At 34.1% G+C, this 72,089-nt stretch overlaps 3 protein-coding genes across 3 annotated transcripts; 1 reads left to right on the top strand and 2 right to left on the bottom strand.

Annotated features, from left to right (window-relative positions):
- Positions 1-3,688: 3,688 nt before the first annotated feature.
- LOC100266094 (cytochrome c-type biogenesis protein CcmE-like) lies at positions 3,689-4,776 on the bottom strand. The gene has a single exon (XM_019218590.2). It carries the CDS (start codon positions 4,647-4,649, stop codon positions 3,873-3,875), a length of 777 nt encoding a protein of 258 aa, XP_019074135.1. The 5' UTR covers positions 4,650-4,776; the 3' UTR covers positions 3,689-3,872.
- Positions 4,777-22,936: 18,160 nt separating this feature from the next.
- Positions 22,937-32,660, bottom strand: LOC100250441 (probable xyloglucan glycosyltransferase 6). The gene is made up of 5 exons (XM_003635370.4): positions 31,683-32,660; positions 27,674-27,982; positions 25,285-25,575; positions 25,090-25,203; positions 22,937-24,116 (listed from the first exon to the last, which is right to left on the bottom strand). The coding sequence occupies exons 1-5, from the start codon at positions 32,589-32,591 to the stop codon at positions 23,478-23,480; spliced, it is 2,262 nt and encodes a 753-aa protein (XP_003635418.2). The 5' UTR covers positions 32,592-32,660; the 3' UTR covers positions 22,937-23,477.
- An 8,575-nt stretch (positions 32,661-41,235) lies between these two features.
- Positions 41,236-44,382, top strand: LOC100264137 (U-box domain-containing protein 9). The gene is made up of 2 exons (XM_002263571.5): positions 41,236-41,883; positions 42,909-44,382. The coding sequence occupies exons 1-2, from the start codon at positions 41,614-41,616 to the stop codon at positions 43,986-43,988; spliced, it is 1,350 nt and encodes a 449-aa protein (XP_002263607.1). The 5' UTR covers positions 41,236-41,613; the 3' UTR covers positions 43,989-44,382.
- Positions 44,383-72,089: the final 27,707 nt, after the last annotated feature.

Genomic DNA, 72,089 nt, shown 5'->3' with positions numbered 1-72,089 from the left:
GTGTGACCAAAGATGTAGAGCAATGCATTAGAAAAATGGTTAGCAAAATCAGCCTCTCTGTTACGCCTCTTGCACATGTTACACCAATTCACAAAAGTTGATTACCTCCTAATCGCATAGTAATCACTTAGTTGTTTACATAAAGAGATGCAAATACTAAATAGTTATCATGATGCCATATGGCATAAGACCCAATCTTACAATATCAACTCATAAATAGAGAAAAAAATTAGAAATGAAAAAGAAAAAAAAAAGAAGAGAAAATAGAGAAATCTAGGCTCAGTTTTGTAAAGTATTTAATTTATGGTGTTTTAAAAAATAAAATAGTGTTTAGAAATTGAATTTTAAAAAATATTTTTTTATTCTCAACAAAAAAAAAAACATGTTTATTTGAATTAATAAAAATAGTAAAAGAAAAAAATTGGATGTTTTTTTTTTTTAAATATAGTGTTTTTCAAGTAAATTAATGTTATAAATATAAATAATTTTTAAATTTACACTTCATTAATTTTTTTTAAAAAAATATATTCATTTTAAAAATGACTTGTATACTTTTTAAATTTATTAAACAAATCTCTAACTTGTAACATCTTAATCATTCACTTTTTTAATTTGGGTTTTCATTATTCTTACTCATAGTAAGGTAAGCTCTTTAATATTTTTGAAATCCTTTTATACATCATAAACGCAACCTGCTAAAATATGTTTTCACTAAAAAAAAAAAAAACATTATTTAAATAATACACATTTACTAATGCAATCAACACAAATTTACAAATTCACTAACACAATTAAAAAAAAACACCCCTCAAAAGTTACTCTTATCAGAACTTCACAATCGCTCCCATTCTCTCTCTAAATTCATTACTATGAAGAAACAAGTCTTTCTCCCTCTTTAACATTTAACATAAGCAAGAGAACAACTTTCTCTTACTAAAACTTCTCAACTTTCTCGAAAAACAAAAAAACCTCTCTTCGTGACGACCAACTTTGAGAAACATGCTTATTTGCTGGCGCACCATACACGGCAATTAAGCATCCAGAAGCTCATTCCTCAATCATTTCAAGATCTCCAGATTCTACATCTTGAATTAATCTCGATCTCACGACTCCACTCTCCCAATTCCCAAATATAACGAAAACATAAACCTACTCATAAAGAATACAGAATAATGCCCAAAATAAACCACAACAAAAAAAAGTAGAATTCATCCCTTGTATAAACCTGAATTAAGATTGCTCAAGACTACTGTAAACCTGTTTTCATCCCTTGTGTTCTTTAGTAGTCAATTAAGATTGCTCAAGCATGGTAAGGAGTAAAAAAGTAATTGAAGCAAGCTGTACAATGGAATCAATTCCACAAACAAATGTGACTGAATTTTCTTTTGTAACTGTAACAAATAAAAAGAACAGAGAAACAGGGAAAAAAAATCTTCACCTAAAAATGAACCAAATTTATGAGAAACAAAATTAAATGAATGTTACATGAAGATTCACCTTTGCCCATCAGTCCATCACCAGCATTGATGCACAAGAGCTCTACTTTTTCTAATTAAGAGAAGAAAATAGGTCAAGCATTGGCCATAAGTCTTTTGAAACTTGGAACTCCTCTGAACAGGGTACCATCTTTGCCATCTTTGTACTGACATTCACGGAAAATCTCATCAATTAAAACAAATTGCTCCTGTCAGTATCAACCTTGGAATCAAATAGAGAATTCAGTGCCTTCCACATCCATCTTCATCACAACAAAATCTCTTTCTGAAACTGTGGTTTTCAACCAATTAGTAAAATCAATTCCTTGAATCTCATCTGCAACAGCAATGTTCTTCATGTTGTTCTTCAATGTTCTTCAATGCAATGCAAGGCTTCTATGGCTCTTCTTCAATCAATGGCTCTGAATTCCTGATTATTTCCTGTTTATGCTCAGGAACAGAGCATTTTCTAAAGTAAATCCCTCACACCAAGAACAAAAATTTGGAATCTCTCTCTCTCTCTCTCTCTCTCTCTCTCTCTATCTATCTATCTATCTATCTATCTATCTATCTATATATATATATATATAAGATAAAAAAATTTAAAAACAAATCATGCTTAAGAGCCAAAACCTATCTCAAGACCAGACAAACAAGGATTATCTTACAATAGTCAATCATTATAAGAAATTGAAGTCAAACAATCAAATCAAACCATATCTCAAGAGGCAAAACAACAAGAAGTTAGGGCAAGAATCATTTTAATGAAGAAAGGGCGAATGGGAGAGGTTAGATGCACATCACAGTGGCACCAAAGACACAGCAGCAACAATTCAGAGGCTTTGGAAGGCGGTCAGACCGATGGTGGTGGCCATTGAAAGGGTCGACAGCGGTGGGAAGCCATAGATGGAAGTGAGTGCCGGTAAACAAGAATCTCAGTGAAGAAAAGGGTTGAGCCCAATAAATTTTCCCTCAAGCTTTTCCCCTTTTCTTTCATATTTTCCTCTCTAATTTTTAAGAAAATTGGTATGGAAAATATTTTAATATTTTCTTTAGCATTTTTCTTCCCAGTTTTTTCCCATCATATTTTCCATATCACCCAAACTAAAGAAACCGATTTTCCTCAGCAACTTTTTTCCTTTCCCTAGCATTTTCCAGGAACCAAACATAGCCTAAAGATTCTTCCTCTCACATCTTTCTCCCACTAGGACTCTTCACAAACCAACAAAGCCTCTCTCCAAAAACATTAAAAATAAAAATAAAACTTTCCCTCTCAAAATCTTCATAGGCCCAAGAAATCTCTCTAAAAATAACAAAAAGGTTAGAAAAATTCACCCTCCAAAACAACCCAAAACTCGACTGTCTCCGACTAAAACTTCGAAGACACTCAAGAAAGTTCTCTCTCTCTCAAACTTCATAAAAATACTCATGCAGTGGCAACTTTTTGAGTTGGGAAGCCATGAAGTTTAATTAGAAAAAAAAAATTCTCCTTTCCAGATTGTCCATCATATGTAAAACAGTGAGAAATTTCATGGAAAATATTGCTCTTTCTCTCTAATCAGTTGTACGGAGCTCCCAATATTAGAAAGGGAGGTATGAACAAAGAACACTCTTTTTAAAACACAGAGAACAAACTTTTTTTCCGTCCAAATAGTGCGAAAAACAGGTGAAAACACTTCTAAAATGTTCTCACACAGAGGTTCTGGGAATAAGAAAAACACGGGGAGAACAGGAACAACACTCCTTGCCACACATGTTTTTTGTGTTTCCTGTTCTAAAGAACAAAAAACAGTTCTAAGAAACACTTCCCAAACAGGTAGTATCTACATGCAAAATAGTCCTCCAAAATAGGAAAGGATGCCTAATCTAGGTTAGTTAAGTTGATTGACGTTAAGGAGTTTATTTTCAGAAATACCATTCTAGCTAATCCTCAATGCTTCAATCCAAAATCATTAAAACCAACGTATCCATGTTCCCAATGGTTACCACAAGCACCGTGTTTGGTTGCTAAGAAAAGCAAAGAAAAGAAAGAAGATGAAAATTTTAAAAAACTTATGCTTGAATGCGGAATTGGGCTAAGCCAGAGAGGTTCCTGTTCATCTTAACAAAGAAGATGAACAGACACAGAAAATGCCTCTCATCTAAAACCATCACAGAATCTGAAGAAGGAAAAAAATAGTACTTTTCCCTGAACATTCAAGCATAGAACGACATCATCAATATCTGATCATTGATCAGATTTATTCATTATCCATACCACAGAATTCACCAATAAAGAATTATTAATGTTGCATTACAACAACAAAATCTTTACTTGAAACCTCAAGTAAAGTATGTATTCGAGTATCAGAATTGGGTACGGCTCAGAAACAAGAAAATCAAATCATACCCATTAATCTATGAGCTTGTAGCTGTCTCCCCCTCTTCAGCCATCTCCGCAAGTTTCTTTTTATTCCTCTCTATAGCCGCTGCCACTTCTTGAGGCATATACTTCTCATCATGCTTTGCAAGCACCTCAATCGCTGAAAAATAACAATCTATGCTTCTCGCCTTCCCGGCGACACTCCTTGCTGACTCGTCCTTCCGGATTTCATCCGTGAATGGCTTCACAAACCCTTCCACCACCACCGAATGTCCCTCACGGAACAAGTCCGGCAAGGCCCCATCGTACCGTACCAAAATGTCAGTGATCAGATCTGTGACCACGAACTCCATATCCGGCGACGACACCAGCTGCTTCACGCTGCCTTCGAGCACCAAACCGCCCAATCTGAACTTGTTTTTGGAAGGATTCTTAGCGTATTCCTCCAGAGCATCAGTAGGAGTCACGTAGAACACCATTTGATCTTGAAATTGATACAAGACTAGGACAATGAGCGCCGAGGCGCTGCCGATGGATAGGGAATAGGTCCAGAGCCGCCGGTTCTGGATCTGCCGAGCTCGCGCTCCGATGTCAATATTTTTAGACCGGACCGGTCGGCGCCGACCGCCAGTAGAGAAGAACCGGAGGCCAGAGGCGGTGAACGGATAGTCAATGACACGAGCATGGGACAAAGTCGACGCCGGGGATTCGATCACGGCGAGGACCGGAGGTTGGCGGCGAAGGGAGGACTGGAATAATACGGCGCTGCGCAAAAGATGAGATCTGAGACGGAGGCCGAGCCGAGCCGCCATGTAAGGAGATTTCTCTGGAAATTTTGCAAGGAACCCAGAAAAATCTGCACTCCTGAAAGTCAGGGTTTTTATAAGGGTTTAGTGGGTTTAAGCGAATAGATACTAAATATATATTTTCTACCAGGGGCGGAGCCTCCATAGGCGGGGGCGGCACACGCCCCACTCAATTTTTATTTTTATTAAAAGTAAAAAATACGAGCTTGCCCCTCTAACAAACTGCTAAAATTGACTACCAAAATTTTAATAATGATATTATATTTCTACCATAGACAACTTTTAAATAAAAATTTTATCACTATTAAGTAATTTATATTTAATTATTTTTATAAAAAAAGTCCAAAAAAAGAATTATTAATGAGATTATTAAATTTTTCTAAAAATTCCCTAGTAAAATATTTCTTAAAAATATTTTAGTAAATTTTTTTACTATCTTTTAATTTTTTTTTAGAAATATTATTTGAATATTTTTTATAAACTTTTAATAAAATCTAAAACTCTCTTATCAATATTTTAAATATTTTTGTTATTTAATTTATCATATTATAATTGCTCTTTTTTCTATAATTAATATAAATAATTACTTATTTTATTAAATCATACCAATGCTATCACTTCTAAAATATGAAAATTTATCTATATTTATTACAATACACTTTTTTTTTTGCCCCCTACCAAAATTTATGGCTTTGCCATTGTTTTCGATAAAATAATTCCCTATTTTGAAAGAAAAAATGTCTCTTAATTTTATTCTTTTTTAAGAAGTATTTTTTTATTTATGCTAGGGACTTGTTAAATAAATGGTAAATAATATAAATACTCAAAATCCTACATAAAATGAATTAACCAAAGGATTTATATAATATATTAAATAATCAATTATTTGGATAATCAATAAATAATGTTTATCAAAATTTCAAATTAAAATTATGACAATGATTTGGAGCAAGATAATTTGATAACTATGAAATTTTGTTGAATATGAAAGGACGATCATATAAATTAAGAGCGGGAATTTCACTTACTTTTATTAGGGATAACAATGAGACAAGTTATTTTCGAGTATCTCCACCCCACCCCTAAGGAGACGGATTTGAAATTTAAATAAACATGTTTGAGATGTTTTTTTAAAATCCGGGATGTTCTTGTCCCACTCCAATTAGATATAAAATTAATTTAATTTAATTTTTATTTTTCTATTTTTAATACATAGATAATAATAATAATAATAATAATAATAATAATAATAATAATAATAAATACTTTTCAACAAAATAAGTTATAAAAAATATAATAATTTAATTATTTATAAAATGTATTTATTTTCAATGTAATTTGAAAAATTTAAAATAATTTGAAAAAAATAAAAAATAAATAAAAAAAAACGTTAAATGGGATGAGGTGAGGGGGGACAAATATGAGAATTTCTCATACTTGTCCCGCTCCGCACCGTTTAATTTTTTTATAGAACAGAGGATAAAAATTATTTTGAATAACGAGACGGGGTTGGAACGGGGCTACCGGTCCCCAACCCGCATATTGTCATTCCTAACTTTTATATTCCTATTTTCATATATGTAAAGGATGTAATTTAAAAGCCTCATAAAAAAAAATGTTCAATTGTATTTTTCTATTGTTAATCTATATAATTGGTGCAAAAGATGGCAACGACCCAAATCTATGTAGTTATCTTGTTTTATGATTTTTAGTGAACGTGGAGAATTGTTGAAATTAAGACCCTAAAAGAATAATTTATGTGGAATTTTTTTTTTTTTGAATTTTTGTGACATTTTTAGCTATTATGAAAATGGGTATTTTATCATGCTTGGATTGTTAATTTAAAATTTAAGGGAAAAGTATGTTTTCATACACTCATATGAAAAAATAAAATCATAAAATAAGAACATAAGTTTATAAAATACAAATTTTAAGAAGTTATCTAAAAATAATTAACATTTCATACATTTTTTAATAAAAGATACTGCATTTTAATAATATAGGTATTACATTTGAATCTAGTTCCAATTTGATCAGTATACTAAATTAATAACCTTGCTAAATATATAAAATAATAATATTTTTAGAAATCCTTAAAGGTCAAAGGAAAATTAAATAAATAATTGATGAAGTGCATATTAAGTAACTTCATAATCTAGTATTAAATAATTTTTTTTATAACTTTTATTTTCATAATTCACTCATTCTTGTAATTAACAAATACTTGAAACCTTTGTTATCTTTTAGGGTGTTAAATTTTAACACCCCATCTCCTTATTATCTTTTATCATTAATAACCATCTCTTATTTTTATAATCTTTTAGGCTTCTATGTATTAACTTTTTACCATATCAATTGTTTTTAAATTTATAACTCATGCTTGTATTTCTTTATAAACTAATAAAATATTCATTTATTGATAAATTAATAAATTATTTATTAATTAATTAATAAATAAATCATTATTTATAAATCAATAACCCCACTAAGATAATAATATCCCCTTATTATTTTATATGAGTTTTACTATAATTAGAAAGTTTCATCTTCTTCTCCATACCCTCAACCGGATGCCCAAACAGCCCTTACGTCAAGTGACTGATTTGTCTCAAAATAGGTCAGATGGATAAATCTTACATGGATACAACATGACTAAGGCTTGATCGTCCATCTTGCATTTACACACCTATTAATGCGCAGATTATGCGCCTGACATGCTCCATATTAACTACGGTCGTTATAGAAAACATTCTATTCTCAGTAGCTCATTCACGACAACTGTTATGCATCGATAATCAATGCCATAAGATCACACAATCAAACGCAATTAAGGTGTTATTAAGACACCTGAAAAGATGTTACACTACAAAATGTATAAATAACCATGCAGACTCTATAAATTATAGGACCCTCTATGCAAGGTTGTTCTAAAGTCCACCATTCTTTCATGGTCGTTTGGCTAAAGGAGTCGTCTGGGAAACCGCCCTTTGTCGGATGGCCTAACGACCCTTAGGTTGAGTGATTAATCCGTCTCAAAGTAGGTCAGATGGATAAATTTTACATAGATGTAGCGTGACTAAGGCTTGACCATCCATCATGCATTTACACATCCATTAATGCGTAGATTGTGCGTCTGACATGTTCCATATTAACTATGGTTGTTATGGAAAACATTTCAGTCTCAGTGGCTCATCAAGATAAGACAACCATTATGCATCGGCAATCAATGCCATAAGATTGCACAATCAAGCATAATTAAGGTGTTATTAAGACATTTGGAAAGACGTTACATCGCAAAATGTATAAATAACCATACAGATTCTAAAAATTGTGGGACCCTCTGTTCAAAGTTACCCTAAAGTCCACCACTTTTTCATGGTCGTTTGGCTAGAGGAGTCATCTGGGAAACCACCCTCAACAAGATGACCTAACGACCCTTAGGCCGAGTGACTAATCCATCTCAAAGTAGGTTAGATGGATAAATCTTACATGGATACAACATGACTAAGGCTTGATCGTCCATCATGCATTTACACACCCATTACTGCGCAGATTGTGCGCCGGACACGTTTCATATTAACTACAACTGTTATGGAAAACATTCAATTTTCAGCGGCTCATCATGGTGAGACAATCGTTATGCATCGACAATCAATGACATAAGATCGCACAATCTAACACAATTAAGGTGTTATTAAAACACCTGGAAAAACTTTCCACCGCAAAATGTATAAATAACCATGCAAACTCTACAAATTGTAGGATCCTCTATGCAAGATTGTCTTAAAGTCCACTACTCTTTCATGGTCGTTTGGCTAGAGGAGTTGTTTGGGAAATCGCCCTCAACCGGATGGCCTAATGACCCTTAGGCTAAGTAGCTGATCCATTTCAAAGTAGGTTAGATGGATAAATCTTACATGGATACAACATATGACTAAGGCTTGACTTTCTATTATGCATTTATACACCCATTAATGCGTAGATTGTGTGCCAAACATGCTCTATATTACCTACGGCCGTTATGGAAAATATTTCATTCTCAGCGGCTCATCATGGCGAGACAATTGTTATGCATCGACAATCAATGCCATAAGATGACACAATCAATCGCAATTAAGGTGTTATTAAGACACCTGGAAAGACGTTACACCACAAAATGTATAAATAATCATGCGGACTCTACAAAATTATGGGACCCTCTATGCAAGGTTGTTCTAAAGTCCACCACTCTTTCATGGTCGTTGGGCTAGAGGAGCCGTCTAGGAAATTACCCTCAGCCGGATGGCCCAACGACCCTTAAGCTAAGTGACTGATCCGTCTCAAATCAAGTCAGATGGATTAAATCTTACATAGATACAATATGGCTAAGGCTTGACCATCCATCATGCATTTATACACCCATTAATGCTCAGATTGTGTGCCTAACACACTCCATATTAACTACGACCGTTATGGAAAACATTCCATTCTCAACGGCTCATCATGACAAAACAACCATTATGCATCGACAATCAATGTCGTAAGATCGGCCAATCAAGTGCAATTAAGGTGTTATAAAGACACCTGAAAAGACGTTACACAACAAAATGTATAAATAACCATGCAGACTCTACAAATGGTAAGATAACTTTCTTTCTACAAATTCTCATTACTTGCTTAAGCCACTTATTGACTTTAGCATCAGAGGGGCATGCTCAAACAAACCATTCAGACAACCTTTAGTCTGGGGGTTATAGTCGTCTACATTTTAAGAGACTTAAATGGAATTATTGACCGTCTTCTTCATCCAGCTCGTGGCAGCTATGCAAGACTATCCGCTCGGATTGTGTAACAAAAAGTTGCTCACAACACATATGCATACACAAACACTATCACTGAAATATGATTACTTTATTGATAACTACACATTTGACATTATCATCCCTCATACAACTGGATGGTATAACAAAGCAACTTTTACCAGTAGGTATGTCATATGTAATATACATTTCCATCAATGACATTAAATTAGTGGTGACTTAAATTGTCATGCATATACATCAAGGTGAAATACTCAACGCAAGCTAAACACCTACTTAAGGCCAAAGTGCCCACATAAGGCTAAAGTACCCTCTTAACGCCACATTGCCTACACAAGGCCATAGAGCCCATTGAAGATCATAGAGCCCATTGAAGGCCATAAAGCCCACTCAAAGCCATGGAGCCACTCAAAGGTAAAAAATTGCTAGTCTAGATAGACATACTTCACTTGAATAGAGAAAACATCAAAACAAAAGGCCATAAAGCCCATTTAAGGCCATTGAACTTGCCTAAAGCCATAGACCTCACTCAAATTAATGACACAAAATATTTCTTCTCTTACCTGACTCTCTTAGCTTTATCAAGCTCGACCAGGAAAAATGTGTCAATTGTGGAGAAACAGAGCATTTTCAGGCATGGGTACAATGAAACCACACAAAATATTCTTTTCTTGCCTAACTTTCTTCGTTCCATCAAGCTCGACTAGGAAAAGGGATTGTGGAGGAACAGAGCATTTCCGAGCATGGATACAATGAAACCACAGAAAATATTTCTTTTCTTGCCCGACTCTCTTTGTTCCATCAAGCTCGACTACAAAAATAGGGGCAATTATGGGACCAAAGCATTTTCAGGCACGAATTGTTTAGTCAGATCATGTTCAGCCAAGAAAATATATAAAACTATCCAAGATCGGTCTATACAAACAATGGTTGAACAAATTGTGTCTGAAAAGACTATGTTTGAATAGACAATAGACTGTGTTCGGATATAATGTGTTCGAATTCAAGATAAAATATGTCCAGACAAATTATGTTTGAATAGACTATGTTCAGACAAACTATGTCCGAGCAAACTGCGAACTGATCAACATAAAACATTCATTTAAGTAAAGTGTGCATTAACATCACGTAACACTTAACCGTTACAAGTGCATAAATTAATAAGCCACCATTATGCATTCAATGGCGGAATAAAGACTCCACAAAAAGATGCTAAGAGTTACAATCCCAAGCTTATATAAATTATCAAAGGAGTCGAATATTCCTTAGAAAAACCACTTACGGACTAGCAAACCAAGTTAAATTGTTCTAGTAAGATCTATCCAAGTACACATGCTACCTGAGTAGACAAAAGATGTCCAGGTAGGTAGTATGAAGTAAGGAAAGTGTAACAGTAAAAAACATTCAAAACCAATAATTGCTATAATTAATAGGGTAACATTATGCTTTTAAAAACCCATGAATGATGTTGGAGTTACGAAAAATCCTTCCATATAAAGACGGTAACTCAAAGTGAAAGTGACAAACTTTTTCTTTCATTTAAAATATCACAAAAACTAAAAATAAAAATAAAAAATACTAATTGTGGGGACCTTATCCCACATGTCCACCCATGCGTACTTCCATTCGTCTGTCCACGTGGCATCGTCCCAACGAGGCCATGTGTCACTTTTTTCACCACTACTCGGACAACCTTCAAGGCATTCGAAGACATCCTGTCCGGACCATTAGTGCCACTGAGCGGTCCGCATCTCCCTGATAGCCTCAAATCTTCTCTGATATGCAAGGCCCTGGCTAACTGACACCATATTGACTGATGGGATTCTTCTCATCCTCACGTCTACTTCAGTAGACAGGCACGTCAAGTCTCAGGCCATCAATAAGATTGAAAGGACGACAATTTGTTTCATGATGTGTCGTCTAACACAACCCCCAACCGCCTTGCAGATGTGATGATTACCCTGTCACTACTGCGTAATCATCACTACAAAGGCCAACTCAGCACTATTGAGCCCTTCTTTACCTTTAAACATTATAAAAAACCCTACTGAAATAGAACAAGAAGAAGACATTGTGAGCTCTCTCTCTCTCTCTTTCTCTCTCTCTCTCTTGGGGTTTCCATTCATTCCCAAAATGTGACTTGGGCTTTAGAGGGTGTGTCCGAACAACTTATCCAAGCATCTTTGTGTAGGGAAGCAGAAAACCTAGATTTTGGCATCGGAACGGGAACTTTCACTGCCACATCTAATGGAGGAATCCATCCTCAGTTGATCAGCTATCAACATTGGCGCCATTTGTGGGAGCACAACAAAGATGTCAACACCTTCTAGAAGTTGATCGTTGGTCATGGGTAGCGAAGAGTACTTCAATTGGCGTGAAAGTATGGGAAAACGCCAATGAGAGAGTAAACAACAAATGCAAGCCCTACTCCACGAGATAAAGAGACTTAGAGAGGAGAACGAAGTGTTGCATATTCAAGCGTCCTCATCGGGCCCTCCTCGTAGCTGATAGCCTAGAAGTTAGCGTATGAACTCCAGGCAAAATGAGAAGGCTACGTATCCTAGGAATGTAGAGTTCCTCAATCAAGAACTACAATCCCCTAAAAGGATTCGTGGTACCAAAATTCTCTACATATGATGGAATCAGCAAACCATTTGACCATATCATGCACTATAGGCAACTCATGACCCCTGACATTGGGAATGACTCGCTACTGTGCAAGGTCTTCCCAGCTAGCCTCCAAGGCCAAGCTCTTTTGTGGTTCCACCGTCTCCCGATGAACTTCATGAATAACTTTCAGGATCTTTCGGAGGCCTTTGTGGGACAATATCTGTGCTCAACACGGCATAAACAAAACATTAGTACCCTGCAGAACATAAAAATGTAGGAAAATGAATCACTAAGGGAATTCATGAAGTAGTTTAGGCAGGTCGTACTCTAAGTGGAATCTTACAGCATGGACGTCATCCTACAAATTTTTAAAAGGAGTATCTATTCGGGTGCACCCTTATTTAAATCCATCGCCAAGAAGCCTTCGACAACAATAAATTATTTGTTCAAACGACCAAACAAATATTCCATTCTTGAGGATGAGGTCCGCGCAACTACTCAACAGGTCTTGGTCACCAGTCGACTTGCCATAAATGACTCAGCTAGGAGCTCCAAGGCCATGAGCCAACAGAGGCAATGGGTAGAGGGCAAAGCGGACAAACAACAGTCAAACCAAGCCAATCTCATCCTCCTTAAGATCTTATATGAGAAGTTCCTCCCCATGATCCGTGAACTATCTGATTTCAGATGGCCAGAGCCAATAAAGATGGATCCGACAAAGAAGGACCAGAGTAAAAAGTGTGCTTATCGCAAGGACCATGACCACACCACGGAGCAATGTGGAAGCCTCCACTACTTGGTGGAAAAGTTAATAAGAGTCAGACATCTAAAATAGTACGTACGCTCAGAAGAAAAACAAGGGGAAGTAACTCGAAATCCGGCCACTACAACGCCACAACTTCAACGACTCCTAGCTCCAGAATCAACTACATTCATGGAGGGCCCATTGATGAAAAATACAACTCTAAATAGAAGAAGCAAAAGTTGCTTCGAGCCGTCTCCGTATGAGAACGGGTTAGCTCCATCCAACCCAAACTAGCTGATGGGGGCACACGCCCAATAGATAGGGTAATCACCTTTCCCTCGATAGACCCCAATTGGGTGTTACAGCCACATCAAGACGCCATCATCCTGATATTGGGAATTAGCGATTTTGATGTAAAACGGATTTTAGTTGATCCGGGCAGTTCAATTGACCTGTTACAGATGTCTGCGTTCAAACATATAGGGTTCCCATCATCCGCTCTAGAAAATATCGGGTGGATACTGTCAAGATTCAATGGAGCTTCAACCACCTCTCTAGGAGATGTCGTGTTGCCCGTCTAAGCCGGACCAATTATCCTAAATGTGCAATTTTCAGTGGTAAAGGACTTGTCACCTTTCAACGCCATCATAGGGTGCACATGGTTTCATGGCATGAAGGTCATCCCCTCTACATATGACCAAATGGTAAGTTACCTAACTAAGGACGGACATGTCAACCTCTATGGAAGCCAGTTGGCGGCACGCCAATGTTATCAGATAGCGCGCGAGTCCGGAGCTACTAGCTATAACAAACCGCCCACAGAACCAGCGGGCATGACGGAGCAATAGCAATTATAGAGCCCGACGGAGAGAGATCCGCCGACTGTTGACCCCTTGTAGACCCTACATCTCTCAGAAGAAAGTGATCATTTTACCTATGGTAGCTCTCTCCTAACACCGGAAGATGTACAAACCCTTGAAGCATTACTTCAACAAAATAAAGACGTCTTCACATGGACGCATTCTAACATACCTAGGATCCACCCATCCGTAGTTTCGCATTGGCTTAATATCGTACACTCATCACGACCTGTTCGGTAGAAAGTCGACGTTTCCATCTGGATAGACAAAAGATCATTCAGGCTGAAGTAGACAAGTTGTTGGCAGCTAGGTTTATCAAAGAAGTTGAGTATCCCGATTGATTGGAAAACGTGGTCATGGTCCAAAAAAAGAGATGAAAATGGTGAGTCTGTGTCGATTACACTAATCTGAATGACGTATGCTCAAAAGGTAGTTTTCCCTTGTCCCGAATAGATCAGATAGTGGATTCCACTACCGGGCACAAAATGTTCTCTTTTCTAGATGTTTTTTTATGGGTACCACCAAATTCCTATGCACCAGCCAGATGAAGAAAAAACTATCTTCGTAAAACCACATGGACTGTATTGCTACAGAGTCATGCCATTTGGGTTCAAAAACGTTGGAGCCACTTACCAAAGGCTAATGACAAAGATCTTCAAACCACTAATCGGACGCACAGTAGAGGTGTGTATTGATGACATTATAGTGAAGAGCAGAACCGGGAGTGAGCACGCCCAGTATTTAGAAGAAATCTTTCACTTAATGAGAGGATACAACATGAAGCTTAATCCGGCTAAATGCGCCTTTGGAGTCAGTGTAGGTAAATTTTTGGGATTCATGGTTATACAAAGGGGCATAGAAGTCAATACGAATCATATCAAAGCTGACATGTAAATGTTTGCCCCAAGTTGCAAAAATGAGCTGCAATGTTTCACAGGTCGTTTAGTTGCACTATGGCGCTTCATAGCCCGATTTACAGACAAATTAAGGCTCTTCTTCCTCACATTGAAATGAGCTAGCACGACAAGGTGGATGAGTGACTGTGAGCTAGCATTCGAGGAGATTAAATGCTACCTCACACAACCACCCATTTTGAGTAGCCTTCAACTTGGTGAGCAATTGTACATATACCTAGCAATATCTGATTGTGCTGTCAGCGCGGTTCTGTTTCGCTACGTAAAAGACAAAGAGCAAAGACTTGTCTACTACGTAAGTAAAACAATGGTTGACGTGGAAACCCAGTACTCAAAGATTGAGCAAATAACCTTGGCCTTAATAAGTGTTGCGTGAAAGCTCCGCCCCTATTTTCAGGCCCATCAAGTGACTATACTCACAAATCAACCACTCAAAAGCATTTTGCACAAACCTGACCTATTAGGGAGAATGATGAGATGGGCCATTGAACTCAGTGAGTACGAGATCAAATATTAGCCTAGGTTGGTAATAAAGGAACAAATCATGGCTGACTTCATAGCTGAAACCCCTCAGAAATTTCAACAATTTGCAAGCTCTCTCAAGAAGGAGTGTGGATACTGCAATTCGATGAGGCCTCCCAGGTTTTTGGATTCGGAATGGGTCTACTTTTACAATCACCAACTGGAGAGCAACTGGAATAGGCTATCCGACTTGGGTTCCCAGTTTCTAATAAAGAAGCCGAGTATGAGGCAATCCTAGCTGGACTAAACCTTTTTCTCACTTTGTCAACTTCCAAGATCGAAATATGTAGTGATTCCCAACTAGTTGTTGGGCAAATTCAAAGGGAATATGAAGCCAAGGACGAGCGCATGGCTCGGTACCTTTCAAAGGTACAAGTTACCTTGGACAGATTAAGCAAGTCGGCAATCAAGAGAATTCCTCGCACAAAAAATGTACAAGCTAATGCCTTAGCTAGAATAGTTGCTACCCTTCCTATAAAGGAAGCAATATTGATGTCCGTCTACCTCTAAGCCACATCATCAATAGTCATCACAACTATATGCAATACTAGTGAAACAGGCGTTGGGTGGATGCATGAGATCTAGATGTACCTCCGGATAGGAGACTTACCTGAAGAAAGCAAACAAGCTCACAAGATGCGGATACAAGTCACTCGCTTCACTCTAATCAGAGACAGCCTCTATAGGTGTTCATTTAAGGGTCCATACATCAGGTGCTTAAACAATACATAAACGCAATACGTATTGGCCGAGCTCCATGAAGGTCTATGCGGCAACCACATAGGCGGGCGCACTTTGGCGCACCGTGCTCACTCATAGGGATATTATTGGCCTACCATGCGACAAGACGCCGAGAATTATGCCAAAAGATGTGATCGGTGCCAAAGGTATGCTCCCATACCTCACATGCCCTATGAGACCCTCAATCCGGTCACAAGCCCTTGGCTATTCGGGCAATGAGAAATGGACATAGTTAGCCCCTTGCCCGTCGCGGCCGCTCAGAAAAAATTCTTGCTCATGACCACCGACTACTTCAGCAAATGGATAGAGGTAGAAGCTTATACTAACATCAAAGACAAAGATGTTTCCAAGTTTGTGTGGAAGAATATCATTTGTCGATTCAGAATCCCGCAAGTAATCATAGCTAATAACGAACCACAATTCGACAACATTGCCTTTAGAACCTTTGGTTTGGAGCTAAATATCAAAAATTTGTACTCCACATCTCGTTACCCTCAAAGTAATGGACAAGCAGAGGCAACAAACAAAACCTTATTCTCTGTGCTGAAGAAAAGGCTCGAAAAAGCCAAAGGAAAGTGGGTGGATGAACTACCCGGAGTCCTATGGGTCTATCGAGTGACACCCGGACAACCAACAGGGACTACTCATTTTGCTCTTGCAAATGGGATGGATGCAGTTATCCCAACCAAGATAGGCATCACCACAGTCCGGACAGCAGTCCAGAGCTAGAGAGACGAAAAACAAGAACTTGAAATATATTTGGACTGGGTGGACGAGGTAAGAGGAAATGCGGCCATCCGGATGGCATCCTACCAATAGAGAGCCATTGCCCATTACAACAAAAAGGCTCGACTGCGCATGTTCAGGGTTGAGACCTTGGTCCTCAAAAGGGTCTTTGAAAACACGGCGGAAAAAGGAGTTGGAAAACTCTAAGCAAACTGGGAAGAGCCCTATGTTGTATCTAAGGCTAGAGATTCAGAGGCTTACCACTTACAAACACTAAACGAAACACCCTGTTCCGCCATTGGAATGTATCTAACTTGAAGCAATACTATCAATAAACCGGACGTAAAGAAATGAGGTCCAGTAAGAAAACACAAATAAAATGAAACAAGTATGTATTGATAATTAAAGGGTGTCATTACATCCGAACCAAGCAAGATGAAAGAAGAGAAAAATGCAAAAGTACAATCAATGCCCATTAGAAAGACCAATTGCATTAGGATTTTTGTCTCCTTAGGTGGGACCGCTAATTGTCGCATCTTCTTATTCATTGGAAGGATAGTTGGGGATATTTTGTGTGATGTCGTTCTTCCTCATGCAGCATTGGTAGCCAAAGAAAAACATCTCATCAACTTGATTCTGGTAATCTTTTTTCAACTCCTTTTCAACAGTGAACCAGGTTTAGAGCTCCTCTAGCTATTTTTTCTAAGCCTCAAATACTGCCCAAAGCTTCTCAAGCTCCTTTTTCAGTTGGTCCCTCTCTTGTTCAGCATTCCTGCACTTGGCCTCTGTAACCTCATTTTCCTCTCTCATCCGGCGAGCTTCAACCTTCACCACTTGTTTCTTCTCTTTTGTCTCATTCAATAGCTTTTCCCCGTCTGCAGTGGCTTTTCAAACAATAGTCAGCTTGCTCGCTACTCGTACAAGCTGGGTGCGAAGCTCTTCATTGTTGTCTATCTGCTGAGTAAGAAATGCCAGCATGGTCTTCGCGACCTCCAACCGTTTGAAGAGCAGTAGCAGCTCACTCTTTACTCGTACAAGCTGGGTGCGAAGCTCTTCATCGTTGTCTATCCGTTGAGTAAAAAATGCTAGCATGGTCTTCACAACCTCCAGCCATTTGAAGAGCAAGCTTTGCTGTTGCATCAAATTACGAATATTAGCCACCCCCTGAAATAGCATTGAACCAGATGTTAGAGTCGGACATTGAGTAAACATGGACAAAGAGTGAGCAAACCTTACCACTTTTGCCATCTCCTCGACAGTGTACTTTTGTATCAGATAGGTACACCGAAGTACAGACTCCTAAGTGCCATAGGGGAGGAAAACCACGCCAGAAATGCGAGGATCGCCGAGCAGGTCAACAAAATGACGATGGGTGAGCGGAAAGAGGGCATCTATGCCTAGTGTTGGAGGCTTGGGTGTAATAAAACAAGATACTTTCTTCAGTAACACCGCTATCTCCTCCCGACTTGGAGAGCTGATTAGGGTGTCTTTCTCATTAATATCACCACCCGGAGTGGCTGTAGGGGTCTTATCTTCTACTGGTCAAGCATCCCTCTTAACAGAAGAACTCGCAACCAATTCTTGCCTAAACCTGATGGTATTAGAAAATGACACCTGTGTCGTAGGAGAGTCTGGAACCGGCTTCTCGCGAAAAGCCTCTGGACGGATCTTCTTAGCAAACAGAGGTGCAGCCGGAAGTGCTTCGGACAGACGCTTATGATGCCTCTCCTTGAACTCAGTCCTCAGGTTCAAAGCCATCTCTTTTTCTTCTTCTTCTTCTTCTTCTGGCTTAAGAATAATGCAAGGCACCACTGGCTCAAGCTCTCGATTCGGACTATCCCTCACGGAAGGCAAGCCAGTTGAGTCCTAGTCGATGCCAACCTCTGAAGAAAGTGAAGGAGAAGAATGAGGCGGAGATAAATCTAAGGTCTTCTTAGTAGGCCGAAGAATGGGCCTCTTCTTAGTAGGGGTGAACGGTAGAGTTGGTGGTCGGACGACCTATGCTTGGAGCTTATCTCAAAGTCCCCTCCTAGCGTTTTTTCTATCTTTGATCGAGCCGGTCTTGCCTTGCCTTTGCGTCTGTCGCCTGGGCTTCCTCGTATAAAGGGAAATTCTTCAACACGTGGTGTTTGCCGGACACCAACACTCTAAGTGCAAAACGAGAAAGGATGGGGACAATGTATGGTTGGGAGTCCTGGACCACTACTAGAAAATTCTAATCAACCAGCAAGGTCTCATGATTCCGCTCACTAGCAGAAATCACAAATAACTTGTTCAACCAGTCAAAAGAATACTTCTCCACCCACTCTACTGGCCGACCTCTCTTCCTCTTTCTCGTAATACACCAAATAATGTGCATCAACAACAATCCAATAATTATAAATGAGAGAACAAGAGAACAACAATTTTCTTTACCTGAAATCCCCAATGAACAACGAGGTTCAAATTCTTGTGCCGGATGCTCGTATCAGTCAGCCCAAGACCCGAAACAATAACGTGTCCCTTTGTCGGACCCTTTATAGAATCTGGAAGTCCGATCACCAACTAAAGGGATGAAATATGAGCGAATAAACTGAAAATCTCTTTCCCGCTCATCTTAATAGTATAAATAAACAAGATCTATAGTAAGGAAAAATCCAAGTGGTAAAGCATATTCAAAATGCTACACCCCATCAATACCCTAACCGCATTCGAATGAAGTAACGTTAGGGGAATCTTTGTAAAGTGGAGAAACTGCTTGAAGAGGAAAGGAAGAGAAAAGTGGAGCCCGACATTGAATTACTCCTTGCTAAAAATAGTGGCATTAAAAGGGTTCATTTTCAATTGACACTGGGCCACCACCCATCAAGCAGATTTCAACCCCATATGGAACGCGGAAGCGCTCCCTGAACTCTTGTTCAGTAAGAAGTTCAATGGGCTTCTTCGTATCTGTGCGTCCGACATCTTCTCTTGGCTAGACACCCTTCTTGCACTTGCCAGCCGTGTTGGTAGAAGCAACACCCCCTCATGATGACATTTTGAAGCGATGGGTCGAGTAAGACCTACACGGCACGACTGAACATTAGAAAGCAATCACTCTACCCTCATACTCATAAGCAGTACCTCAGTTGTGCAAGGACCAGCCTGCACAGGCCTGAGGACCATAGCTAGGCGGAGCACTTGGTCTAGCCTGCAGGGCTAACCCCATTCAAGGTACCTCCTATCTATGCCCCACAAAGGCCTAGAATTAAAAAGCCTAAACACTAGTCCTAAAAAGGCAACCCAAATGAGAAAAATCCTTAGTTCTAGTAAACACCATCGATAGTGACTCATTTTCACAAAAATGCACCAAGACTATACATCCTACTCTTAGCGACATCCTCGTCGTAGCCCAAAAAAGCCACGAACAATCCCAAAAAGCAATTAAGTGCAACATTAGAAGAAAAGAAATAAGGTATTAATGGCTTACCTAAGAGCAGAGAAGCACCACTGTTAAAAATGAAGTTCCACCTTAAAGTAGGATTGTAATCGTTGAAGGGACCACCAGGAAAATGGATGACCACCGGAGTTGCAGTAGAGCAGATTGCAAATGCCACCGGAAAGGATAAACAGCGGAGGAGGGCAACGAAAAGAGAGTGATTGGAAATGCAAAATGCAGAATGAGACAATGAACAAAGAAGACTCTGGGAGCAAGAAACGTCTAAATGAATCCCAAAAGGTCTGGGATCCCTATTTATAGGGGACCAAAACCCTAAGGATCCTAAAAGACAACCGTCAGAAAACACACCCCAAAGCAACATGCCGCCTAAAAAAACGCCTCGGTGGAAGTGTCCTTCCTATAGGCAATTGACACGTGTCTCACTCACATTGGAGGACTCCAAGGGACAATTTCAGCTCGTCTACCCCTGCCCGAACATAAGTGCATGTGCTGAAAGGGGCATTGTGGGGGCCTTATCCCACGTGTCCACCCACGTGTACTTTCATGGTCTGTCTACGTGGCATCATCCCAACTAGGCCACATGTCACTTCTTTCACCACTGCTCGGACAACCTTCAAGGCATCCAGAGACATCCTGTCCAGACCATTGGTGCCATTGAGCAGCCCGCGTCTCCCTGATAGCCTCAAATCTTCTTTGATATGCAAGGCCCTGGCTAATTGACACCAGATTGACTGATGAGATTCTTCTCATCCTCATGTCTACTTCAGTAGACATGCACGTCAAGTCTCAGGCCATCAACAAGATTGAAAGGACAATAAGTTGTTTCATGACGCGTCGTCTAACATAGCCCCCAACTGCCCTACAGATATGATGATTGCCTTGTCACTACTACGCAACCATCACTACAAGGGCCAACTCAGCACTACTGAGCCATTTTCCACCTTTGAACACTAAAAAAAAAAAACCTTACTAAAATAGAACAAGAGGAGGACACTGTGAGCTCTCTTTCTCTCTCTTTTGAGGTTTCCATTCATTCCCAAAGTCTGACTTGGGCTTCGGAGGGTGTGTTTGGACAACCCGTCTGGGCATTTTTGTGCAAGAAAGTAGAAAACCCAGATTCCGGCACCGAAACGGGAACTTTCACTACCACATCTAAGGAAGGAATCCATTCTCAGTTGACTAGGTATCAACACTAACTTGACCATTGGAGAGGTCTTCCTGGAAACTATCTTAATAAAACTTTTTTTTTGTGAGAATAGCTAAGAGAAGGAGACACAAAAGCTAAGAGCCTAGGTATAGAAAAAACAAGGCCCAACAAAAGAGATGGTCAACCTTATGTCCAAAGTTGGGTTGATTTTTGGTCAAGTAGGTTGATTAAGCTCAATTTGGGAGAGGTTTTAAAATTTATAGCTCTTGGTTTTGATTCAAATTTGATGTTGGTATTTAACTCACTTCTCTTTTCACTTTTTTTCTCGGTTTCTATATTGAACTTTAGAACAATACTATGCATTGTGTTGTGTATCATATGTATTCTTTGCTATGGCTTGTTTTGTTTATCTTCAAAATATATTTGGTATGTGGGAATGAGAAATGAAAATAAATATTTTATTTCTATCCTTATTTCTTTTTAAATAAGAATGAATTTGATTATTCTAATTCTTGTAATGTATCTAGAAATATAAAATTGAAATAATTATTTGTTTTCATTTCAATATTCGATAACAATAGAAATATGAATAGAAAAAATGATAATAATATCTTTACACATAGTTTAAAATGATTTTTTATTTTTATTTTAAAAGAATATCCTTTAAGAGTGTTTTTTTATTATATAATAAATTTAAAAAAATAAAATTTACTTAATAAATAAAAAAACAATCATAAAAAGTAAAAAAAAAAACATAATGAAAATGTAGGAATAAAATAATACTTCTAACTTATGTTTGGTTCCCATAAAATTTAAGGGAAAACACAATAAAAAGAAAATAGAGAGGAAAAGAAGAAGAAATGAGAAAATGAAGAAAAATAAAAAAATAAATTTAAAGTCAATAAATTATTTTTATTTGTTACTTCAAACTCAATTTACTTATTTTAATTCATTGATAAGAAGATTAAATAATTTGAAAATATACAAGTTTTTAATTACTTTTATTTTTATATTATATTTTCTTTGGTATTTTCCACACAACCAAATGTGAGAAAATTATTTTTCTTAATATATATATATTTTTTTTCTTAATACTTTTCAGGAATAAAAAATAACCTTAAGAACTTATATATCATTTTATGTACTAAGGGAATTAAAATATTTCATCTTGAAAATCAATTAAAATCCCACGTATAAGATGGATTTCATTTCTAAGTGAATCATTATTGATTTCCTTCTCATTGTCATTAGAAATGGGTAAGAAAAGAATCAAACACGCCCTTAATATTTTGGAAGGGGTATAATCAAATATAAAGTTTTTTTTTGGTGGGTCAAATATTTTATGCTCCTTGGTTCTTCCCATCTTATTGACATATTATATATGCATATGATAATCCTTTCCTATAAACATCTTGGTCAAAATAAAAATATTCTTAAATTTTGAATAAGGGATCTTGAAATATGGCATCAATATGATGATGACACACCAATAATTTTTTTTTTTAGTGTACAAAATCATGTGACTTTGTAACAAGAAGCAAAAGCAAAGCAAAGCAAAGAGGAGAGACAACCATAAAACCAAAACAAGAAATTTCCATTGATTTTGATATTTTCCTTGATAGTTTTATAAAATCATCGATATTTGTGAGACCTAAACCTGAGCCATGGATGATAATGGTTTTGTAAAAGAAGCAAACAGAACCGAAGCTGCTACAGAAGAAGAATGAAGACTCCTGAAATCCACCAGGAACTGAATTATCCCATCATGTCCAAAACAAGAATTATTGAAAACTATCCGGAATACCCGATCAGATTTCAACACTAGTATAATCAAATTATATAATGGTACACAACCTGTCCAATAACAAAAATAAAGAATGATAAATTTGATTATCCAACAACAGCAGCTCTCTCTCAGAGTGGCATGGACAAGCAATTGTACAATGGAATGAATTACACCAAACAAACAGGCAGGACAGAGTCAGCTGTTTCTCCACCACGACGCTCTGCTGCCACTGCCACCGCCACTGCCATCACTGCCGCCGCCGCCACCACCACCACCAGTAGTTTCAAGTTCTGTTTCCTATATTTCAGGCTTAGAAAACTTTTACATAGACCCATGCTTGTCTCGGCAAGAACAAATGATATATAACAGTCCTTTTCCTCACTTAAACAATAAATAAGAAAACGAATTGCTTTTGATTGGGAGCCAAGGACCACTATTTTATAGCATGTATCAATAATTCCGCTCTGATTATTGGATTTGAAGGCTGTGGTCAATTTGACCTTTCGTCCCAAAGTGTATATCCATGGAAAAGAGCTTTCGAAGCTACTAAAATAGTGATAGGAAGGTCAACTCACCTGCTCTCCGATCAAATCAAGACCCACCACTAGAAAGGTGATCCCTTGAAACAGCAGGAAGTAGAAGTGAATTCCCTGGGCAGACAACAAGCTTCTTACTGAGGCAGTTAACAAAATAAAGGCAAGAGCAAGTTCTTTCCTGTATAAACGGTTTCTTTTGGTTTTTCCAGTTTTCTTGGTCATTTCTAGTTTGTTCAGCTCTAAAATGCCTGGGTCTGAGGACGACCTGTGGAGACTGGAGCCTTCCACAAGAGGGTCAGATTCTTTCTCAGCAAATGCAACTAGGTCTGCCTCTGAGGATCTTCCCAATTTCTTTGTAACTATCCATTCATAAGAACTCCCAAACCGAAACAGCCCTGATATCATGGCATTGAATTTGGTCACTGACATGGTATTCTCAAATAGAAGGTAGGGGACTATAAATGGGAATGACCGTGGTGCCGGAACAATATTCAAGATGGACATGATTCCAGGGACATAACAAACCACCCAAGCTGGCAACTGAGCTTCAGGCAAGAACATGGTCAGGGGGAGGATAATGCAGAAGAGGGTGAATGAATAAAAGGGCAGGATAAGCTTCCGCAAGAGGAAGAAAAGAAGTATTAAGTTGGCTTTCTTGGCTGAACTCACCTGAAATTCAAAAGAAAGCTAATATTAACCAAGTATAACATATGAAACCAGGTAACTTCCAAGGCCACAATTAAGGTCACAGCATGGTGGAATAAACTTAATCTCAGGGATCATTATGTGGTGCATGATTCTCAAAGTTCTCATAGAATAAAATTGCAGAAAATTTAATGAACAACAAAAAATAAATATTTCCTTTCTTTTGTAAGTTATATAATTATTTAAACTTAGAAGAGGCCATTATTGGTTCCACCAAGGCAACCAAAAGAACTTATGTTTTACTCAATATAGTAGAAACTTTAGTAAGAGAACATCTAGAAAACCAATCTTTTGCAAGTGAAGTGGTTATATGGCACCCATTTGCTAGACTTGTAAATATAAATCTGATCAATCAACTTAGAGCCCATTAACCTCTAACTGCCTACTTTGGGGAATTCCAGTCTTTCACTCTCAAAACCAACAGGCAACTTAATAAGGTTGGAAACTACACCATGAACAAGAACCCCACATCATTTCAAAGAAAAAAAAAAGTATGGGGTTAAAAGGGAACATTCAGAAACCACAAGAAATGAAATATAAGCCAGCCAAATGTACATGCCTCCCACTATGTTATGATTTTCTATAACCAAAATGTGCAGAGGTAAGTCACACACTTCAAAAACACCATCTATTTAAAACAAGTTCTAACTTGTAAGTGAAGCCCGGGAAACTCCATTCTCCATCTTCCAACTGTATTTTGTACTTTAATTTTCATTTTTGGGTGATTGCGTTTTCTCTTTTGCTTCCACTGAAAAACTAATTAATCAAAATATTTCTAGCTTAATATTTGGAGTTGACCAAAAGTCTCCTTTCTTGTTGCCTCTCAAAATAAACTCCTGTTAAAAAATTTCAAATGCTTTTGATACTTGAGGTTTTCTAGACTGAAAAAGAAATATTTTCTTCAAAGAAATGAGATAACGAAATCAAACTCCCATACCTTTGAACGGAGTATGTCAAAGAAGCACAAGCGGAACAATTGCATTGGACCTGAATGCCAACGGTGTTGCTGTTTCTTGTATGCCTCATAGGACTCGGGGAGTTCACAAAGGCACTGCAAAAAGAGAGAAAAACCCTGACATCCAAAATCTCATATGTCTGGAGGAACTCTCAGAATGTCAAAACATTTACAAACCTTTACATCATTCAGATATATGAACTTCCATCCACAAAGGTGAGCTCGGACGGCAACATCCATGTCCTCAACAGTTGTCCGTTCCAACCAGCCACCACAATCTTCAAGGGCTTTGATTCTCCATACACCAGCAGTTCCATTAAAACCAAAGAAGTTGATGAACACACCATTGACCTGTTGTTCAACCTCAAAGTGGAAGGACAGGTTTATGTTCTGTAATCTCGTAAGCAAATTCTCATCCTTGTTTACAAAGGCCCACCTTGTTTGGACCAATGCTAGATCATCATTCCCCTTCAACCAAAAGAATGCCATTTAAAAAAAAAAAAAAAAAATTACCAATTAAATTTAAATACATTAATAATACCCAAAGCAGATTGAATAGGTCATATGATTGAGCATATAAGGGAAAAAGAGTTGAAGATATCAAATCTTGTCATCTCAAATCTAATCTATCAGCAAGCCAATATAAAATAAGTGCTAAATATAGCTCAACTCCTAATCTAATCAAGTCCAGCTATATGTTAATCAATACCAAATGATGTAATCTTATAAATCAAATCATGATGCAATTTTCCCAAATTTCATATTCAACAATTTCTCTCAAATTGAAGTTCTAACAATTTCCAACCTAAAAAGGCATTCCACACTTCCATTGCAATCCCAGTGAAAAAGGGATCCATTGCTTTTGTCAATTGGAGAAAACAATTATTTGAGCAACTGCTGCTATCCCTTGCAATGAATCTCAATTATAAGAATGCTTCTATAGCTTCACATAGATCTGAAAATAAATCAACAGTTGGGAAAAAAAAAATAGATGAACAGTTAAATACAACAATTGTCTCTCACACTAGACACAACCAGCTGAAATACAGAGCGGATTTCAGCAGGAAACAAATCACTCCAACAGTTGGGCCCAAAAAATTGAAGATCATCTCCCAAATTGTTTCTTGCTTTGGGCTGAATGCGGGTAAACAAGTTCTCATACCTGATCAAACAACAAAATGCAGGTGCACAAATTCCTTCTTTTTTTTTGCCCCTAGCCCATGTAAACCATACTTTTCACATTGTATGGTTATTTGCTTATCAAACAACTTTCTTTTTTCCTTACAGGGTCAACCAATCAGCTCTTTGACACATGCAACTTTCCTTTATCTCTCCCTTTACCAGCTCCTTCTTTTCTTTTTTTCCTCTACACTCTTCCCTTTTTACACGTGTAGAAGAAGGATAGGAGAGAGTGAGAAAGGGTTCATCGTTCTTCCCTAAGTTATTGTGCACTACCCCTGTTATCTTCCTTTCAGGCACAGAACAAACAGCAAGACCCAGCAAGACCAACAGCAAAAATAATAACCTTACTTATAGAATATAAAACCTTAGAAACTCAACAAAATGATTAAAAAAATGAAAGACTTATATGTCACCCTATTACAACTAATTCTTTCCCTAGAATTCCTAAGCCTTCCAAATAATGGAATTTAAACATAAATAGGATTTCAAATCTTAATCAAATCAGAAATTCAAAAAGAAGAAAAAACAAAAAAATGAAAGTCTAAAAAGCATAGGAACTTCATACAATAAAAAATTCCCCGAGAAGAGGATCCTTCACATACAACAAACTTTAACTCTAAATGGAAAATCATGGTTAAACTTTTTTTTCCCTCCCTTTTTGGACTTCTCTCTCACATTAACTTGTCATACTCTAGTCCATATGTCTTCATATTAATGAATACCTAGCTCGTATTCAAGCTGAGTTTTTATTAAAACATGCTATTTGTCAATGAACCAACTTTCAGACATAGTAGTGTAGGATGAAGAAAGAGAGAAAATAAGGAGAGAAGATTCTCTTGCCTGTGTTACAGGGAGTCTACTTTGGTTTGAACCTAACAATGTCCATTTTGTTTTTTAGTTTTAACCCAGGGAAAGGATGAGGCACATGGGTACCTAGTTAACTCATCCCTATTTTTTTTGCATACCTTGTCGCAGTCATACAAACTGCAGGTAATGAGGGAAATTGTAATTGAGGGACTTGAATTAGGCAAGCGGAGTGTTTTCAGAGTCTGGTATACTTTCCTTGTTCAAACAAGTTGACAGAAATCCTTGACATGAGTACAATAAAAACGAATTACACTTAATGGAAAGAAATGTTAGGCAACCAAGAATATGTACATAAAGTAAGAACAATCAAGAATAGAATTTTGAGCCGGGTGAGTAAAGGGGGCTAAGAATGAAAGAAAAAGAATAAACATGTATTTCAATGCATGATAAGGGGATGTCAGCTAAGGTGGTTTTAGTCATAGCTGGCAAAAACAAATGATGAACGATACCTAAACTTCAAGTAAAAGCCTGCATGAGCCAATAGAACTCTTCATAGGGTTAGTTATATTGAAGTTACCTTAAAATAAGGAATAGTTTTCTTCAAGAAATCTGGCCCTGGTTGAAAATCGGCATCAAAGATTGCAACAAACTCATAATCCTTAACATAGTCACAGCTCATTGCAGATTTGAGATTCCCTGCCTTGTAGCCTGTGCGGATAAGGCGATGTCTGTACAATATGCGCAAGCCTCTTTGTTGCCATTTCTGTACTTCTGCCTTGATAAGGTGTTGAACATCCAAATCATCAGAATCATCTAATACTTGTACGAGCATTCTTTCCCTTGGCCAGTCTTGGATACATACTGCTGCAATAGATTGCTGGTAAACCTGTAAGACACCCCCAACAACATAGAATACTTAAAATTACGGAAGCAAAGAAATTAAATTGAAAAATCAAATCTACACAAAGATAAACATAGAATATACATAAAAGGAAGTGAACAGAAAAATTAAAAGAAAAAACAAAGGACAAAAAATCAACAAAAAAAGTAGAGCACAATCATTAGCAAAAAGCAATTCAGTTGATCTTCTTATTGGTATCAAATTAAACAGAGGAAGAGAAAACAAATTGATTTACATTCTCAGTTTTGTTACCAAGGAAATACATGACCAACTCAACTTATTGTTGTATAAATATCAGAGGGTCACCAGGAATCCAATCGACCTTGCTGCTCTTATTGGTATCAAATTAAACAAAGGAAGAGAAAGCAAATTGATTTACATTCTCAGTTTGTTACCAAGGAAATACATGATCAACTCAACTTATTGTTATAGAAATATCAGAGGGTCACCAGGAATCCGACCGACCTTTTTATTTTAGTTGTCACTTCCCTCTATGCATCAAATTTCTTCTTCTTCTTTACAGCTGGCCCCATACTTCAACCCATTCCCCCGCACGCACACACACAACAACAACCAAAAAAAAAAAAAGGGAAAGGGAAAAGGCACCATTCTAGTTTGGAATATAATAGGTCACACAGTAATTCCTTGTCCAAATTCATCGATAAAAATACAGACCAGCATCCAGTCTGGGACAATTAAGTGTTGCACTAGCACAATGCCTTTTTTGATTTCCTATAATCCTACTTTCGTGACATTGATAGTGAGGAGCACCAAATTGAATAGCACCTGATGTGAAATGGTGTTAACTTTATACAGTTTCTGACTTCATGACGGACCCATGGTTTGTCAAGCTTCAAGTTGGATTACATATGTGACCCACTCTTCCCATGCATGCCAAAAAATCAGGTTTATGAGAAATTGAGAGCTTCCATCATCCCTCTCCCATGTCAGACATTAAAGGAAATGTGAGGTTATGGATTAGGTGGAATGTAGCATTTAGTGTTCATGACATGCATGAAAGTGGTATATAATCCTAAGTTGAGAAACATGAGGCCCTCATTAAGCTATAACTATATTGTGTGTGTGTGTGTGTGTGTGTGTGCATGTATTATTGGCCTAGCTCATTATAAATTAAAATTAAGAATAATTGTGTAATTACAATGAGTGATCAGCATTCAACATTCAGCAAAATTACAAGAAAGAGAAAAAAAAAGTCTTCTAAAGCATCATAATAGTGAATTGTTATCTAATATGGTCCACAAAAAGAATAAAAAATGTATGCGTATGAGCGTGCCATAGGAAGCTCCAATCAAAAGAAGCATATTTGTGGTTTGCTCATGTCAATCAGCCCAACGAGTGTGATATTAAAACCTTTCTACTTGTAGAACCTTTTGTGCACCACCTTACCAAGAGTGCCTTCAATGGGATGTATCAAATCCTATGGGTATTTCTAAATCAAATCAAATGAATAACACCTTTATCAAATACATTTGGGGCTAGAACTTTGTTGTCACCATTGTAATGAAATTTTGGGCAAATGCTTTCTCACCAAAAGAGTGAATTGCCATTGGGGTGTGCCTTCTTTACCTATGCTTGTGCATCCCACTTCATGTTTGCCTAAATCCATGACAAGACCTTGGGAGTCCTAAATGACATTAAAACATAATGCTTAAATCCATGGCATGGAGTCCTAAATCCACACCAAATCACCATCTTGATATTGCACCTCAACATTGACAATTTATGTCAGCTTCCCTGTTATTCAAACCCTAATATAATTCAGATAGAAAAAGGCACTGTAAAAGGTTTCACAATTGCCCAATTTTTGCTAGGTATTTGAATCACGTTATTTTAAGGAGCACCCAAAACCATAGCCATGCAAATATTTAGAACTATGATAGTGGTGGTTCTACATTAGATAGAGAAAAAAAAAATTGACGTTATATCTATATGGGCTCCTCTTAACTATGTAGACATGTTTTAACGCCGTGAGGGTCCCTTAGGCCCAAAGCAAACAATGTCTACATGCTTAGGATATCGTCCTTTTAGACATGATGAAGACATCGTGTTTGCATGAAAGGGTAATTATGGTATTCCACATTGGATAGGGGAAAAAGTTTTTATCACTATATATGTTGTATGAGCTCCCCTTAACCATATCCCACAAATTCATACATTTATTACATGTCTACTACAAGACTTGACGCCATGGGAGTATTAGCATCTAGACAACAAATAAACATCGAACACCTATCTAGTATAATGTTATCAGAGAAGAATCATTAATAATTCAGGGAAGTGGAGCAATTCAGCATGTCCTAAGACTTCCTTTTAATCTAACCCAGGCTGCCAACTAAAAGCGAATTTGGAAATCTAGTCAAAGCATGATAGCTTGCTGTCCTAGCAAGAAAACCAACAACAAGATCATAGAAAAACATTTTAGGTTGGATCAATTAAACATCCTTAAATGATGACAGGAAATATTCAATATCCCAGTTAAGAGAAGAAGGTATTGTATTGAAATCAAAGGTTTTCTTCAATGCTCAACTAGTATCAACTATCAACCTTAAAGGAACAATCTTAGATGTGACCATTTTTAAATTAGCCATGCTTGTAAAAGAAACCTAATTCTTTTAAGAAGATCTAAAATGAAATTTCTTATAATTTCTAGACCAGCCATTCATGCTGATGCAATCAAAGGCAAACCAAAAAAATAAGAGGAAGAATTGGATGAAAAAAAAAGTCCTATCCTTCATAGAACTAGTGCAAAAAGAAAATTACATATTGTATCAAGCAGAAGAAGCAAGAAAATATTAAAGAAGCCAACAATGAATGCTAGGTTTTCCGGCCAAACACTCCAAAGAACATAACATATAATCTCCTGGGACAGTTGACCCTTTAACAAACCATATAGGACAAGTCCTAACTAAAAGGCAAGTTCCTAAGTAAGAAACCTAACCTAAAAGTGCAAGTGGGGTGTATCTATAGCCGGCTTTGCCGCTTCACAGCTCCACAATCCCCCTTCTTTTATATCTAAAAGAAGCTTCGCAAAGTGCACTATCAGTCCCCTTCAAACAACAGGGCCCCTGCCATTCTTCCCTCTATGGAACCAGGCTGAATCCCCAACTACATTATAAAAGGGGTCTTGGCAATCTGCCCAATATCATATAAAGCCGCTGCTACTTCATCCCCTTCGTTGCCTGCTTCAATATATTGTTTAAAGTAGTCAACGAACTTATCATTTTCCTAAATCAATAAACCAATTGGCACCTACATGGTAGGCAATTGGTTCTGATGGTCCACTAGGATGATTAAACCCTAAAGAACCTCTGACCATGGTTCAGATGCCACTTGTTTATTTCAATTACCTTCATTTTACCGACAATCGATAATTCTGAGAACAGGAAGCCAAATCTAGTTGGATGATGATGTTCGATCCACTAATGTGATTGGACCCGACAATTATATTGCTGGTCCCATACCCTAACACTAGCGCTAGTTACTAACAACTAAAATTTCGACCAGATATAGAACACAGTTCTTGTTCATAGAAAGCTTATAATGGCACAATTATTTCTAAAGATCTAAATAAAATCATTGCTAAAACCAACCAAAATTCAAGTGAAACAGCAAATATATTGAACAAAAGCTTATTTCCAGGGGCTCGAAACCTACATCTTCTTACCTCCCTCTCATTGCACATTGGGATCTGAACCAACACCATGGGATAATCCTGCACATTCTGCCCCTCCGAATTCTCCGAAAACTCCATCACCGCAACCGGCTTCAACTTCCGGAACTTGATCCAAAAACAACCCAACATCAAAACAATCCGATCCACTGACTGTATCAAGAACAAAACAATACAAACATTCGTCAAACTCTGCAACGGCGGAGCCAGATAATTCGCCCTAATCTTCAACCAATTGGCGTACACAAGCTCAACCAACCCCAACACCTCCACCTCCGCCGAACTGAGGGACGGCGGACTGAAATGCCACCCCTTAAAGTAAGCAACAAGCTCAAACAAGAGCAGAACCAAAACCACAACCAGAAACACCTTAATTGCGTGGTACAGCCTGGATTCAGATCGAGACGAATCCGCGGCAACAGAAGAAGATGCAATTCTCCGATTGGCGGTTCGGAGAATGGCGACAAAGCCATTGGACAGGTAGGCAATGGAACTAGCTAGTTGCTGTAACTTGAGAAGACAGACCCAGGAGAGCTGGCGGGCGCTCCGGGTTCGCTCCTTGTCAACGGCGGGATCGGCGGTGGGAGTGTGGATCTCGACGGAAGTGAACAACCTCTGGGTTTCAGATTTGTCGATGAAGAGGTCGTGATGCTTCTCCCTTTGCTTGTTCCACCATTCTTGGAACTCATAATTTTGCGGTCGAGACATACAGAAACGTGGAAAGAAAGAAACAGTGAGAATGTGCTTGGATTTTGAGATCTCTTTCACTGCACCATTTTTTCTTCCTTCACTACTGCTTTGGTGTTGTGATCCGGAGTTTGTGGGGATTGATTGGGGGGAAGTAGCTGGATGGACTGACGGGTGTCCTTTATTTGGAAAGCCTACACCAAATTTAGTTTTCATCTGTTGTTTGGGCTGATCTCATATGGGTTTGGCTGGTCGATGGATGGGCTGCTTTTGGTGGCACCCCAATCCACAAACTATTTGTTAAATTCAGACCAAAGTGATATGGTTTCCATGAGGTTGGATGAGCTGGTTGGCTTGACTCTTAAGCCCATTCCTAGGAGGGAGAAAGATCTACCTCTCAGAATTAGTAAAGATAAAAGTCCGTAAATGTGACTTCAAAAATAACTTGATTTTGCCATTGATAAGTTTGCGAGAAAGTTCGAGAACATAGTCAAAAGTCAAAAGAACAATACTTTATCAAGTTAGTGTTGAAATTGTAATGGTGAAGGTCACTATGACTATGAATGTGCAACCAAAAGGAAGAATAAATTTGTTGTGAATGCGTATGTATGTAGGGGATGAATGGTAAAACTTAATTATTTTTACTATTTAAGTTGATTTTAAGTTAAATTATATTTAAGTTATTGATTTAAAACTTATTATATAATTTTTATTTTAAATATTAAGGTTGTTTAATAAAACTAATTTAAAATTTATTCTAAATTATCAATTTAACATATTTATCCTTATAAATTATAATTAGGATAAAGAACGTCGAGCAACAATGAAAGTTATAGAGTAGTAAAAAAAATCGTGGAGGTAATTCAAATAAATAATGATAAATAAAATAAAATAAAAATATGAACTTAAAAATAAATTAATTATTTTTACTTTTACTTAAAAATTGTTTTTCACTTTAAATCATATCATTATGTTATTTTATAAAATATATTTGATTTATTTAATGATTTAATTAAATAATTTTAAGTTATTAAATTGGTTCATCAAATACCCGGTAAGTTTGATGTATATTCTTTTAATACCCTAAATTTGATTATGAAAAAAAAAAAGGAAAAATTATGCTTCCACTAACTAATAAAAAAAAAAAAAAGGTTTTTAAGAACTTCAACTATCATCTTTCATGTTAAATGTGTACCATTAATAAAATTATTCTTTAAACATAGACTTGAATAACACTTATAACAAGAGATTTAGAATTGTCCTTTTTTTGATGTGACAAAACACGAAAAAAGGTACAACCTTTTTAATTTAAAAAATCAAAGAATCACAACTCCCCAAGTCACCTTCACTTTTAATATTTTTTTTTTTTTATCATTTAATATCATTTTTTTTCCTCCATATCCCTTTTAATATCTATTTTTAAAATATTTCAAAGCCACAATAGGTTTCCTTTTTAAACTTTTTTAATTTCAATTTTTTTAATGTTTCATCCTTTTATATTTATTGGTTAACATATAATAAAGAATCATATAGAACAAATAAAATATAATCTAAAATACAATAAAAAAACAATTAAAGTTTCTTAGTTTTTTTTTTTAAATATTCAATTTATAATTTTGAAGAATAAAAGAGTATATAAATACTTTAAAGTAAAAAGATAATAATTTTTTTATTAAAAAACAAGTATTTTATTAACTTTTATGATTAAAAATAATATTTTATTTCCACTTTTTTTTTAATATAAAAATTTGACAACAAAGAAATATAATTTATAATATTTCTCATAATCCTGTCGCAATAATTAAAATACATGTTAGATATAACTTCTAATTTTTTATGTTTGATATATGGTTATGAAATTTTTTATGTTGCATAATATATTTTTATTTAATATAATGGATGATCTCAATATAAATTTAGAATTAATATATTAATAAAGTTCATCATACACCTTCATAAAAAAAAAAATCAAAGAATATTAAATTTTAGATGATCCTATTACTAAATCCAATTTCGAACCTCACACACAAACTTAAGAAAAATACTTACATTTTTCATCAAAATACTTACATTTTTCATCAAAATACGTATAGTCCTTTTAAAAAATATATATGTTTTTTAAGGCAAATCAGGGAGTGATTTGCAACCATACACCACCCTTGAAAATCAAATTTTGAATGAACTTTAGAAAAATAGGTACATCCCATTCTTAGGGAATTGGGACCAATTTTTCTTAACGATATACTAATTTTTGTTGAGGATGTACTTAGGTTTCAAAGTCCTTTTTGGGGTGGGTAAAACCTTCAATCACTTCTCAAAGGTCTCAATTGAACAAATAAACAATAGGAAGGGTGATAGGGGTCCCGGTAGCTTGAGAATTTGATGTACCAAAATCTCTTAAAAATATACCAAATTTTTTTAAGAATGTACCTAGGGTTCCAAAGTCAGTTTCGAGGTGGGGAACCACCTCCAATCCCTTCTTGAAGGTCCCTAAAGGAATATGTGGACCATAAGAAGGAAGATAGGAGTCTCGGTTTCCTTGGGAATGGATGTACCTATTTTTGTTAAGGATCTACCTAAGGTTTCAAAGATCGTTCCAAGGTGAGGGAGGGCCTTCAATCACTTATCAAGGATTCCCAAATGAATATATAAACCATGATAAGGGAAAAAGGGGTCCGAGTAGCCTAAGAAATAGATGTATCAAATTTTCTTAAGGATGTACCAGATTTTCTTAAAGATGTATCTAGAGTCCCAAAGTTCGTTCTAGTGTGAAAAATGACTTCCAATCACTTCCTGAGAGTCCCCAAAGGAACAAATATACTATGAGAAGGAGATATGGGTCTTGGTAGCCTGAGAAACAAATGTACCGAATTTTTTTAAGGATGTACCTAGGGTTCCAAAGTCCGTTATTGGGTGAGAAACAAGCTCTAATCACCTTTCAATAGTCTCCAAAAAAACAAATGGACTATGAGAAATGAGATAGGAATCTCGGTAGCCCGAGGACTAGATGCACCAAATTTTATTAAAAATATCATAATTATATCATATCATTTTTCATTTTTTTAAGAAAAATATATAAATTTATTTTTATATTTTTGTTGCTATTTTGAATTTGGTATAAATAAATAAAATAAATTTATATATTTTTCTAAAAAAAATGAAAAATGAAATGATATAATTATGATATTTTTCTTAAAAATAAAAAAAAATGAATATTATTATACATGATAATAAATATTATAAAAACATTGAATGGAGTTTAGGTTAGGACCAAATTTGAACTTTGGCTTGAGCCTAATCTAAATAGAATTCAGCTTAAAAAAACAACTTAACCCAAAGTCAACTTGAATATTAAAAATATTTATTCAAGCCCATCTAAGCATTAGGATAATTTCAAATTGAGTTAAATCAGCCTGTCGAAATCATACCCTTATCAACTAGTAGCAATCCCTTTTTTCAATTAAAACACAACATTGGTACTTTATTTGAAATTTGTATTTGCATCTTAACTATAATATATTACCCAAAATTATACTTCAATTCAATTCATGAACATGAATTATTTCACAATCAAAATCCAATTCTAATAAAGGCAAAAAAAAAAAAAAAAAAGGAAAATACTAACACCCGTATCCATATTTATATGGAAAAATGAATAGTATTGCAAACAATAATAAGTCATGAACTTGATTGATTGAAAGCTTTGAACAATGAAATTACCCCTTAATTCAACCCTATTATTCACTCTTAGAAATATGCCATGCACTTGATTGATTGAAAGCTTTGACATGTAACTACACCGAAATTCAACCCTACTATTATTTTTGGAAACATATGATTCAACAAAAAGATGCAAATATGAACCCCACGTAAAGGTACTTAGCACATCTTTTACTATTAATAACATGAATGGTTCTATTTGACCCAAACAAATTCTTAATGAAAAAGATAGGTAATAGTCAATATTATACTTCAACTCATTTCATAGATATATTTTTCAAAATTAATCTCTAATTTTAGCTAAAGGGGAGAATCTTAAAGTATTAATATGATCACGCGTTTTTTGGGTGGAAATATTCAAAGAGTTTGAAACTATCATGTGTTATAAATTTAATTAATTGAATAGCTTAATTATTTCCTTAATCCCCATTCTTTACTCGTGGAAAGATAGAAACATGGGAGGACTTAGAATATAATTTCCAAAGAATTGTTTACCAATGTGAAGAGTTTGAAACTAATCATTTCCTTAATTTAACCCCATTCTTTACTCTTGGAAGATAGAATCAGATAGGACTTAGAATATAATTTCCAAGGGATTGTTTACTCTTAAAAATATAGAAGTTGATTAAGGGCATCCAATGTGAATTCCAAATATCGATATTTTTAAGAGTCAATTTGATAGGGATTTTAGAAAATGTTTTTAGAATTCATTTGGTAATTATTATAAAAAACACTTTTAGCTTAAGATGTGTTTCTAGAAAAAAAAATTAGGTGTTAGACAAAAATTTTAGAAACACTTTTAAAAATATGAAAAATCACTTGTAATGTTTTATAAAAAAACGCCTTATAGGTGATTCTCATAATAACACTTAAGGAAAATACTTTCATTAAAACTTCAAGTAGAAATGTTTTCAAACGCATTATGCACTCTTAATCTAAAAAGTATTTTTGAAAGAAAAAAAAAATCAAATATCGAGTAAAATTTAAAAAACACTTTTAAAATTTTGAAAAATCAGTTATAGTAATTTTCAAAAAATCATTGATAGATGATCTTCCTAAAAATACTTTTTGAGAAAACACTTCAAATATAAATATTATCAAACGTGCTCTAAATGAAATTATTCGATGTTATTTAGATTATCATTTCCACAATTGTTTTTATTAGGTCATTTTTTGTCATTTTAACCTAAATCTTTTTATAATGTAGGTAAGACCTCAATGAAGATTCTATGGTGCCCAAACTTATACTTTTCTTCCTTTCATAAGGTTTAAATAAAACAATCCCCAATTTTAATTAAGCAAAAAGTAAAAATCTTAAAATATTTCACTTGATATCATTTCTATTAAAATAGTTAATTTATTGAAAGTTTTGAAAAAACGTAATTATCACTTTAATTCAACCACATCATTTAAATGTAGGGTCCAATAAAAAAAAATTGAATTGTATGTGAATATTAATTTTTAGTTTTAGAAAATATTATTATTAATGTCAATTTCACATCGGTATATTTAACCCAAAATGTTTTCATTTAGCACACAACATAAGTGCATTAAATGAGATATGTAACTATCATCTTAATTTCATAGTACCCAAAATCATAGTCCAATTGTAATTAAGAAAAGAAAAATATCAGCATATTAATACAAGTATAAATGACATAAGAGATGATGTCATGAGAAATTGCATTGATTGATAGCTTTGAATAACATGTCATGAATATGAAAGCTTTGAAAATTTAATATCACCCTAACTCAACTTCATTATTTACTCTTAGAAACATAGAATCCACTAAAGACAAAAAGAAGGAAAGAAAAATGCAATATTATTAAGAGAAGGTTAATTTCGTTGATTTTTCCTAGGTATGGTATTTGTCGGGTTTGTGAAGCTCCCAACCTCACTCCGTTTATTCAAAATAATTATTATTTTCGTCCCATTTATTTATTTATTTTGAAAATTTTGAAAATTATTTTATTTTTTATAACTTATTTTATTGAAAAGATTTTATTATTATTATTATTATTATTTATTAAAAATAGAAAAATAAAAATTAAATTAAATTTATATATAATTGGGATGAGATGGGATGGGGTGGGACAAGGCAATACTATAATTCATCTATGGTTTTAAAAAAAATCTCAAACCCGATCCAAATCCATTTACTTAAATTTCAAACTCATCCTATTAAGAGCGGGACAAATACCTGAAAAAAAATTCATCCTATTGTAATCCTTAGTCTCTCATGAGGTTTTAACTAAATATACTTAACTCCTATAAATTTGAAATTTTATCAAATGCCTGTCATATCCTTTGTATTTCTTATTTTCACTCACCTCTCATTTCACTTAAAGTAAGAGGTTTTTTTTAATAAAATTTCAAACTCATGAGAGCTAAGTGTATTTAGTGAAATCTTAAAGGAGGTAAATGAAATTACTCCTATTAAGACATTACATTTCTATTTTGTTTGTTAGCAACTTTATTTCTTATTTTTTTCATTATAATATGGAAACATTTTTACACAATGACTTATTGTCCATTGAAGATTCGAAATTGTTCTTCATTTAGCCGGAGTGTCACAAGTAAGTTTGAAAATTTTTGATAGAGTCATGTTAGCATGTAAAAGGGTATGGATTATTTTTTTATTGTTTTAAAAAAGCTAAAATGTGTTAATTAATTTTTAGAAAGTTGATATTTTATTTTTTAAAGAAAATTCCTTTTTTGACCTTGTAGACTCTTAGGTCAAATTAATAACATATCTCTCACTATTATTGATATGAATGGTGCAATTGACCACTATTTTTAAAATTAGTCTCCAATTTTAGTTAAATATATGGGGAAAATGTTAATTATCAACATGGTTATGTGGTGAAAATGAAAGAGTTTGAAACTATCATATGTTATTAATTTGATTGATTGGTTGAAGACTATGGAAAACGTAATTGTCTCCTTAATCTATTCATGTTGTTTGCTTTTACGAATATAAAGTCTGATAAGGACAAAAAGATGAATCCCAAACAACAGAATTTCCTACTATTGCTGTTATTAAATTCTATGTTTCTATCATTACTTTTATTAGCTTTCTTTCTATCCTGCTTTGCAAGATTCAGATATGATTTGAGTCAAAATTCAGTGGTGCTAAAAATTATACTTTTTCTCAATTCATAAAGGTTAGATATTTTCAATTCAATATCTTAATTTGAATTAAGTGAATGGGAAAAACCTTAATATAATCACATGTCTAATAACAAAGTTGACTGATTGAAAATGTTAGAAAATTGTTATTATCACTTTAATTTAACAACATTTAAATGTACCTTTTATCACTAGTTTTATCATTTGTGATGAACAATATATTGAGAGTCTATTTGACAATATTATAAGAAGCATTTTTATGATAAAGAGTATTTTTGAAAAATAAATTAAATATTTGATAAAATTTAGGAAATACTTTTAAAAATCTGAAAAATCACTTTGTAGTGTTAAAAAATCACCTGTAATATTTTCTAAAGAAATGCTTGATAGATGATTCTCCTAAAAATAAAAATATTTTGACTAAAAATACTTTAAGTAAACGCATGCACTATAAATTTGATAAATATATTTTAGTATCATGAGTTTCTTAGAACCCGTTTTAATAGTGATTTTATGAAGTACTTTTAACATTTCTAATACTTGAAGGTTTTTATCATTCAAGTCTTAAAAAGTCTAAAAATGTTTTCTAAAATTAATGTCAAACACAATCTAAGTAATTTTTTAGATTTTAAAAAATGTTTTCTAAAATTTTTTAAACACCTATTTTTTTTTTTAATCTAAAAATGCTTCCAAGAATCATTGTTAAACAGACTCTTAATATCCACAACTTATCACATCAATAATAATAAAAAATCGCATAATAAATCACTTATTATTATTATTATTACAATACTTATGTATGCTAGAAAATATAATTATCACATTAACTCTATCAAATTATTCTAAGAGCTACCATCTAATGTCTATATTTTTAAGCATATGCATGGGATTGACTTTTGTAGAGGTTATTTTACCTTGTATTGCTTATATTGGTAATAGTTCTATTAGAAATTCATATTAGTTTGTGCTTGAATATTTAAAGAAAAAAACGTTTTGAAAATGTTTTTGGTAATTAAGCATGATTAAAATTAATTAGTAAGCGTCAATCAAATAAATCAATTTAAGGTTATGTTTGTTAAGTGGAAAGTAATAAAGAAAGGAAAAAAATATTAAGAAAAATTATTTTCTTCTTATTGGTTTATCGTGAAAAATTTAGAAATGATTGATTAAATGATATGAAATACTCTCATATTTATGAATTTATTTCTTCCCATATTTTTGTTTGAAAAATAACTCATTTTTGACATAAATGTCTTTAACTATTTCAAAAATTTACAAAGTGTTTTAAAAAAATAATTATTTTTACAAGAAAATAATAAAAACATTTTTATTAAAATGAAGCTAAAAAATGATGAAAGGTTAATTTCCTAAAAATGGGTTTTCAATGATCCTTTTAATCAAATAACCAAACTTGTGTACTTTCATATTATTTAATAGTTATATAAAAGAGAAAAAAAAGAAGTAAAATGAGGCTTTTTTTTTTCTTCATTTCTTTGATTTTTACTCTTTATTTATTTATTAAATTTCTCTCAAATTTTTTCGAAAATCATAACTAAAGTGAATTTTCAAAATTTTAAAAGTGATTTTTTGAACCTTCTAATATTTATTTTTTTTAAAAAATGCTTTATTTGCTTTAAAAACATGCTTTTAAATAATAGAAAACACTTCTAACACTCTCAAAATCACTCCCACACGAGCTTTTAATAAGGGTGTTGGATTATCATTTCTATTACTAGTTTGATCACTTATTAGCCATAAGTGATCCAAAATATACTAAAAGTTTTATCAATCATCTACCAAGTCAAAAAGATGATCATAAATATGGTAGAATAAATCAGACTTGTAATTATGACCTTAATTAAAACCACCCATTTAGATGTAACCACAAGTTCTAGATTATGACACCACTCCAACCCAAGATGTCGATGTCCTAAGAGAGCAAATACCAACGCACCACCGTTCTTATTATTGACACAAACACGCATGTTGCCATGTACATTTGTTTGGAGTCCACTCTCTCCACATGCCCTGCCTTGCCACCTATGCTTTTTAGAGCATTGAAAAATCCCAGCCCCAATCACTCGCTAAAGTGATGAGCAAGGCAAGTGCAAACCAAGTTTGGAGCGCGTTTTGCCAGCTGTGAGGCCAGGATCCCATGACCCCACGCGGGCCCTCTGTTTTTTTCTCAGTCATCTGCACAATTCTCTCACATTTCCACTCCAGCAACATAAATCAAATATTGTAAGAGATTTTGCAGCCCAGTGGGTGAAGGATAAAGGCAGTAATGGGAGAAATTTTGCCATCAATGCCACGGTGAGGAAATGATGAGCCATAGAACTCCAGGAAAACGATATCATAGCAGAGATTTCGCAATCTAGGCATTTTATTATGGCGAAAACGGGGGTGTTGGAGACGGATCCGAGAGTGGCGGAGTTGAAGAAGGAGCTGCAGAGGCTGGTGAAGTCTATTGTGGAAGACGATGATTACAGCGTCGAGGTGATGGATCGAGCCAGAGAGGCGTTGTGTTCTATTAAGGATTTGAAGGTGAAGCGATCCATGTCGTTGAAGCTCCACGGCCCTCACTCGTTTCCTGAGGAGTTTCGCTGCCCTCTTTCTCGGGAAATGATGAGAGATCCTGTGATTTTGGCTACAGGGCAGGTGAGAGTTTGAATTGGGATGATTGCTTTGTTTGGTTTGTGAGAAAATACGGGGAAGTGGGGGAATTTTAACTTTGTCGTTGTTTGGGGCGGAGGAAAATTGTGATTTCTCGCTGGTTGAGCCTAATTGGCTTCATTCCGAGGCCTAAGCAATTTATTTTTTCAGTTTTCTGTCCAGTTTCTCGGCAACCAAACAGATGGTTGAAGAGTTTTTCTTGTTATATTTTTCTCCCTTTTCCTAATTTTTGTGTTGAATTTGTTTATAAACTTAAATTTATGTTCTGTTTGATTGCCGAGAATTTGTAGGAAATGAAGACAAAAATAAAATTTCTAGTTAGGCTGCCGATCGCTTTCCATTTCCCCCCCTATTTTCTCAGCAACCAAACAGAGCTGTCAGCATTTCATTGAGATGCAATGAACTACGAATATTCTTTTTCTTTTCCATTTTTCTTGGTGCATTCTATTTCAGTCTTGAAAAATTATAAGGGACTCTGATTATTTTGGTGGTTGGTAGAATTGAAGATTTTTTTTTTTTGGTTTTTCCTTCTGTCTTGTTGTTTGTTGTTATTATACTTTTGAACATGGAAATGCTTAGAATTATGAGTGTTGACAGCATGCCTTGATTAACCATTATCGAAAAGGACAAAAGAAAGATGTTCATAATGCCTGCTTATTTGGAACTCAGCATCTGAGTTGGTTGTTTGGATCATTTTCTACTCTTAGAGTCGTTCAGTTTTTTTCATTCCATGAACAATCCAACAATTGAAAATGTGGCCTGCAGATGTGCATTGATCATTGTTAAATTACACTTGGCATAGAAAATATTTGTTTAGTTAGGTTAAATTGCCAAGTTATTTAGATTCTAGTTGGTATTGTTCCTCAAAAATGATTTTTTTGATCTGGAAAATATCAAAATAAATCGAGAATTGTAGTAATACAAAATTATCTGTTTCATCCATGCTTACTCGTGGTCTTGCAGTTCTTGATTCGGTTTCCTGTTTTTGGCATTTTGTTTCTCTTGTCCAGACTTACGACAGACCCTTCATTCAGAAATGGCTGAAAGCAGGGAACCGGACATGCCCTCTAACCCAACAGGTCCTCTCTCACACTATGCTTACTCCCAATCACTTGATCCGGGAAATGATATCACAATGGTGCCAGAGTCATGGGATTGAATTGACAGACCCGGATCAGTACAGCAATGAGGACCAGATAATGGATGCAGATCGAAGCCGTTTTATTGATTTGCTTGAGAAGATGTCTTCCTCGGCTCTTGAGCAGAAAGAAGCTGCAAAGGAGCTTCGATTGTTGACCAAGAGAATGCCATCATTCAGGGCACTTTTTGGCGAGTCTCTTGATGCCATCCCTCAATTGCTTAATCCATTCTCACAAAACAAGGGTGGAATTCACCCTGACCTCCAAGAGGACTTGATCACGACGCTCTTGAATCTATCAATCCATGACAACAACAAAAAGCTTGTGGCTGAAACCCCAATGGTAATTCCTCTTCTTATGGATGCATTGAAATCTGGAACCATTGAAACTAGGAGCAATGCAGCTGCCACCATCTTCACATTGTCAGCTCTGGACTCCAACAAGGCACTCATTGGGAAATCTGGTGTTTTGAAACCCCTAATCGACCTTCTAGAAGAGGGGCACCCGTCAGTTATGAAAGATGTTGCTTCGGCAATTTTCAATCTGTGCATCATCCATGAGAACAAGTCGAGAGCTGTTCACGAGGGTGCAGTCAAGGTGCTTATGAAGAAGATCATGAACCAAACTCATGTTGATGAGCTTCTGGCCATCCTGGCAATGCTGTCCACCCATCAGAAGGCGATCGAGGAAATGGGCGATCTTGGAGCTGTGTCTTGCTTGCTGACCATCATCAGGGAGAGCAGCTGCGACCGCAACAAGGAGAACTGCATTGCCATCCTCCACAGTGTCTGCTTGAACGATCGAACCAAGTTGAGGGAGCTCAGGGAAGAGGAAAACACCTACAGAACAATCTCGAAACTGTCCCAGACTGGGACTGCAAGAGCCAAGAGGAAGGCGAATGGCATTCTGGAGAGACTGAGGAGAGCTCTTAATATTACACATACTGCATGAAGAAAACCACACTGCATTCTCAACAAGTTACTCAAGAAAATCTGTAAATTCTCTGCGAGCTTCCAGCACACTGGGGATTAGGGCATCATCCGGTGGCTGGTTCCACACCTTCTTTCCACATATCGGTGACTAGGGCATTGTCCAGTAGCTGGTTTTACGCCTTCTTCCAGCATACTGGCCACTAAGGCATTGCCCGGTGGCCGGTTCTTCCAGCACACCGGGCACTGTGGCAGCTTGTCTGGTGGCAGTTGTCAACCGCCATTTTGTAAATTCTACTTCCTCGCTAGGGTTTGAATCCGGAGGTTGATGAGTCTCACTGTGAATAAATTGTATGGGAGCTTTGTTTATGAAATATTCTCATGTTTTTGTCCAATAATTACTGCATATTTCTCCATTGCTTGATGCTCTCTGCCCTTTTTACTTGCTCTGTTGTAAACTTTTTTCTTTGGTTTGTTTTTTACACAAATTCAGTGGCATTGCATGTAATTTTGTATAAAATAAAGGGTAACAATTTATTATATTTGTTCAGAGATGCAACCATTTTATGGTTGTAAGTAACTTCTGACCTCCCATTTTTTCACTTGAAAAAGATTAAAATCTATGTTGGGACTTGTTTGGATTGACATGTTTTAAAGTTGTTAACAATATGCCATAAGAGCTTGAAACTGCCTTTGGTTGATTTCAACAAAATTACTTTCCTGATCACATTGATGAGTATTTAAAGTAGAAGTCAGCGTTCATGAGTAATTAAAAATTAAAGTGGAGATAAAAAGGGATGCCAAACAAGTCCTAACCACTTGAGAAGATCCACAGACAAAATGAATGGGTGAGAAAAAGGGAGACTCTGAGCAGATTGGATGGTTGAGTGAGTGATAACTGATAACTAGGAGTGTGGTCCACCCACCATATTGTGGAAGAATACTATTATTTTTCTTCTTGCCTATTCGATCTTTCTTCTCTCGCTGATTCGTTTACTTTTTGTCCTCTTCTCCCCCTTTTGTTTTCATTTAAAAAAATATATTTAATAACTTAAATTAAATTATTAAATAACTTTAAACCATTAAATTGATTTACCAAACACCTACTTAATATAAGTTTACATCGTCTACACATTAACAAAAATAAAATTTCTATTATAATACCTTGTAAGTTAGAAAGCGCTTCAGACTTATGTCTTTGCTAATTTTAGGTGTTTTAATGATATCATTTGAAAATTTGTTAATGATTCTTATAGCAGAAATCCACTATTTTTTTTTATGTACAAGTGATTATAGTAATATTTTGGAATTTAATCAATTATTATTCCAATAATTCCTAAAATTATATTTAAAATTTTCACATTTTGATAATAATTTTTTTTATTTTTTTATTTTTTTATATTTATAATACCTTGGAATTTAATATTTTTTAAAACTTTCATGAATATTAATATTTTATCATTTATTAATAAAAAATGATAAACAATCAATAATGCAATCCACTAATATCAGAATACTCTGCCTACCATTCACCTCAATTTTCATTTTAGGTGATATTTCATTTTCCATCAAGGTGGCTTCAACTTATTTGGCTGCAACAATAATGATAACAGAAGCACAAGTCTTATTCAAATAAGTCATTTGTGTTTGGACATGGGGATAGTGGGATCTATAATAATGAAAATGAAGAAAATAATGAAAAAAATTTAAATACAAAAAATTCTAAATTCTAAATTCTAAATTTTGGATATTAGACCATTTTATATTAAATACATTTTATTTATATCAAAATAACTAATCTTATGAATGAAAGGCCATAGATTGATTGGGTTAAACTCAACCCAAACTTAATCCAACCTAACTTCTAACATGAAGTATTCAACTCAAACTTAACCCAACCTCATTTTTCTCAACTCGAGTTCATTGGGTTAAACTCAGATTGATTGGGTTAGACTCAGATTGGAATCGGGTTGATTGAGTTATATTCGAATTAGTCATGTTGATTAAATTGCATAATTCAAAATCCATCTATGGTGGTTTTTTTTTTTTTTTTTATATTTATATATTTATACAAAAATTTTAAAACAAATAATACAATTTCAATATAATAATAAAATAGTAAAAACAAACTTATATATCTTTTAAAAAATGAAAAAGTATATGATATAATTATAATTTGATATTTTTCTTTAAAATCTAAAAAGAAAATGAATATTATTATGTAGGCTCAAGTTGTTCAAACTTTGGTCCAAACTCAACTCAAATTGAGTTTGAGTTTGAGAAAACTAAATTTTAAGTTCAATTCAAGTATTGAAAACATTTGTCCAAACTACTGTAAAAGATTTAACTACAGATATTAAAAGCCTAACTTCTCTTAAATATTTGAACGAATACAAAATAGCTATACAAGAAGTCTTTGACGAACTTTTTGCTATAGAAACCCTAATTAAAAGAGAAATTATAAAATATTATATTGATAATTTATATGCTAGTTCATCTAATTAGAAAATATTAAACTAATGAACCCTCATCTACAAACCAAAGAGGTAAAACAGTTAAAATTTCTAGTAGAAACACAATTCAAAATAACAAAGGTAGTATTACAAGAACATAAGAAACAAATTCAAGAAGAAAACCAAAATAATATCAACCAAAATAATATAAATTGTTTAAGAGAAATCCAGATAAGACAAATAAAATCCGTAGAAAAACTAAACACAGTCTTAGGAATTAGAAAAGAAGTTGGAAGACTTTAAGAACCATAACTTGCTAAGAAATAACCTAGATTATATTAAAGAACAATTAGCTAGAGAAGAAAAATTTATTAGAAAAGAAATAGAACAAATAAAATTTGAACAACAAAATTTAAAAGAAACATTCGAAAAGGTTAACCAAAAGATATATATATATATATATAGGATCATTAGAGGAACAAAAATTAAATAACTTTTTAAGACAATTTGAAAACTTTAGTTTAGGAGAAAAACCAGTAATTAGTATAGAATGAAAAATAAATCATTTTGAACCAAAAAGTTTAGCAATAAAACCATGGAAATAGTAGAAGTTATAAACCCCAAAGATAATGTAAAAGAATTTATTGAAGAAAATTTAAAGAAGACAATAAAGGAAGTAACACCTGATGCGACTCATGGTAGCTTAGCTTTAAAGGCGTATCAACAAAATTTATACCTTGAATACTATTACTAAAGTAGCCAAGCTACTATAGCATAGTGGTTCTAGGATCGTTCACTGGGAAGGGTTTTCGCAAACACAAGTGATATTCAAGTTAGGAAAATAGGTGATTTTCTTATGGATGTTAGCTTTAAAAGAAGATGTAAATGTTTTAGAAAGATTTAAACTAATCTAAGCTAACATTAAAGACTAAAATGAAAGGGTGTAAAAACAAGTTTCTCAAAGATAGGATAGCTATGCTCTGGCTCTTATGCAAATTGGAAATCTCAGGATAGGCTCCTCGCGTTGGGGTTGCAACTATGGTGATGCTTGCTTCCCGAACCGGTATGGATTTAGCAAATCACGTTTTAATCCTTTAAAATGGCAAAACAGATGGTAGTGAATTTCATCAATGGTTATTCACCTTAGACTTCCTTTGAATGGCTCGTAAGAGATAACTAATGGTCTAAAGCCAAAAGCTTACCAAATATTGGCAACTCAAAGTCATTCCAGTTGATAAACTCACCTTTCAATGGCCATTGAAATTGGTTCTAACGGATTAATACAAAACTTGGAATTGAAAACCTCACCTTCCAATAGCTCGTAGGAGATAACTAATGGATAGAAATCCAAAAGCTTATCAAGTATTGGCCGTTGGAAGTTGTCCAAAGGAAATAAAAACCAAACTTTGCATTAATGAACCTTTAATGAAAAACGACTACCTTACCTTCCGGGTGTGAGAAATTTCCATGGGATTGCATCCAAGTCATCACATAACATCCATACTTTGAGAAACTAAAAGTTTTAGCCAATCATCCTCTGAGGAAAAGCCCTTAGAGGCTGTTTGGCTACCAAGAAAATAAAATAGTGAAGAGAAAAGAGAAAACGAGAGAGTGTAAAACGTAATATGTATTATATATCTATATGTCAATATTTGTTACAACGGATGCAAGGGGATATAAATAGAGAAGTTTTTCCAACCTTCCTAGCTAAGAAATCTTATGATTGGTGGATTACAAGGAGAAGAATGGAAATTTATACAAAAATATCCAAAAGAAAAGATCTCGTGTGGAGTCGGCAGAAACAGGGGAAAATTCGCACCACGCAAAGGGGTGTGCGAAATTTTCGCACACCTGAAGAAGGTGTGCGAATTTCGCACACCATTCGCACAGCTAAAGAGGGTGTGCGAAATTTTCGCACACCTGGAGCAGTTGTCTTCCGAAGGCCATATTTTCCTCGTTTCAGCTCCAAATCATACACGGTTTGAAGCGTTGGATTCTTGACTTCCTGAGCTTTGAAATGGTATATAGCATGTAGAGAATGGACTTCGGGAAGTGCTCCAAAAGTGCCAACGAAGACTGCAGCTGCTGTCCTCTGTTTTCCTCCTTGCTTCTCTTTGCTTTTCTTTGCTTTTCTCCTTTGTTGGCTTGCTTTGGTGTAGCTAAAAGCTTGCTTTAACTTGTCCAAGTAGCTCCTCCATCATTTGGCATGCTTGAATTGATTCATAAGCTGATATAAACATGTAAACTTGCCACAAAATGGTTAAAACCAATTACTAAGGACCTTAATGAATTAATTGGGTTAAATGAATATGATTACTACTCAAAGGTGCTTAAAACCATTATAATTAGGTCTACAAAATAGCACTTTTTGGTAGTAATCAACACCTTACAAAAAACAATTAGCTCAAAATTCTAAAAAACCTAGATTTTTAAATCAACATACTATAAGTTCAATAGGAAATATTGTATATTTAGACTTAGTCTCTCCAGAAACAAAACATAAACTATTAAAAAATAAAACAGATAAATATATGTATTTAGGAATAATTTTAATATGAATAATAGGACTTCATCGTAAAGAAATTGGAGTACTTATAAATATTAACCTTTTAGATACTAGAAACAATATAGTAGGACGAGCTCTTTTAGCTAGTGCAAAAGTAAATATGAACCAAAATTACGCAGTCATTGGTTGTATACCTCATATTTTGTATAGATCTTAATGAATTCACAGAAAAAAATAAAAATAATTGTAAATACTAAAGGTTATGATATGGAATTAGGAAGTAAGAACCTTAACATAGCTATAGGATTTATAGGAAAAACCACTAATGCTTTAAGTTCAAAATGTATGATGGAATTTGATGATATAGTAAAAGCCTTTGGAAGTAAGGCTGTAAATATGATATAAGTAAAACCTGTAAATATAGATTATTTGTTAGGACAAGAGTGAGAATTACCTTAAATAAATAAACTAGTAGTACCAACATGTAGTAGTTTATATGAAAATTAAGATGGAAGTGCAAGTATAACCTTTGGAAATTATAAAACTGTAAATGTAGAGGTAAAGTCAGATAGTGAGATAAAAATTGTAAATGTTATACAAGAAGAGATTTTATTAAATATTGAAAAGTAGAAAACCTATATAAAAACTTAGAGCTAGTTAATATAATATTAGAGGAATTCAGTAACCCCATGTTACTAGGTATATAAAAAAAACTTTGTTGATATAATGTGTAAATACTATACAGATGAGCAAATAATAGAACAACTTTATAAAACCAATTTAATAAAAAAAACTTATAGATATAGAAACAATAAATCAATTTACTATTCAACCAAGAGCTAAAAAAAACCTAGAAATAGTCTCAAATGAGTCAGTAAATACAATAAATGAAGAAAAATAATTTACAAATGTAAAAAATGAAATAGTAAGGTATAATAAGCCATACAATAAGCCAAAAAGACCTCAATGGAAAACTAAAATAGAACCTACTAGTTCTCTACAACCAATATATGAATATGGAACAATATTAGATATAGATAGTACACAAGATCTTAGGAAAACCATAGAAAATTGGGAATAATCTTTAAATTCAGCCAGTGTAGTAGTATCCTTTGAAAACCAACAAGAAATTTATGAATTTTGTAAAAGTACCCTTAGAGGAACCGTATTACAATTCTTGAGAAACATGGAACAAGAAAACAATAGTTATTTTCAAGAAGTTAGAAACAATTTTAGCAAATCTGTATTTATAAATTTAATAAAACTATATTTTTTAAGAACAACTCAAGAAGATGTAAAAGAACCCACAATATACCTTCATAAGTTAGAAAAATTGAAATTATGTAACCTTTTGTATATAAAAGAATATGAACAAAAATTTATAAAATATGCAATCCTTACTAGAATCGATAGAACCCCTAAATATTTAAATAAATATATATTAAAAATACAAGGACCTGGAGGACTTAGACTATGGAATGAATTTTCAACCTCCAAATATAAAAACTCTCCTTATATTGGTGTTAGAATAGAATTTGTAAAAAAATTGGTTACAAAGATAATGTGTAAGTATAGGAGAAAGAAGCCAAATAAAGAAACAAGACATAAATCAACAACTTTGTAGAAAATTACAAATAGGAGAAAATTTAGACATATGATGTAGAGAATATAAGTTTAGAAAACCTAAGAACTATAATAAAGTTTTAAGAAGAAAATCAAAAACCTTTTATAAAAAAATGACCATATCAAACAAGATATAAAAAAAAAACCTGGAAAGTTTTGGATAAAGAGAAAAAGAACTACAAAAAGAAAAAGACAATGTAAATGTTATTTGTGTGGTCAGAAAGGCCATATAAGACCTGAATGTCCTGAACTTAAAAAACCATTAAATGAATGAAGTAGAAAAATCCAAGTAAAAATAAACCTAATAAATGAGTATTAGGTAAATAGTGAAGAAGAACTCATTAGTGAATTAGATTTTGAAAATGAAAATTCAAGTGTATATAGTATAGATGATAGTGAAACTGAAAAAGAAGTTTGTATGATCATTGAAAAAGAGGAAAATCAACCTAAGAAAACCCTTTTGGCATAATATGCAGCAACTGTCATTCCTTCTTGTTTCAAGTTTACGATTTCACTTCTGAGTTGATGAACCCTCGGAGCATTTCCAACAGCATATCTTTCTTTGAGATCCTCCCACATGTCTTTTGCAGTCAGCGCATAGGCTACACTCGAATGTAAACTCTTGTCGATCACATTAAACATCCATGATATAATCATCGAGTTACATGCTTCCCATGCATTCAATTCGTTTCCATCTTCTCCTTTTGGTTTGTTTACTGTCCCATCAATGATCCCAAGCTTGTTTTTCGCTCTCAATGCATTTTTAACAGCCTTCTCCCACATATCATAATTTTCACCATTGAACACACATGTCGTGATGGTTGCCCCTGGATTATCAGATGGATGTAGGTAAAGAGGTGAAGATGGTTCTATCATCTTTGTGTGAGTTGAAGGTTTTTCTGCCATGATATATTTTCTTCAGGTATCTGGCTCTGATACCATGACAGAAGTTGTGGAATAAAGGCTGAAAATTTCTTATATCTGAATGTGAAACACGTACAACTTATATAGGAAGAGAGGTGGATATTTACATAAAGAGTCCTACTCCAAGTTTAACTAAAAAGATAAACATTCCTATTCCTAGTTTAACTAAAAGGATAAACATTATAACTTACAACAGATAGACATTATCACTTAACAGATGGACATTATCACTTAGTGGCTAAGCATTATCTTTTCTGTTATTAGGACTTATTGGTTCTTTTATTTCTTTAAGGTTTAAACTACCTTCCTCTTCTTCCGAGATTTTTCCTTTAATTATTATTTGTAAGTCTTTCCACATATTATAAGGTTTTATTTTACTTTCTAAAGGTTAACTAAATTTGCATGCACCTTTTTAAAAAATGTGCAGCTGTCCTTGTTCTTATTAGTCGAAGATAGAAAATTTTGGATTGCAACTGGATATGCAGTTATATTTGAGAATCCCCCCATGGATAGCTTTGAAATATCAAGGGGCTTTTTCTTAAGCTGTTTGCTTTGCCTCATGATACATATTTAGTTTTCAACCATTTGTGTTGTAAGATGAACGAGAGAATTTCCATCGATATTCCCAGTGTGAATGTATTGTTGGTATAAGATTAAATACTTATACAAAAAATATATTTTTGGGCTGCTGGAACTTATTTTATTGATGAAGAGTGCTGAATTTATACATGAGCTTGTAACTTAAATGACATTAGAATAGCAGAAAATCAAGCTACTAGATGATGAACAACTACTTCCTATAAAATAGAAACCAAATCTTGACTAAATAAAAATAAGAAAATATCTAGATGTTGCAGATTTTGTGCAAGACTCCAGCTGCAATATTCAAAATTCAAATTCCAGCAAATACTAAGTCAAAATTCAACACTCCTCCTTGACTTCGTAGATGCAAACTCCAAGTCTTGCACGTAGACACTCAAACCAAACTTCGAAAGGGGTCTGCTTCTTTAACACTTTTGTTGGCAATATGTTCAGAAAATATACTGCTCTACTTGCAGTTTTAGCCCAAAATTTTTTAGGTAGATATTTTTCATGCAGAAGGCATCTTGTCATCTTCAAAATTGTTCTATTTTTCCTCTCCACGACTCCATTTTGTTGTGGATTATATGCTGTAGTGAGCTGGTGAACATTGTTTGCATTCCATTTCAAGGATGGCATCTTTTGAGATCCACCAACATCAGTATGCACCAATTGCAGTTTTTGGGTTGCTCTCCAGGATATTTTCTTTGGAAAGGGAAGTTTAGTTTGCTTCCCATATTGACAAGTAGCACATATAGGAAGATCTTTTTCTAAGTCAGGAAGTCCTTCAGCTATTTGATTTTTCTTCATGTAGAGCACATCATCATGATGAAAGTGCTCGACCCTTCTGTCCCAAAACATTGTTGTGCTATCTTGTTGTAAAATAGCAGTATGCTCATCTTCCAGTAAATTCAAGGCAAAACTCTTGCCCTTCATTTTTATGTTGAACACCTCTTTGCCTTCAGCATCCTTGATAATGCAATTCCTATCTTCAAAATAAACTTTAAATTCTTTCTCAACGAGCTGTCCAACACTGAGTAAGTTTTGGTCAATGTCAGGCACAAACAAAACATCATAAATGAGTTTCAAACCTGTTTGGCTTTCGATAGCAACCGTTCCTTTGCCCTTCACTGGAATATACTCACCATTTCCAATTCTGACTTTGGAAATAGTTGTTCTATCAAGTTCTCTAAAGAGATCTTGATTATTTGTCATGTGGTTTGTACAACCACTATCCACAAGCCAGCTTTCAGAGGTGCTTTTATTAGCAAAACACGTTGCTGCAAACAATTGCTCCTCCTGGCAATAGTCAACTGCTGCACTAGTTTCTTCCTGTTGTTGATTTTTGCAAATCCTCTCCACATGTCCTTGTTTACCACACTTGTTGCATTTCACATCTGGTCTCCACCAACATTTTTGTGGAGAATGATTTGTCTTCTTGCAATGAGGACAAGGTGGAAAAACTCCATTTTTCTGGTTGTTGCTGCATGGCTTGTTGTTGTTCATCTTTCCATTTTTATGGCCTGCATTTTTCTGCATTCTTGCTTGAAATGCTCCTTCTGTAGTATCTCCTTGTCTCATGAGTCTTCTTTGTTCCACAGCCTCCAAGGAATGTAATAATTCTGTCAAGCTAATAGTTGACAGATCTTTTGAATTCTCCAAAGAGGAAATTGTAGCTTCATATTTCTCAGGAAGTGTAACCAATATCTTTTGAACAATCTTCTCATTGGAAAATTCTTTTCCAAGCAGCCTAACTTTGTCTGCTATTGAAAGAAGTTGTGCAGCATAGTCTTTAACAGCATCAGACTCCCTCATTTTCTTTATTTCAAATTCTCGAATCAAGTTCATCACCTGCATGTTCCTGATTCTTTCATCTCCTTTGTATTCCCCCTTGAGATACTCCCAAATTTTTGCAGCTGAATCAATTTTCATAATTTTGATGAAAATTGATGGTGAAACTGCAGCAAACAAGCAAGCTTTCGCTTTAGCCTTTCTTGTCCTTCTTTCTTTATGCAACTTCATTTGAGCCACCGTTGGATTGGCTCCTAGGGGAGGAACTTCATAATTTTCTTCCACTGCTTCCCAAACATCAAGTGCTTGTAGATGAACTGTCATTCTAACAGCCCAAGTTTCATAATTGTCTCCATCAAGAATTGATGGTGCAACTGTGAGACTTGACTCTTCCATTGCTAAATGATTTTAGAAGGTGTTTGGGTTCACTCACCTCACTGGCCCCTCAAGATAACTATGGCTCTGATACCACTTTGTTGGTATAAGATTAAATACTTATACAAAAAATATATTTTTGGGCTGCTGGAACTTATTTTATTGATGAAGAGTGCTGAATTTATACATGAGCTTGTAACTTAAATGACATTAGAATAGCAGAAAATCAAGCTACTAGATGATGAACAACTACTTCCTATAAAATAGAAACCAAATCTTGACTAAATAAAAATAAGAAAATATTTAGATGTTGCAGATTTTGTGCAAGACTCCAGCTGCAATATTCAAAATTCAAATTCCAGCAAATACTAAGTCAAAATTCAACATGTATACTGTCCAAATCAGAGAATTATCAGTTGGAGAGCAATGTGGGGGTTGGTTTCATTCAAGTGTTAAAGGAAACCCTTAGACAGCCTAATTAATATCAGTTTCATCTGACACTTTGTTTACTCGCCCCATACTGATTAGCTGTTTAGTTTTTAGCAATTTATGTTTTCATTCTAACTTACTATCTTCCTTGTTGGAGCAGTTACTGATGTGGCTGGAGAGGTGGTGGAGGTTGGATCTGGAGTCAAAGATTTCAAAGCTGGTGACAAAGTTGTTTCTGTACTTAGCCAAGTTAAGTAACAGCCTGATTCTTACATTCTATTGAACTCTATATGATCTCATGTTAGGTAATATCTGCATTAAAAATTTTCAATATGGTCAATCACTTTTGTTTCTACCCATCTATGAGATATACCATAGATTGTGTATCTTGGTTCTGGTCCATACAGATACTAGATAATAGCACAAAAATATTTTAGTAAGCTGGACATTCCAAAATGCCCTTGATTCTTTTTCTGGGTTGAAGAAAATGATACTTCCTCCATTGCCAACATGTGGTAATTCATTAATTGGCAGGCTATGGTCAATAATTCTTTTTTTCTTTTTTAAATTATTAGATAAAGAGGGAAAATGTGTCACAAAAGGGAGCTATGAGAGAGGATATTTTCTCTCAAATGAGAGCATTTTCTGAATTGTGTGTCAATTGCTATGAAAAACAAAACACCAGGATTAGGAAAATCATCCAACCCAATGGTGGAAGGACATATCGAATGAATTGGCTGTATTCTTTATGGCAAACCTATACACCTTTTCTTGCCCCCTTTGGCATTGGCATACAGTTCAATAATGAGGCCTAGTAAAAACATAGACATAATGATAGAGGTTTCTTAGATGCCACCAGTTACCTTTTTTCTCTAAAGAATCAGCTTTCCCTCAAAAGTAGAGTGTAGATATATCTTTACCACAAACAAGTAAATATGGCAAATAAAGTTAAATCTATCATTTTTCTAACAAAAATTAAATTAAAAACTATAAAATTAAATGTAGACGCAATGTTAGATATCGGAGCCAATAAAAACCTTTTATTTGAAACCTTAGTGTCTCAGGAAGACCAGTAAACATTAGTTCAACCAGTAGAATTAGTCCAATATAATCAACAAAAACTAACACTAACCAAGTATATTTCAAATGTACCAATCATAATTAATAACATAACTTTAGTGTTACCTCAAACTTATCTTATACCTACTATAAGTTTATATCCTTTTATTTTAGGTTTAAATTTTGTACATTTTTTACGATGAGGGATAACAATACAAAATAACCAAGTCAATTTTCATCCTAAAACCACAACAATTGTTTATACAAACATGAAAAATGCATCAAATAAAAATCATAATGTAACCTCTCATCAAATTAACAAAGTAGAAGTACAAAAGGATAACATAATTAATGATTGCTCAAAACAATTAAGAAATGCATATAGATTAAAAAACCTTATATTAGAAGTAGAAAAAAATAGGAATTATAGGAGAAGATCCACAAAAACATTGGAATAAAAATAAAACAACCTGCAAAATACCAATTAAAAATCCAAATTTAACAATAAAAACAACATATATAGCATGTAACCTTATAGATACAAAGGAATTCAAAATTCAAATAGAAGAACTGTTGCAGAATAACCTCATAAAACCAAGTTTCAGTTCCCATAAATCCTCAGTTTTTTTAGTTAGAAACCATAATGAAAAAAAAAACGAGGAAAATCTAGGATGGTTATTAATTATAAAAGATTGAATGATAATACATATGATGATGCCTATAAAATTCCAAATAAAAATTCTTTAATTAATTCTATTCAAGGATGTAAATACTTTTCTAGCTTTAGTGGGTTTTCTTTGAGTCATGTTCCTGTAACATAAAATCAATCATTAGCATTATCAACATTATTAATTATTTGTCTACTTAACCAATCTGCTAATATATTATCTTTTCCTTTAATATGTTCAAATTTAGGTTTGAAACCAATTAAGATTTTTGAAACTTTATCCATTTTTTGGTGGACAATTTTGAAGAATTTTTATTTTCAAAGATTTTTTTAATATTCTCGCAATTAGTTCTTAAAGTAAATTGTTCCTGGTTTAAAAATAATTGAAATTTTTCTAAGACTAATATTAATGTTTCAATTTCTAAGTCTGTAGAACTAAGGTTCTTTTGATAATCATTAAACATTCCACTATAATATCTACAAAGTTTTTCTTCTCCTATATTAGTGACTGCTAAAAGTATACCTCCCCATCTTGATTGGCTAGCATCAATTTAAACTATTTTATATTCACTTTCTAAGGGTAAATGTAAGGTTGGGAGATGTTTCACAAGCTCTTTTATTTTTTGTACAAGTTTAATATCTTCTTGTTTAAAATATTTATGCCCTGTGTTTTTTGTTTTACTATAAAGGGGTCCAACTAATCTGCTAAGGTTTTTAATATACGGTCTAGCATAGTTTAATAATCCTAAAAAACTTTGAAGGGTTTTTTAAGTCTTCGAGTTTATTTAAAAAATTATTTATTTTTTGTACTATATGATCTTGCAATTTTATTTGTCCATCCTCTAATTCTAATCCTAAAAATTCTATTTGGGTTTTAAATAATTTCAGTTTCTTTTTGCTTACTATTAATCCATGACTAATTAACATTTCAAAAATAAAATCTAAATGCTTTATATGTTCCTAAAGAGTATACGAAAAAACAAGAATATCATCAATATATATAAAAACAAAAGAAAATTTACTAAAAATATTATTCATCATTCGTTGGAATATCTACGGCATCCTGATTTCTTCTAGATGGACCAAGTGTTGATACCATGTTGACTAACAAAACCTACGAGTTAATATTGTTGTATTTCATAAGTTTTAAATTTATGAAAATTTCTTTAAATTATATATGTAGTGTCTATTTGAATTCAATTGCTATTTTTTTATTATATTTTTATTTTAAAAATAAAAAATAAGACTAATTTTCATTTTAAGTACCATACTTTTATGTTTATATTAAAAAGGTAAGAAATTTTAAATCTGTTATAAAAAATTAAGGTGTCAAATAATCAATCTATCCCAAATTTTAAAATTTTAAAATTGATTTTTTAAAATATAAAATAAATATATCCTTTTTGTATACGATGTTTTATTTTTTATATAAAATTTATTAACATTTAAAAAAAGAAAAAAAGTATATGTGCAAACATTTAGTTTCCACTATAGAATTTGTATTTTTATTTTTTGAATCATGTGGTAAAAAAACACAAATATTATTACATGTTATATTGCATATTTATATATTCTTCTCTTATTTTTAGTGTAAGATATACATTCAAAATGATAATTTCTTAAGATGATAAAAATATTTAAAACTATGCACTAAGTATTGATTTGGAAACACTTTTTATTTTTCAAAAGAAAAAATAGAAAATAGTAATAGCTCCTATATATAATTTAGCAACTAATACAAAATATACATAGATTTATAGTTGTTGTACAAGAAGAAGAAATAAGAAAAAAAAAAAATTGAAGAAGGGATAATGGGAATAATTTGTGTATTAGTTCCATTAGTAGATCTTCTTTTTGTAGAAAATCGAGAAAAGGTTAATAACAAATTTTGAGATATATCAAAAAACAAACCATCGTTCATCCTAACAAATTCATGTAATAAAGCCCTTATTTTATAACACCCTCCTCCCTTTGATGATCATAGAATATGTCTCATTAAACATACATACCCAATTTGAGATCAAGCTTTGTAAGAATTTGAAAGACAGTTAGCAACCACATAGCTAAGTAACTAAGATTGAGTCTTTTGAATGAAATAAACCCATGTTAATTATTCCACAAAAATATCATAGTACGTGTTTGAACCCATTCTAATGTCTTCAAGTTGGTATGGAACTATATCCTGCAAGCAAGTTGATAAAGAATATTATATCTAGTTATGTATAATTTGCAAGGTACATGAATGCACCAATAACACTAAGATAAGCTAATTTTGGACCAAGTATTTTTTTATTTTTTATTTTTTGTTATCTTCTTTAGGATGAAAGATGTCTTTTTTTACTTTTAGTAAGCGAACTACCATTAAAGAATTTAGTGGATGTGATCTGTGATATGAAAGCACTTCAAGACTTTTTCTGTATATGTGATTGATGGACTAACACTCCATTTGAAAATGGCTTAATCTATAAACTAAAACAAAATTTTGTTTTCCCCAAATATTTTATTTCAAATTCTCTTTTCAAGTAATAACGATTTTTTTGAGTTCCTTAAGAGTTCCCATAAGATTCAAATGATCAACACAAACTATAATAATTGCAAATCTAGTTTCTGATCTCTTAATAGAAACTAAGAAAATGAAGAGCTAATCTAAATAGATAAAACACCCAAGAAGGGAGGTGAATTGGAGTTTAAAAAATTCCTTTTTAAATACAATAAAATTAAGCACAAGAAACACAAATATAAAGAGATAAGGTTATAGAAAGCAAACTCAGATTTATAGTGGTTCGACACTTTATTACCTACATCCACTCTCCTCAAACTCCTAACCAAGTTAGGGTTCCACTTATACTTGAAGCTTCAACCAAGTTTCTAATCACTTTTTACACTTAGATTCTGGCTCCAATAGGCTCTTATACAATCTCTTATAGTCTTTACTCACTTGAAGGTTTTAACACTCGATTAATAAGTTTAAATTTCTCAACCTAGCTCAACAATGGCTCAAATAAAGCTCAAGGCTAGGATGAATCACAAAGGTGCACTAAAGAATATGCAAATGGAGATTTAATGCACCAAGAAAATAATGAGAGCTTTTATGGCTAGAACAAGTAGGTAAACAAACAAATGCAGGCGTTCTCTTGCTCATAAATGAAGTGAAGCTCTCAATTTATAGGTTTCTAACCTCGGAGCCAAAAAGCAACCTCGGTTGATCGAGTTGAGGGTCGACCGGTTTACTAGCTGTTGGAGCATTGAATGCTTGGCAAGTAACTGTTACCCTCAATCGGGAAGGCATATCCCTTGACTGGGAAAGAAAGACTACTGGAAGAGAGAGAAAGTTTTTTGCATCTCTCTATCGGACCTCGACCGAGAAGGAGTAATCGGTGGGCCAGTACCCTAGTCGGTTGAGTTGATTGAGCTGATTGAGCCGATTGGCCAGTGCCTCGACCGATTCACCATTTTTGGCCTGAAAACCAATCTTTTTATGGTCTTTTTGCTTCTAGTACTTAGGCAAGGTCTTTAGGTAAAATAATATGTTGATTTTGAAATGTTTTGCCTAAAGTTCATTTGATAGAACTTGGATTTTGATGAAAATGTAACTTTAATGCAAAAACTGAGTTTTCAAAGATGTATGAAATGATATGAAAATCCTAAGTACACCCATACATTCATCTTACATATGTTTCCTATGATTAAAAAGTCTTTCAAATGTCTTAATTTTGCATCCAATAGGTCCTTTGATGAATTTCCAAATTAACACCTGAAATTCTTTATAATTCAAACCAATTAGTAACTTAACCATGGTTTATTATCATCAAAACACGATTAGGAGAACCCTTGGGCTAACAGAAACATATGAACATATAGAGTTATTCACATTGCCTTCTTTTAGAAGGTATTCTCTAAGACTATTGTACCACATGCATCTGGATTGCTTCGATCCATATAAAGATCATTGTAGCTTAATCGAATACTTACTACATGGATTTGTATTATTTGCTTTAGACAATTTAAATCCTTTAAGGATTTTCATGTATACATCATCATCGATGGATCCATATAAATATGTCTTAACAATATCCATGAGACATATCTAATCCTTTTGAGACTTTTAAACTAGTGAAAAATTGAAATGTAATTACATCTATGACGGGAAAGTATGTTTCATCGTAGTTAGTACAAGGCCTCTAGTAGATGCCCTGTGCTACTAATCATGTTTTATATCATATGATTTCATTTTTCTCATTGTGTTTTTTTTTTTTAAAACCCATTTATATCCAACAACCTTTATCTTCAAGTGCTTGGACTACTAGTCTAAATACTTCTTGTTTTGTTAACAAGTTTGGCTATGTTTATTTTGCTTATTTTCATTTTGGCCAATAATTTCTTTGTTGGTATTCGTCCATAGTTTTTGGTTTAGGATCCTCATCATTTTTTATGACGTTAATAACCACTAGGGAAAAAAACATATTGTCCATAATGAGTGTCTTTTGATCCCATTTTTCTCTCCTATTTAGATGACTAATAGAAGTCTCCTTATTTTGAGGTATTAATTCCTTTTCGTGGGATTAATTGTATAATTTGTACCTCTTTAGGGACTATTTGATTATTAACTTGGAATTAATCAATCAAATTTAATAGCCTATTTTTAGATTAAACTTTTACAAGAGTGTTAACTTTTTCATGTACTTTTCCTTGTGTTTTTTTTTTTTTTTTTGAGTTGTATCTTCTGAGCCAATAGATTTACCATGCTTAAATCATCTTTTAGATTCATTTGTTGTGATATTGGTTAAGTTTGCTACAGAGATATCAATTCGTGTTAGAGTATTTGTAACCGATATATATAACTTTGTCACTTTCTTTGCATCAGTGACCACATCTAGCAGTTGATTTGCAATTCCTTACAAGTGAATAATCTTTTGAATTTCTAATTCATATTCATTTTTTCAAGGATTAAGATAAGAAAATTGGTGCATTTCAAGTAATTTTATTATTTTCACATCGTTCTTTTAGAACTAACTTTTTTTTCCCCTACTGATAGGAAAATTATTTCATCAGTGAGAAAAATGTGTCATGCAAACATCAACTATTTGAGGTTCCAAATATCAAATGATAAATGGAGAATAAAAACCAACATAAATCCCAAGATGCTTTTAAGGATCTATCTTAATCTTTTCAGGAAAAGTATTACAAACATAGATGAACAACAAAAAATTCTTAAGTGATAAACATTTTGTTGTTGACCAAAAACAAATTGTAAATGTGAGTACTCATGATAAGTAGAAAGCCAAAGATGGATTTGTCGGGAACCTCGAATTACTCTGTTCCTTGGCCCTAGATCATGTAAGGTGTATGAAAATTAATCTAAACTTCTCTAGATCTAAGCACAATAGAAACATAGATTTAAAAACCATTATATAATATAGATCTAGATATCATAGTTTCATATTTGCGATTTGGATGTTCTCAGATAGAATCCAATTTTAAAAAAATGTCGAAAATGTCATAAAACTCATCTACTTAAGCATCTTCTACCTAATGTCTCCCTTCATGGATCTTGGCACAAAATAATGGTAGGATTTCTCTCTCTCTTTCTCTCTCTCTCTCTTTCCCTTTCTCTTGAGGATTGTCAGGGTTTACTCCCTTTCCTTTTAGAAAACGATGACAAAAGTGAAGCCCCAAACCCCTAAGAAGGTTATATAGGCTTCCCTATAAGCTTAAGTGACTTGCGCCTTACTTAAGATTAGGTCACCTAATTCAGCCCACTTAGGTTCTAATTAATTATTAGCCCTCTTAGGTTCTAATTAATTTATTATCCTAATCCAGAAAGTTCATTCATAAGTATTATGATAGAATCCTTAAAAGCATAACATGATGTAACAAATGCGGATTTATTATTTATTATTTAATAACATTCTAGTTTCACTTTAATTTATCCTTGTTTCATACATTACATTCTCATGAGCATGTTGCTCTACATCTCTTGCATTGTACATGACTTGGGTGCATTAAGAGTTGAACGGAAAATCCAAGTCATGGATTCTTTACAGGTAGATGATTTGTTCATAATTGGTTCTTGAGCTTAGGCAATCCATTTGAAGTTGTAGTGTACTACTTCCTAATTAGAGGGATGACTAGTCTTGACCATCAAGATGGGTTCCCATGGTGAGTGCATTAGTATATATGATTATACATTGGACAAGACCTATAGTAAGTTATGACATAAGGTTATTAGGTAGTCATTGTTAGGATAGAAACCTTAAAAACATGATGTGATATAATAAAATTTGAAGTTTATTATTTATTAATAAAATTTCCAATTCACCTTTATTTGTCTTTATTTCTATGCATTATACTTTGTAATAATGGTATGTGTCTTTTACGTTGTATAGGACTTAGGTGCATTAGGAGTTGCATGGAAGATCCAAGTCACGGGTTCCTTAGAAGTGAATGACTTGTTCATAACCAATTCATGGGCCTAAGCAAACCTCATAGAGGTTGTAGTGCACTACATCTTAATTATAAGGATGATTGGTCTTAACCATTGAGATAGGTTTCCCTTGGTGAGTGCCCTAGTATGTATGGTTACACATTGATTAGTACACACGATGAGTCATGACATAAAGTTATCAAGTAGTCATGATTTTACCAAGTTGCTTCATTGTGTTGCCTCTCAACCTTGAGAGAATACTAAGTTTGTATTAAAGTTAGCACTAACTTTGACCTATAGATGAGATTCTAAAGTGGTCATATATTTTTCTATGGATTGGATCGGTATTGATGGAAATTGGTAGTAATAGGTATTCTCAATAAAGTCACCATGATATCTCATGGGATTAAGATAAAGTGTCTCATTGGGTGATCCTAAGGAGTTGTGTTAATGTAAATTATAATCATAGTAGTTCCTTAAGTAGAACTTAATATAAACTCTTAATAAGCTAAGATATGTCAATTGATCACACAATAGGAGGATATGTAAATTAAGGATATTAGAGGTAGTCTTGAAAGGTTGATAGCTTTCACTTTGTTAGACTACGAATACCAGTTCATGGGAAGACTATAAACAAAGGATAACAATGGATTCAAGCACTTAGTGTGTCATTATCATTCACATCGGGTATTGGAGTACAATTGATTCTTTGTAGTGAGATGTTAAATCAACTTTAAAATTATATTATGAGGGTGTTAGTATTGTTCTATGACTTCTAGTGGTTTCTGTTTGAGCTCATATAACTTGATAACACGATTTTTTAGGGTTAGATTAGCTTTTGGTTCACTTATGTGCATAACGATGTTTTGGTAATTTTATAAGATAGCACGTGGGTTGAATGACGTCTTTAGATTGGTCTAATTGATTAATTAGAAAGTTTTGTTAGGTTAATTAATTAATTAGGACCTTTTTGTGCTAGATTAAGTAACTTGAGTCCTTAATGGGTTCAAGTCACTTAAGCCAAGTGGGAAACCCTATAAATACCTTATTGATTCGACTCATGGTAGCTTAGTTTTAAAGGCGTATCAACAAAATTTATACCTTAAATACTATTACTAAAGTAGCCAAGCTACTATAGCATAGTGGTTCTAGGATCGTTCACTGGGAAGGGTTTTCGCAAACACTAGTGATATTCAAATTAGGAAAATAGGTGATTTTCTTATGGATGTTAGCTTTAAAAGAAGATGTAAATGTTTTAGAAAGATTTAAACTAATCTAAGCTAACATTAAAGACTAAAATGAAAGGGTGTAAAAACAAGTTTCTCAAAGATAGGATAGCTATGCTCTGGCTCTTATGCAAATTGGAAATCTCAGGATAGGCTCCTCGCATTGGGGTTGCAACTATGGTGATGCTTGCTTCCCGAACCGGTATGGATTTAGCAAATCAAGTTTTAATCCTTTAAAATGACAAAACAGATGGCAGTGAATTTCATCAATGGTTATTCACCTTAGACTTCCTTTGAATGGCTCGTAAGAGATAACTAATGGTCTAAAGCCAAAAGCTTACCAGATATTGGCAACTCAAAGTCATTCCAGGTGATAAACTCACCTTTCAATGGCCATTGAAATTGGTTCTAACGGATTAATACAAAACTTGGAATTGAAAACCTCACCTTCCAATAGCTCGTAGGAGATAACTAATGGATAGAAATCCAAAAGCTTATCAAGTATTGGCCGTTGGAAGTTGTCCAAAGGAAATAAAAACCAAACTTTGCATTAATGAACCTTTAATGAAAAACGACTACCTTACCTTCCGGGTGCGAGAAATTTTCATGGGATTGCATCCAAACCATCACATAACATCCATACTTTGAGAAACTAAAAGTTTTAGCCAATCATCCTCTGAGGAAAAGCCCTCAGAGGCTGTTTGGCTTCCGAGAAAAAGAAAATAGTAAAGAGAAAAGAGAGACGAGAGAGCTCTGTATATCACTAAGTGTAAAACGTAACACACATGTTCTATATTATCCAAGAGGTGATTTCCACCCCTTATATAGTCTTTACAAAAGCAAAAGCTTGTGATTGGTTAGTTACAAGGATAAGAAAGGAAATTACATCAAAAAATACATAGGAAAATATCTAAAGTGGAGTCGGCAAAAACAGAGCAAAATTCGCAACACGCATGGGTTGTGCGAATTTTGAAGGTGTTGTGCGAAGCACAAGGTGTCGTGCGAAATTTTCGCACAAGCCTGGAGCAGTTGGCTTCCGAAAGCCATATCTTCCTCATTTCAGCTCCAAATCGTACACGGTTTGAAGCGTTGGATTTTTTACTTCCAGAGCTTTGAAATGGTATATAGCATGTAAAAAATGGACTTCGGGAAGTGCTCCAAAAGTGCAAAAGAAGACTGCAGTTGCTGTCCTCTGATTTTTTCACTTTGTTTTCCTCTTCTCCATTGTTCTTTCCTTGCATACTTTGAACGACTTTGGCAAAGGGCTATGGAGCTCCAAAGCTTGGTTCTTCATGAATTTGAGCTTCCAAAAGCTTTGCCATAACTTGTCCAAGTAGCTCCTCCATCATTTGGCATGCTTGAAGTGATTCATAAGCTGATAAAAACATGTAAACTTGCCACAAAATGGTTAAAACCAATTACTAAGGACCTTAATGAATTAATTAGGTTAAATGAATATGATTACTACTCAAAGGTGCTTAAAACCATTATAATTAGGTCTACAAAATAGCACTTTTTGGTAGTAATCACCTATTAAGGGTGATGGTTTCCAACTTTTTAGTCATCTTCAACCATCTAGAAAGACAAGAGAGAGCTTAAGCCTCTACCATCCCAAACACCTCATCGTTTGAGTGCTAATGTAACGACCCACTCCCAACCGTATAAATATTGCCGCTTTGGGCCCAAGGGAGCCCTCACGGCTTTAAAACTTGTCTACTTGATTAAGAGGAGCCTTTACATATATAGCGCCAGGAACATTCTCCCCTATCCGATGTAGGACATCACAAACCCCCCTCCCCCCTCCCCCCCCCCCCCCCCCCATATGCAGACACAACGTCCTCGTTGTGTCCCATGGGATTGCGATGCCAAACAGACAAACACCCCTTACGGGGCCAAACAAACCCCCACACCGGGGTCGGGGATCGATTTTGATACCATTTGTAACGACCCGCACCTAACCATGTAGATATTGTCCCCTTTGGGCCCAAATGGTTCCTCACGGTTTTAAAACGCGTCTACTTGGTTAAGAGGAGTCTCTACATATATAACGCAAGGAACATTCTCCCCTATCCGATGTGGGACATCATAAACACCCCCCCCCCATGCAAACACAACGTCCTCGTTGTGTCCCATGGGATTGCGGGGCCAAACAGACGAACACCCCTATGGGGCCAAACAAACCTCACATCGAGGTCAGGGATCGGCTCTAATACCACTCTGTCACACCCCGAGACCCACTCCAAGGCCGTGACGGTCATTTTACACCTCAAACCCAAAGGCTTAAAGTGTAACATGACCCAAACAATCATATTGTAACTAGAAGTAACCAATTACCAAAAACCTGTTCAGAGTAGCGAAACAAAATTCTAAAATCTTCAAACTTAACTTTAAAACTAAACATCCATCAACCAAAATCCATTATCCAAATAGATTGCAAACTCAAATAAATCAAGTGTTAACAAATTTTCATAATCTCCAAATCTCAACTTCAAACTTATCAAAAAAAATATATTTAAAAGCTCAATATCTAAATAGCTTCCAAAACCAAATAATCCAAAGGAACATAAACTCATAAGCTAACAATGTCCAAATAACATCCTAAGCAAAATCCTAATGATGACCATTCCCCGACCTAGCCATCACTCCTCGCCTGAACTAAGGGTGCCTGAAAAGTAATCCACAAGTAGGAATGAGCTTAAAGCCCAATAAAGAACATTAATGTAGTCCATGGATCAAACATTTCAAAATCACTTGCAAAATAGGAAACATTATAACTAATTATTTTCATCAACCTTTGAGTCAGTTTTGCCAATACATTCAAAACTTTTAACTGTACACTTTCAATTCTGATTCAAACATTTTCATATCAAATTCAATCAAAACATTCAAATCATTTATTTTCTCTAATCATCAAACATCAAATAGTGCCCAGTTAGGTGAGACTTTTCAAATAGGTGGCTAGCCTCAAATTGTTCCTTTAAGGTGGGCGGAACCAAACACTACTAGTACTAGTAACCTCTAACCAAACCCCTAGAGGCTGGGGTCCAAATCAATTACATTCCCTACCAAGAAATGTAAAGGTCAACTATTATATCCCGTTGATAAGAGCCAAACAAACCTGAGTCAAACACTTATTTCAATTATTTGAATTTACAAAACATAATATCTCAACATTTCTCTATTGTAAACAAAATATAAAGTTCTAACATACTTTTCATACAAAAGACTTTTTGTAACGACTTGCACCCAACCATGTAGATATTATCCGTTTTGGGCCCAAAGGGGCCCTCACGGCTTTAAAACGAGCCTACTTGGTTAAAAAGAGTCTCTACATATATAGCGCCAGGAACATTCTCCCATATCCGATTTGGGACATCACAAACACCCCTCCATGCAGACACAACGTTCTCGTTGTGTCCCATGGGATTGCGGGGCCAAACAAACCCCACACCGAGGTCAGGGATCGACTCTGATACCATTTTGTAACGACCCGCACCCAACCATGTAGATACTGTCCGCTTTGGGCCCAAAGGGGCCCTCACGGCTTTAAAACGCATCTACTTGGTTAAGAAGAGTCTCTACATATATAGCGCCAGGAACATTCTCCCCTATCCGATGTGAGACATCACAAAAAGGGAGAATGTTCTTGGCGCTATATATGTAAAGGGTCCTCTTAACCAAGTATACGCATTTTAAAGCCGTGAGGGCCCCTTTGGGTCAAAAGCGGACAATATCTATACGGTTGGGAGCTGGTCGTTACAGCTAAGGATCGACAAAGAGTCATTGGGCGGAAGATCATGGGTCTATAAGACTTCTGACAACTACGATTTGATTCTTTACCACATAGATTTGATTTCGTAATGTCTACATCTTGGATAAAGTTTTGTGAAGCACTTTTCTAGATCATACATGTTTAAAATTTTGTTTTTTGCTTTAGTTGGATAGGATCTAGAGGTTTAGGAAGATTTTCATGCTCCTAACTTGCTTTTAGGATAGGGAATAGAGTGATTTGGGATTTCCTACAAATAGTATTAAATCCTTATGTTAGCAAGAAGTATGTTAGAACCTTTCTAGGATTTGAAAATCTCATTTTTACAAGGCATTTTATTCATCCCATGGCCCTAGGAATGAACACATATGTAATCATAATTTGATAGTTGTAATTATGATTATTGTTGTGGTTGGTTTCATTTTTCTCTAGATAAGTTGTAAGTGCCATTAATGGGATATAGGATTTTTGTTCTTCATAAAAACTCTTTTTTTTTTCATAGAATAGGTTGTAAATGATAATTTGAAAGAAGGATAAGATTTTGCTTTTTGGATGTAAAAGTCTTTTTTTTTCCATTTTTTGTAACCCATAAAGTATTTAAAAGCAATCCAGGCAATCAAAAGGTGGTTTAGCATAGTTATAAAAAAAATGATATTTTTTTTGGAGAAAACAACAATCAAATATGTAAAAACCAACTCTTAGTTTACGCTCATTTATAGCAATGCTCGAGTGGTTGGATTAGCGCCCAAGTCTTACTTCCAACACTTAAAGTTGTATCAAACGTTGAAAGTGTTTCAAGTGCACTAGACTCCTTTCAAGTGTTGATGGTGACTTTTTTTTTTTTTCTTTTTTGGCCTTTTTAGGGTTTTCTTAAGGGATTTTAGTCCCTTGCAAAGTTACTAACCTTGTTTTTTTTGTAGGATTAATTTCGTATGTTTGGATTGAAGAAATCCAAATCTTTGAGTTGCTAAATAGGCAATAGGATCATTAAAGCCATGGGATTCTCTTTTATTTTATTTTTATTTTTATGTTTTTATTTATATTGCATATGTTAGGAAATATTTTTGAAAAGTTTTTCAAAAGTTGGTAATTTTGAATTTTTTTGAAAGAATAAATTTTCTTGAAGATTGTCTCCACTATTTATTTATTTATTAATTGGTTGTTGTTATTTGAATTACAATTCCTTTCAAAACTTTCCTATGTTTAAGAAAAGGTGGTTTTTCAAGCTCTTCCTCCTTGAAAGAAGGAAAACAACACCTAAGGTGGTCCTCTAGGTTCTCCCACCCTAAAAGAAAAAGAACTATATTGGAAAAGGAAAGTCCAAAGATAAGAAATATGAATGCAATTTCTACTCAGCACAAAAGTCCCAATTCAAGTAATAAATAAGGATTTTGGAAAATCTTATGATGGATAATTTATTTTAGGAATGTTACCAAAATTATATCAAAAGTCTTTTATCTCAATATATTAAGTAGGAAAAGGGTCATAAGCAAACCTGTAGCCTCCAAGATTGAGTCCATCTTGATTTTGGGTTCATCACCATCCTAAAAATAGGGTGACTGACTAACCCTAAAGATGAAACTCTTTACTTGATAACATTGATGTTAAGGATCTTGGTCATGTACTTAACTTAGATATGAAGTGGTAGAATTACCTAAAGTGGTCTCATTTGCATGAACTAAGGACTAAACACAAAGGTATGCTAATATATGTCTTAAGATACCTTTTGAGGTTTAGGGTAGGTTGATTAATTAGAAAGGGTTTTTACCTTAGTAATAAGAGTCATGACATGATTAAAGTAAGCTTGATTCTTATAATACTAGGATACCTTGCATAGATATATGTAGTTTGAGAGCACTACATTTTTGCTAAAATAATTACCTTTTTTATCTTGAATGTTTAGCGTCCTTTATTAATACATGGAATGTTTTGTTTATTATGGGAATCATGTTTTATAACTCGATTACCTTGATTCCCATTGATAATAAATTGATTGGACTTGATTATGTTAATTAGAAACGAAACCTAAACATAGTGCTCACAATAAAATAGTTGAAAATGGTGATTCAAAAGTCTATTCCACCCACTCCCAGTGAATTTTCAATACAAGAAGAGAAAGATGCCCATTCTCAATGGCAAAGGGAAAATGAGAAGGTCCAATGTATTATACTTGGATCTCTTAATAATGTGTTTCAATAACAACACATGGGTATTGCCACTACCTATGAGATTCTCTTAAGCCTGCAAGAGATATTTGGTGATAAGGGCAGGTCAACTAGGCAAGTGGTTTGACAAGGTTTTTCTACTTTAAAATAAAAAGAACAAAACTTAAACAAGAGTGGTCATTGAAACTTTTAACTCTTGAACTAAAACATAAAAAAAGAACCAACAATTATATAGCTATTAGGTCATCTCCACAAGGAATCTTAGATTAACGATGCTAAAAGTAGTCGCTTTAGGGGTGTGAGTGTTGGTTAGAAGTAAAAATAGCTAATCTTTAATTTAGAAGAGAGGGATAGACCCTAGAAATTGAAAATAAAAGGAAACAATAACAACAACAACAACAAACACAAATCTTAAGAGTAGAAATTCACTTAAATTTCTTCTCTCAAGCTCAACCTCCATAAGGAAGATGCCCCTACATTGTTGGACTTAGGTTTACACCAATTGCAGGGCTCCCATTGACATGAGCATCAATCACCTTATCATTGAACTATCCAAATAGAATAGTTTCCTCTTCTCTCTATGGGGAAGAGCCTGGAGGACCAATTATAAGTACAGTTATCCTTTGTTTACCGAGAAATAATAAGAAAACCTCCTAAAGTTTAATAAACGAATAGTTCTAAAGAAATAACAATCTTTTTAGCAACAAGTAGTTTAAATAAATAATCTTGAAAAGTATCTTCTCATAAAAATTTACTAAGAATACTAAAATATTTTTCTTTAGGTTTTAACACTTGTTTTAGTAACTTTCTTAATTATAAATTATTTATCATGAATTTCCAAAATTAACTTATTTTTTTCACATTGAAATCTTGTGCAACATAGGAAAAATATTATTCTATAAAGATTTTATTCTTAAAGATTTCAAAGATTTGAGAAGATTTTAAATAAAATTAAAATCTCTAAAAATCAACTCCTAATCATTTTCCAATTTATCTTTTCTTAAAATAAAATTTCTTGATCATACACATTTCAATTTAAATAAATTTTCTAATTTTAAAAAATACATGAAAATTTATTTCCAATTAAAAGTATCAAAATATCTTAAGAGCACTTATGCAATTAATCAAAGCATATAATAAGAACAAGGGAATAATTAAAAAGAATAATTCTCATGGAGTTTAGGAGCTTGGATGTGAGCTATATTTTAAGGCAAATTAAATTGCTTCTCGATAGGCATATCATATAAGTTTGAGAATGGGTCCAACATTACTGAGATGAACAGCTTGCCGACAAAGGTGTTATTGATGACTCATTTACATAATTGAGAGGTTTACGTGGGACAAAAAGTTTAGGTATGATTTAGGAGGGTTCATTTAATTTAATCCAAAAATAACAATAATAAACACTAGTTAAAGTTATTTTAGAGTTTGTTTGACAATTCTTTGAAAAAATATTTCTAACATAAAAAATTAGAAAAAGATAACGTCCAAAGAAAAACTATGTATTTAACAAAATTTTAGAAATATTTTTAAAAAATTAAAAAATCACTTATAATATTTCCTAAAAAAAAACAATTATTCGTTACAATTCAAATAAAAAATACTCCCAAAAACACAATTTAATATCACATTATATAGTTTTAAAAAAACTTAATCAAAAACACTTGCCAAAACTATGATAAATGTGATTTTGACTTTTTTAGAAAAAAAATAATATTTTTAATGTATGGGAATATTGTTCTTCTAATTAATTAGGGTATATTTGATTGGCGGAAAGCATTAAGAAAAAAAAATACTAAAAGAACTAATTTTCTCATATTTCATTATAAATAATACAAAAGAAAATAAAATATATTTAAAACTTATTAAAAATGTATATATTTTAAATTTATTTAATCTTTATATAATGATAGAAAATAAGTGCTGATGGATTTGAAGAAACATATAAATTTGGACTTTAAATCTATATTTTATTTTCCTTTCCTTTTCCTTCTACTATTCCTCTCTATTTTTTTTTCCTCACATTTTCTTTTAAATTTTCCGAGAATCAAACATAGCCTTATTATTTTGGCATAAATTAAAAAACAGAAGACAAAAATCCAAGTGCTTCGAGTCATGTGTTACATGACAAAA

This window comes from Vitis vinifera, chromosome 7 (assembly GCF_030704535.1).
Source record: "Vitis vinifera cultivar Pinot Noir 40024 chromosome 7, ASM3070453v1".
In the NCBI taxonomy this organism is placed as follows: domain Eukaryota; kingdom Viridiplantae; phylum Streptophyta; class Magnoliopsida; order Vitales; family Vitaceae; genus Vitis; species Vitis vinifera.
This window is presented reverse-complemented; position numbering and strand designations above follow the sequence as displayed.

Excerpts from the sequence above, each read along its gene's own strand:
- LOC100250441 (XM_003635370.4), bottom strand. The coding sequence starts at position 32,591 with ATGAAAACTAAATTTGGTGTAGGCTTTCCAAATAAAGGACACCCGTCA. Across the intron at positions 27,983-31,682 it reads CAATGTGCAATGAGAGGGAG|GTTTACCAGCAATCTATTGC; the intron begins GTAAGAAGATGT and ends GGTGTCTTACAG. Across the intron at positions 24,117-25,089 it reads TTGACATACTCCGTTCAAAG|GTGAGTTCAGCCAAGAAAGC; the intron begins GTATGGGAGTTT and ends TTTGAATTTCAG.
- LOC100266094 (XM_019218590.2), bottom strand. The coding sequence starts at position 4,649 with ATGGCGGCTCGGCTCGGCCTCCGTCTCAGATCTCATCTTTTGCGCAGC.
- LOC100264137 (XM_002263571.5), top strand. The coding sequence starts at position 41,614 with ATGGCGAAAACGGGGGTGTTGGAGACGGATCCGAGAGTGGCGGAGTTG. Across the intron at positions 41,884-42,908 it reads TGATTTTGGCTACAGGGCAG|ACTTACGACAGACCCTTCAT; the intron begins GTGAGAGTTTGA and ends TCTCTTGTCCAG.